This window comes from Heloderma suspectum, chromosome 6 (assembly GCF_057233095.1).
Source record: "Heloderma suspectum isolate Gila_16-S chromosome 6, 16-S_ref, whole genome shotgun sequence".
Classification (NCBI taxonomy): domain Eukaryota; kingdom Metazoa; phylum Chordata; class Lepidosauria; order Squamata; family Helodermatidae; genus Heloderma; species Heloderma suspectum.
The window spans coordinates 77,475,884-77,547,595 of NC_139463.1; the positions used below are offsets into that span (position 1 = coordinate 77,475,884).

A 71,712-nucleotide genomic window follows, 5' to 3' on the forward strand; every position below is an offset into this window, starting at 1 on the left:
GTCCACCATAAAAACATTTTCTTTCCAATTCTTAAATCTGGATTTCCCCATAAAATAAAAAATGGGACAAACTGTAATTGGCCACACATCGCTGACTGTCAAGATTGTGGGAGGAGCTCTGTCTGTCTTAATGAGCTGAGAACCTAATGCCATCCATTTAAAGAGAGGCTCCAAACAAGAAGATTCCTGCACTGACCAAGGTGAAAAATCAAATCTGAGTGGAAAAGACCAAAATTTAGTACAGGTCAGCAAATAAGCCCAATGGTATGTAGCTAGATCCGGAAAACTGAACCTGCCTTCATTAATTGGAACTTGCATCCTTTTCAAAGATATACTTGTTGGAAAGGATCCCCTCCCCGCAAATTTATGAAAGAAAGCATTACATTTTTGGAAAAAATTGCCAGGTATAAATATAGAGAACCTAGGTATAACATAAATAATTTGATGTATAGTATTCATCTTAAGTGTATTAACTTTACCCCATAAACTCAGCTTTAAAGATGCCCATTTATCTATATCTCGTGAAATATCATTGATCAACTTATTTAAATTTAACCTAATTATTTCAGTTATATCTCTAGGATAATTATTCCCAAGTAAGTAATAGACTCTGGGCACTGTTGAAATTGTCAATTGGCTAATACACTAGAGTATACCCTATTTCCAATTGGCATTATTTCCGCCTTTGACCAATTAATTGAATATCCAGACAATTCACCAAAAGTATTAATCAATTTCATTGATGCTGGAACCGATGACTGCAGTTTTGAAATAAACAACAAAAGATCATCAGCATAAATGCTAATTTTAAATTCTAACCCAAATTGGGCAAATCCATGAATACTACCATTTTGTCTAATAGCACACATCAGGGGTTCCAAACATAAGTTGAATATCAATGGGGAAAGTGGACAACTTTGTCTGGTGCCCCACCCAAGTAAAAAAAGAGAGCGAAAAATAAACTGTTAGTCATTACTCTCGCTCTTGGAGCTGAGTATAAGATTTTAACCCATTTCAAAAATTCTATAGGAAAACCAAAATTAGGCAATGTAGTAAAAATAAATTTCGAATGAATTTTGTCAAAGGTCTTTTCTGCATCCAAGGAAATGATAGCCGCCTGGTAAGTTCTTTCAGCATTTAAAGCAACTAGATCAATGACTAATCTAAGATTATCAGCCCCCTGACTGTTTTTAATAAATCCCACCTGGTCCAGTCTAACCAATGTGGCCATAATTTGTTGCAATCTATCAGCCAAGATTGCTGTTAATATTTTGATATCTACATGAATTAATGATATAGGTCCATAGTTAGCACAATAAGTATGACCCTTGCCTGGTTTAGGAATCACGGTAATATAAGCATCATTTAACGATGAAGAAAGGGAGCCTGCCTCAGAAATGTGGTTATAGAGACTATACAACTTTGGGGCTGAAAAACTGGAAAATGTTTTAGACCACTCAATTGGGAATCCATACAGACTGGTTGATTTCCCAGTATTCATTTTCACTAGTGCATTCATAATTTCCTCTAAACACAGAGGAGCTAAAAGGAGCTGTTGTGAAGAATCTAAACATGGAAAATTGATCTGAGGAAAAAAACCTTCCATATCTTGCTCTGGTATCTTGTTACCGGTACTATATAGATCAGAATAAAACTTTTAAAATTGTTAGTTTATGTCTGTAGGAGAGGAATATACTTTTCCACTCTCATCTTTAATAGCTGAAATAGCATTTTGATGTTGATGCTGTTCAGCATCAAAGACAATGTGCAAGAATCTTACTAGGACATTCACCATTTTCCCAATATTTCTGTCATAGACAGGTCAGAGCAAATTCTGCCTGCTGTGAAAGAATATTATTCAGCTCATGCTTACTATTCTTTAGCTCTTGATAAAGTTTTGCTGTGGGGGAAGTGGCAAACTGAGTTATAAGAGATTTCAGCTTCTTGTTTAAAAACGTCTGTTGACTTTTTTTAAAGTTTCTTTTGATAAGAAGCATAAGAAATAACTTGGCCCCTTATAAAAGCTTTACTGGCTTCCCACTCAATGACACACGAACCACTGTACCCTCATTAGTATTAAAATACTCTGTTAGTTCAGCTGACATCTGAGTTTTAATCTTCTCCTCATTGAGAAGAAAAACATTAAAACTCCAAAGACTGGGGGCCCTAGGAGTGTCAGAAAATTGCAGTTCCAAACATACTGGGGCATGATCTGACACTATCAGTGTGTCAATCTTGCAGTCTTTAATTTGACATACTAAAGATGTAGAAATAAAAAATAGTCCAATCTAAAGCAATGATGGTGAAGTGGTGAAGTAAAAGTATACTCTGTCAGCAGGATGTAAAATTTTCCAAGCATCAATTAAACGATATCCCACCATATAAGCCTGTAGCTCCAATCTCACAGCAGATTGGGTCTTAGGTCTTTGTTAGATCGGTATACTCCTCTCTAACAAAGGATCTAAGTTCTCATTGACGTCCCCACACACAATCAAATTATCATAAGCAATATCAGTCAGCTTAGCAAAACAATCATGAAACATTACTGGAGAATCAATATTTGGCTCATATACATTGATCATAGCAATTAATTTACCCATATACTTCCCTACCAGAATAAAAAAAACACCCCTCAGTATCAAGAATCACTTGCTGAACTAAAATAGAAAGTCGCTAATGTATTAAAATCACAACCTCTTTACACGGTGTTGAAGTATCTGTTACATAAGCCTCACCAACCCAGTCCTTTCGCAAAATCTGTTGATCTGTGGCCATCCAATGAGTTTCTTGTAAAAAAAGCCATGTCAACATTAAGCTCTTTTAACTTAGTAAGAACTCTTTTCTGTTTGTTTATATTTCGCAACCCCTTGATGTTCCATGAAATCACATTAAGCATTGAAAAAGCAAAAAACAAATTATTTGCCCCTCCGCCCAAAGTCATTTTTCCAAATTTACAAAAAATAACTAAATTTATATAACTTAAGTGGTATAACAAGTACATCCTTAGTTTACATTTAGGAGTACCCATTTCAGACATCATTAGAATAGTTCTTATTGCATAGAAACTGAGAAAAAAATTAACATTATTCAAAAATATAAATAATAATTGAAAATTAAAAACAAAACAAAATAAAAATCAAATAATCCAATTTGTGTCCCCATTGTTCTCCATCAAACTAAAACAAAAAAAACCTTAACAAAAACCAAAAATAAAAACTTTTGCCTTCTGCTTGAACCGACATGCAACCGTAGTACTCAGCTAGGCCCTTCCTGCTTATTGAATACATACACAGAGCAAAATTACAAACAAGCAAATTTAACCAGCAAGAAATAATAACGATAAAGTTAACCAGCAACTATGATGTGGATCCCAAATGGACATATTGTGATTCCTCAGGTGAGGAAAAACGGCAGAGAGAAGGAGAAGGAAAAGCTTATTGTTGTTCTGAGGTGTAGACTAGAGGACATGTTTTGTCAGGAAAGAGAGCTTATTGTGGGAATTCTCCAAGTAGATCATTAGGACCAGCTACTTCTCAGGCTGATTGCCCAGTTTGCTGTATGTCGTCCTTTTACAATCAGGTTCCTTTCTGCTTTCTCCTTTTTCTGTATTTTCCAAAGGCTGTTTTCTTTGGCTACATCATCCTGATTCCCCCCAGTTTTTCCTCCCAATCACCCACCCCCAAGCACGGTTTCTCCCAGATGTGCAAATTTCCCAGTATCAAAATCTGGCTAGGAAATAGAGGACATATTGGAGGAAAAGCAGCAAGCGGGAGGAGGGTTTGGCACTTCCTGCTCATGCACCCCTTTCGCACTTGAAATCCGTATCCCCCCTGATCACCAATGCCAGAATGCACACACTGCATGTCTGCTTTCTTATATTGGCCTGATATCCATGTATGGAAAATGTTGCGTGGCGAGGGCCAGTAAGCGACAGCTCTACATAAATAGGCCCTGTGATATTTTATCTTGATTGGTTATGTTACTCTTCCAGATATGTAGATGGGGTTAGAAAGTCCATCTGAAGTACAGAATCAATAGGGATGTCCACCGTGGGAGAATCTGGCCCTTTCAGGGCCTGACAGGTTCCCACGATACCCCTGGCTTGGCTTGTTTCCTCCAGATTTCTGGGAATTTTCCTCTCTCTTTTTTTTCCTTCTGTAAACTATGGAAGGAGAACAAAAGAGAAGAAAAAAAGTTCTCCCCACTGCAGTTGGGCCACCAGCCCTCTCTCTCTGCCAGGGCCAATCCTGGCAGGGAGAGAGGGATGGCTGTTGTGCAGCACTATGGCAGCGTGGGCAGAAGGATGGGAGAGGAGTGTCATGGTGCTCCCCTCCCAACCCCCGCTGCTGCATCGCCATGCAGACGCGGAAAATCTACCCCCTGGCCTGACTCGGTGCAGGCCGAGTCAGGCCAGCTGGCAGATGTTGGGTTGGATTCCATGTATGTAAAGGAGGGGAGACATGCCCTGGTCTCCTCTCGTTTAGACTACTGTAATGGGCTCTACGTGGGGTTACCCTTGAAGACGGTTCGGAAGCTGCAGCTGGTACAGAACGCGGCGGCTCGCCTGATTAAAGGCAGCCGCCGGCGAGATCACATCACTCCAGTGCTGAAGGAGCTGCACTGGCTACCAGTTGTTTTCCGGGCCAAATTCAAGGTGTTGGTTTTGACCTTTAAAACCCTATATGGTTCCGGCCCAGCCTATCTTAAGGAGCGCCTCCAGCAGCACCAGACAGGCCGCTTAACAAGATCAGCCTCGGATGGCCTTCTCTCTGTCCCATCATCCAGGACAGCTAGACTGGTGAGGACGAGGGAGAGGGCCTTTTCTGTGGTGGCCCCCACTCTGTGGAACTCCCTCCCTAGGGAACTCCGTCATGCCCCCTCTTTAATGAGCTTCTGTCGTGCATTAAAAACGTGGTTGTTCAGGCAGGCATTTGGGGTGGGTTAGGGTATTTTAGGAAATGTTTTTATTGTAGAATTTTATTGTTTTAAACTGTTTTATTGTATGTTGTACATCGCCCAGAGTGGCTGGGTGACCAGCCAGATGGGCGATTAATAAATTTAATAATAAATAAATAAATAAATGTATGTCAACTACACCTCAAACCCTTAGCAGAAGTGACATGCAATGGACTAATAATGAAATCCTGTGCATCTCTACTCAGAGGGTAAATCCTGTGGAGGTCGGTAGGGCTTAGTCCCAGGGAAGTGACCATAGGATTGTATCAGAAAACGTTCTTGGTTAAGCCTCTTATGCAATGAGTCAATAAGTCCTTCCAGAACATCAGGTGAGATTTCTGGGGGTACCAGGATTTGAGACTCTTTCTTCATGTGCATAATAAATGGAAACCAAACATCAGCGAACTGGTCATATTTTGATGCACCTCTCAGAAATCTGCTGTAGTGAGTCAGACAATCAGAGAATGCGAATTGTCTCATCTTTGTGGAGCACCCTTGCCTTTTTGTCTTCTACACTGCCCTGGAATCCATGTGGATGGTGGCTGAGACACAAAACAAAAAAAACAATTTCGTCTCACAGGTCTGACCCCACAGGATTGTTCCAGCTACTAATGTGAATTTGATGGCACTCCTCTCTTCCTACTCAAGCCTGCTTCTTACCTTCTAGATGAGACTGTTTGGCCCTTTTGTCTTTGGAGTCCTTTGGGTCACTGGTTGTGGTTTCACTGTACAGGTTCCCTGCCTTTCAAAGAAGGTCTTGTGACTCTTCTGTGTTCCTCTCTTTCCAGGTGGCTAAAACTAATCCAAGCAATGGATGTGAGCCATTCAAACGATGGCAATTTTCCGAAGGAAGGAAGCCAATGTCCTCCTGCTTCTATCCTGCTTCTATCAGTGTCATAATCAGAAATAAAGACTTTCTACTATATGTTCATTTGCCTTCTCTTGCTTGGGATTCCATGGAGGCATGGCTCTTCGTGGATGCTACAATGTAGCTATGGCCTTGAAGTGTGAGGGCTTGGACTCACAGTGTCCTTAATCCTGCCCCATTTTTCCTATCTACACATTTATTTATTTATTTATTCATTTCTATACCGCCCAATAGCCGAAGCTCTCTGGCGGTTCACAAAAATTAAAACCAAACAACACACAGTAAAACAATTTAAAATATATAGAACATTAAAACCACAATATAACAATACAACCACAATAAAACCTAGCAGCAGTGCAGGAGTTTAAAATATAAATTTAAAACAGCAAAGCTAAAAATTTAGAAAGCTAAAATGCTAAAATGCCTGGGAAAATAAAAAGGTCTTCACCTGGTGCCGAAAGGAATACAATGTAGGTGCCAGGCGAACCTCACTAGGGAGCTCATTCCAGAGCCGGGGTGCCACAGCAGAAAAAGCCCTCCTCCTAGTAGCCACCCGCCTCACTTCCTTTGGCAGGGGCTCACGGAGAAGGGCCGCTGATGATGATCTTAAGGTCCGGGCAGGCACATATGGGAGGAGGCGATCCTTTAGATAACCTGGCCCCAAGCCGTTAAGGGCTTTAAATGTTAATACCAGCACTTTGAATTGGGCCCGGAAATGGACTGGCAGCCAGTGCAGCTGGAAAAGTACTGGCGTAATATGAGCTCGCTGGCCAGTCCCTGTTAACAATCTTGCTGCCCTATTTTGGACCAGCTGAAGTTTCCGGACCGTTTTCAAAGGCAGCCCCACATATAACGCATTGCAGTAATCCAGACGAGAAGTTATCAGAGCATGGATAACTGTAGCTAGGCTATCTCTGTCCAGATAAGGGCGTAGTTGGTATACCAGCCTAAGCTGATAAAAAGTGCTCCGTGCCACTGAGTTCACCTGTGCCTCAAGTGACAGTTCTGGATCCAAGAGCATCCCCAAACTACGAACCTGATCCTTTAGGGGGAGTGCAACCCCCTCCAGAACAGGTTGAATATCACCTAGCCGGGCAGACGAACCACCCACTAACAGTACCTCCGTCTTGTCTGGACTGAGTTTCAGTTCATTGGCCCTCACCCAGTCCATTACCGTGCCCAGGCACTGATTCAGAACAGCCACTGCCTCACCTGGTTTTGATGAGAAAGAGAGGTAGAGCTGGGTGTCATCCGCATATTGATGGCACCTCAGCCCACACCTCCGGATAACCTCCCCCAGTGGTTTCAAGTAGATGTTAAACAGCATAGGGGATAAAATAGAGCCCCGTGGAACCCCGTGGCACAATTGCCATGGCACAGAGCAATAATCCCCGTAGCACCACCTTCTGGAATCGGCCATCCAAGTAGGAGCGGAACCACTGTAGTGCAGTGCCTCCAACTTCCAACCCAGACAACCTATCCAGAAGGATACCATGGTCGACGGTATCGAAAGCCGCTGAGAGGTCCAGGAGAATAAACAGGGTCGCACTCTCCCTGTCCCTCTCCCAGCAAAGGTCATCCCATAGGGCGACCAAGGCAGTTTCCATTCCAAAACCAGGCCTGAAGCCCTATTGAAATGAATCTAGATAATCCATTTCATTCAACAGTGCCTGGAGCTGTCCTGCAACTACCCGCTCAAGCATCTTGCCCAGGAAGGGGATGTTGGCCACTGGCCTATAATTGTTAACATCCACTGGGTCCAGGCTAGGCTGTTGCAGGAGTGGTCTAATTACTGCCTCTTTCAAAGCGGCAGGCACCACTCCCTCTCTCAAGGAGGAATTTACAACCTCCTGGAACCTCTGCAAGTGATGTCTGTGTTGTTGCATGCCATGTGGCTCTATATACTCGTAAAAATTCAGCAGTGAAGGTTTTCCATGCTTTCCCTTCTAACTTAGCTGTTTGTAAACTCTCTTTCAGGCTTCTGTTAACCCTTTCAATCTAGCTTGGGGGCAGTACATAGATGAATAATATTATGCTCTGCTAGAAAGGTTTCAAATTCTACTGGGGTGAACTGAGCTCCATTATCTGAAATTAGTTCATTTGGATTTCCTTCTCTACTAAAAACAATGGAAAGAAAGCTAATAGCTGTAGCTGAGGTAACTTGAGATGTGAAAACTACTTCAGGCCATTTACTATAATAATCAATTAATGTATCAACATAATGACAATCAATTGGAGCAGCATTAAAAGGCCCTACAATTTCAATTGCAACCCTTTCCCATGCAGCCTCTGGGAGTGGGACTGGCTGCAATGGTGATGCACATGTTACTGCTGTCTTATCATGTAACTGACAAGTAACACATGACAAGTAACACCGGGTGATCCTGAGCCTGCTTCTGCCCCCGCCCACAGGTACTTAAGGCGGGGCTGCCAGAGGCTGCTCGGGAAGGAGCCTGGGGAAGGAGGACCAGCCAGCAGCTGCACTGGGTGATCCTGAGCCTGCTTCTGCCCCCGCCCACAGGTACTTAAGGCGGGGCTGCCAGAGGCTGCTCGGGAAGGAGCCTGGGGAAGGAGGACCAGCCAGCAGCTGCACCAGGTGATCCTGTGCGTGCTTCTGCCCCCGCCCACAGGTACTTAAGGTGGGGCTGCCAGAGGCTGCTCGGGAAGGAGCATGGGGAAGGAGGACCAGCCAGCAGCTGCACCGGGTGATCCTGAGCCTGCTTCTGCCCCCGCCCACAGGTACTTAAGGCGGGGCTGCCAGAGGCTGCTCGGGAAGGAGCCTGGGGAAGGAGGACCAGCCAGCAGCTGCACCAGGTGATCCTGTGCGTGCTTCTGCCCCCGCCCACAGGTACTTAAGGTGGGGCTGCCAGAGGCTGCTCGGGAAGGAGCCTGGGGAAGGAGGACCAGCCAGCAGCTGCACCGGGTGATCCTGAGCCTGCTTCTGCCCCCGCCCACAGGTACTTAAGGCGGGGCTGCCAGAGGCAGCGCCTCGGCGTGCGCCTCGGCGTCGCGCCAAGTGCGACGCAAAGTGTGCACTTAGCGTTGCACTTGGAGTCGCGTAGGACCTGAAGATCTACCCACCTGCCTCTCCAGAGACACCAGCAGCCAAAATACCAGCATCAAATAGCAGCAGCAGCAGAGGGCAGCAGCTTTAAAGACAAGGGGAAGGGGCAAACGTGGACTATCTGCTCCTTCTTAGCTGCTGTTCTCTTTTATATTTTTTTAAACTGTTGTGTATTGTATATCTTAATATTTTAATATGTGCCTGGGAGGACTATTGGGCAACTCAGGGGGTGGGGGAGGTGCCACCATAACTGTGGTCACGGGCAGGGGGAGGTATGGCGTTGGGGGATTAACAGGCCAGCTGAGGAGAAGAGGGTCTAGACACCTTACAGCTGTCCCCTCTTCTGGTTTTTCCCCCAACCTGATGGTTCCTGGCAGCCTTACCAGTCTGCCCTCGGGTCTGGTGGTGCTGCTGCTGAATGCCAGGTCGGCCCAAAATAAGACCTCCCTCATCCATGATTTGATTGTGGATGAGGGGGCTGACCTGGCATGTATTACTGAGACCTGGGTGGGGGAACTGGGAAGGGTCACTCTCTCCCCGCTGTGCCCTCCTGGGTACTCAGTGCACACCAACACCGACTTGAGGGTCGGGGAGGGGGGGTTGCCGTGGTCTATAGGAATTCAATCTCCCTCTCCAGGCTTCCTGCTCATTCGAGTGCAGATCTTGAGTGTTTGTACCTTGTGTTGGGTACCCGGGACAGATTAGGGATTCTGTTGGTGTACCGGCCACCCCGCTGCCCATCAGACTCCCTGCCTGAGCTGACGGAGGTGGTCTCGGACTTGGTGTTGAGGACCCCCAGGATGATGGTCCTGGGGAACTCAACTTCCATGCCGAGGCCGCTGTATCCGGGGCGGCTCAGGACTTCATGGCCGCCATGACAACCATGGGGCTGTCCCAACATGTCATTGGCCCAACGCATATAAAAGGACACACGCTTGATCTGGTTTTCTCGACTGGGCAGGTGGATGGTGATCTGAAAGTGGAGGAATTAACATCTGTCCCTTTGTCATGGTCAGATCACTTCCTGCTGAGGTTTAGACTTCTGGCGGCCTTTCCCCTCTGCAAGGGTGGGGGACCTATTAAAATGGTCCGCCCCCAGAGATTAATGGATTCCGATGGATTCCAGAGGGCTCTGGGGGATTTTCCTGCTGGTATGGCTGGTGCTCCTGTCGAAGCCCAGGTCGCTCTGTGGAATGCAGAGATGACTCGGGCGGTTGACACGATCGCGCCCAAGCGCCCTCTCCCTCTGAGCAGAGCCCAGCCAGCTCCTTGGTATACACCTGAGCTGAGGGCAATGAAGCAAGAGGGGAGATGGCTAGAACGCAGGTGGAGGAAAACTCGTGCTGAGTCTGACCGAACACAGGTAAGAGCCCACTATCGAGCCTACTCTGTGGCGGTGAGGGTGGCAAAGAGGCAGTTCTTTTCCACCAACATTGCATCTTCTCAGTGTCGTCCAGTGGAGCTTTTCCGAGTGGTTCGCGGCCTGTTACATTCTGGGCCAGGGAGAGAGACGGTGGAACCCTCGGTAGCACGCTGTGACAAGTTTGCGCGGCACTTTGAGGATAAAGTCGCTCAGATTCGTCATGAATTGGACACCACCATTAATGCAGTTCCATTGGTAGAGGCGTTCAGAGCACCGTCTGGTCCAGTTTTATTGGATGAGTTTCAGTTACTGAGGCCTGAGGATGCGGACAAGGTGCTTGGCCAAGTCCGATCAACCACTTGTGTGCTTGACCCTTGCCCTTCATGGCTTATTAAATCAAACAAGGAGGGGTTGTCCGGCTGGGTCCAGGAGGTTGTAAATTCCTCCTTGAGAGAGGGAGTGGTGCCTGCTGCTTTAAAAGAGGCAGTAATTAGACCACTCCTGAAAAAGCCTAACCTGGACCCAGAGGATGTTAACAATTATAGGCCAGTGGCCAACATCCCCTTCCTGGGCAAGGTGCTTGAGTGGGTGGTTGTAGGACAGCTCCAGGCACTCTTGAATGAAACGGATTATCTAGATCCATTTCAATCGGGCTTCAGGCCTGGTTTTGGAACGGAAACTGCCTTGGTCGCCCTGTGGGATGACCTCTGCCGGGAGAGGGACAGAGGGAGTGAGACCCTGTTGATTCTCCTGGACCTCTCAGCGGCTTTCGATACCATCGACCATGGTATCCTTCTGGATAGGTTGTCTGGGTTGGGAGTTGGAGGCACTGCACTACAGTGGTTCTGCTCCTACTTGGATGGCCGATTCCAGAAGGTGGTGCTGGGGGATTATTGCTCTGTGCCATGGCAACTGTGCCATGGGGTTCCACAGGGCTCTATTTTATCCCCCATGCTGTTTAACATCTACATGAAACCGCTGGGGGAGGTTATCCGGAGGTGTGGGCTGAGGTGCCATCAATATGCGGATGACACCCAGCTCTACCTCTCTTTCTCATCAAAACCAGGTGAGGCAGTGGCTGTTCTGAACCAGTGCCTGGGCACGGTAATGGACTGGATGAGGGCCAATAAACTGAAACTCAATCCAGACAAGACGGAGGTACTGTTAGTGGGTGGTTCGTCTGCCCGGCTAGGTGATATTCAACCTGTTCTGGAGGGGGTTGCACTCCCCCTAAAGGATCAGGTTCGTAGTTTGGGGGTGCTCTTGGATCCAGAACTGTCACTTGAGGCACAGGTGAACTCAGTGGCACGGAGCACTTTTTATCAGCTTAGGCTGGTATACCAACTACGCCCTTATCTGGACAGAGATAGCCTAGCTACAGTTATCCATGCTCTGATAACTTCTTGTCTGGATTACTGCAATGCGTTATATGTGGGGCTGCCTTTGAAAACGGTCCGGAAACTTCAGCTGGTCCAAAATAGGGCAGCAAGATTGTTAACAGGGACTGGCCTGCGAGCTCATATTACGCCAGTACTTTTCCAGCTGCACTGGCTGCCAGTCCATTTCCGGGCCCGATTCAAAGTGCTGGTGTTAACATTCAAAACCCTTAACGGCTTGGGGCCAGGTTACCTGAGGGATCGCCTCCTCCCATATGTGCCTGCCTGGACCTTAAGATCATCATCAGCGGCCCTTCTCCGTGAGCCCCTGCCAAAGGAAGTGAGGCGGGTGGCTACTAGGAGGAGGGCTTTTTCTGCTGTGGCACCCCGGCTCTGGAATGAGCTCCCTAGTGAGGTTCGCCTGGCGCCTACATTGTACTCCTTTCGGCGCCAGGTGAAGACCTTTTTATTTTCCCAGGCATTTTAGCTTTCTAAATTTTTATCTTTGCTGTTTTAAATCTGTATTTTAAACTCCTGTACTGCTGCTAGGTTTTACTGTGGTTGTATTGTTATATTGTGGTTTTAATGTTCTATATATTTTAAATTGTTTTATTGTGTGTTGTTTGGTTTTAATTTTTGTGAACCGCCCAGAGAGCTTCGGCTATTGGGCGGTATAGAAATGAAATAAATAAATAAATAAATAAATAATTTATAGCTGCTTCTGTTTTGAGTCCATCCCTGGCCACCAATACAGTTCCCTCGATCTGTTTTAATTCTAGAAGTCCCTTGAAGGTTATCATGTGCCAAACATATAAATGTAGACTGCAATTCCTCTGGCACAAGTAACCGATGTAACATACCCATCTTGTAAAGAGAGTTCATCATGTATTCTAAAATAAGGCAACAAAAAGGACTTACACTTTTTCTTATTAGTAGGGCTGTGCATGGACCCCCCCTCCCCTGGTCAGCCTCAGGGGCTACTTCGAGGCTTCTGAGGCAGGGTTGATTCACTTTGGGCTGATTCCCTCCCCCCCGCGCGCTTTGGCCCATGGAGCCAAAGTGGGATTTCAACATCCAAATCCTGCTCCCCCCCCCCCGACACACCGCCCAGCCCTCAGCTCCTTGCCTGGGCCCTTAGGCTGCCAGCCATCTTGTTCTGGGGGAGCGGGGAGCCACCACTGCCACTGCACGGGGAACCACTGCCAGGGGTGCTGTTGCTACTGCCAGCTCCTAGGCCCTCTGAATGTGTGCTAGCAGCTGTCTTGTTGTTCCGGTGGGGGGGAGCTATTTTTAAAATGGTGACTCAGGGAGTCGCCATTTTAAAAATGGCTCCCCCTCCTCCAGAACAACAAGACAGCTGCTGGCATGCATCCGGAGGACCCAGGTCAGGAGTTTGGGGCTGGGTGGCATCGCGGTGGCTGGGCTTCCGGATAGTGCCAAAGCGCACTGAAGCACTTCAGATGACCCGAGCCACTTGGTGCTGCTTTGTGCCTGCTCTGCCTTACCTCAGAGGCAGCCCAAAGTGCCTCACTTTGACTTGGAGCTCAGGCTTCGGGCCAAGGCGGTGCACAGCCCTAATTATTAAGCCATCTGCCTGTCAAAAATTTCCTTAACTTTCGTTGGATTGAACATGCCAAACATGCAGCTAGGAATTGCTCTTGTGCAACTGCACTAAGTGAACTAGTAATAATAGAAACTACTTCTTCATCACCTTCCAGTAAATTTGCAGAGGATGGCAAAGGCAAGTGAGACAAACAATCAGCTGTTATATTTTGAGTCCTTGGTCTATACTGCATTTCATATGGAAATGAAAGTAGTTTTAGTGACTATCTAGCAATACGACTTCCTATTTATCCCTCTTCCTTTGTGGTTAACAGTGTTGTCAAAGGCCTATGATCAGAACATGAATGAAATATATGGTCTCAATGCTTCTTTTTCAATAGTTGAACATTTCCTCTTAGCCTCAGTAAGTGTCCTTGATGCAAATGCAACAGTCCTCTCAACCTTATCCTCATGGAACTGCATAAGTACTGCTCCCAGTCCATCGTCACAATTATAGGTAACGCAGGATTAAACAATACAAGTGTAGGGCTATTAACAATCAACCTTTTCACCTTCTCAAAACTAGGTTGTGCACCTGCCATCCAAATCAGACTTGATGTTCCTCATAACAGTTCACGAAGGGGTTCAACAACAGATGTATAATTAGGAATAAATTGTGCATACCGAGAGGTAAGGCCCCAAAGGAATGTAAGGTTTGTACATCACTTGGAGAAGGAGCCTCTAGCATTGCCAACACATGATTAGGATCAGGTTTCAATCCCTGTGGTGAAATTGTATGTCTCAGAAAAGAAAGCTCAGTTTGTCTAAACCTACATTTATCCAAAATAGGCTTCTTCAAGCCTGCTGCACTAATACTGCCTAATACAGACTGCAAATTACTTTCATGTTCCTCAGGAGTATTCCCAAGCACAATAATATCATCCAGATAACATTGGACCTCCTTTTGCTTCTTAAGAATTATTGACATCATTTTTTGAAAGGTCCTAGGTGCTGATGCAAGCCCATAGGAGACACACTTAAAACGGAATAATCCATCATGTGTAATAAATGCTGTAAGGTCTCTGTCTTCATGCAGCATAACTTGATGGTATACACTCTGCAGATCAAGAGTAGAAACATCCTTGCTCCGTGAAGTTCTGCAAAACCTTCTTCTATATATGGAAGAGGGGGGCTATCAGTCACCATACCTTTATTTGGCTCTCTCAAGTCTACACAAAAATGGATGTCACCATTTTTCTTCTTTGTCACTACTATAGGTGAAACCTATTCAGATGAATAAGCCTCCTCAATAACAGCTTATTGTACCAATTTCTTCATCTCTTCAGAAACAGCATCTCTAAGTGCAAGTGGTAAACACTGTAACCTCTGGTTACATCATATTTGGTTTCGTTTTAGTTTTATGAACAAACCCATGTGCACAGCCAAGTTTTCCTTCATCCAACACAGCTGAAACTGGTGTTTGCTCCTGCCCAGTTAAGCACTTTTGTAGAGCAATGTGCCCATCAACTATCCCATGGTTCAGTGCAGCAAATACATTCCTCCCAAGGATAGGAGTACCATCAGGAACAATGCCAATCTCTGCAGATGCACGACATGGTCCCAAAGTTACTTTTACAGGCTAACATCCACATATAGGAATGTGGTTCTTCAGATAAAACACCAATTGTATTTTTGGTTCCAGGAGTGGTATATCTCTGAAGTAATGCAAATAAAATGATTCAGGCAATATAGAGACCACTGATATCCAGCAATAATTCAACATCTTTTGATAGCCCTACAGCTGTAACAGAAATATTAACAAGTACACATGATTTTTTTCTACCATGTGTGTGGGACTAATCCTGTCCACACTCAAAATAGTATTGTAACTACATGTACTTGCTAGTTAGGCTGCTTATTACAATGACATACTTTAGCAAAATGTCCTTTTTCTGGGTTGCAATAATTATGTTGAACCATCTTAGCCGGACGTCCTGTGTGACTTGCAAGATGCTGTGAAGACCCACAACAAATTGACTTTGTTGACTTGATTGCTTTTGACCAGCTTTCTCTTTATAGTCCTTTATCTGCCTTATATTAGAACACCTATGCCAAGGATCCACCGCTTGCACCATGCCCCCTTTATTGAAACTCATTAGTTTAGCTTCTGCCAGGGCTGCCTCAATTTGAGTTGGAATAGTTACAGCTTTCTCTAATGTAAGATCCATCTCTAGGAGCAAACGTTGTCATATACGAGGCAAAGATGTTTTCTCAATTAGCTGGTCTTTTACTCATCTCATCCGCCATATCATCAAAGTTGAAAACTACTTGTTTGCAGTCAGCAATAAGGCGCTCTCTCAAGCAAGGAAATGTGCATTGCTTACCCATTGTTAGGGAGTTGAAGGACAATGTATATTCTATAACCTTCTCCTGGTTGATGATAAATATGGGTCTGCGTGCATTGCTTCAAAGAGCTGTTTTGTGCTAAAAGTGAATGTGGTAACTAATCGCTACAAGTTTTGCCAGCGTGAGCAAAAACCAGGGGAGTTGGTACTATAGCATACTGCTGCTTTGAGAGACTTAAGGCACAATCCTAACTAGATAGGTGGCCACCTCCGAACACGGAGGAGACTGCCTATCCAAAGCAAGGCAGGAGAGGCATGGGGGGGATCATTCCCTCCACGCCTCTCCTGCCTTGCTCATTTTCGCTAGACAGCCAGTTTTGGCTGTCTAGCAGCACGGGGGGGCGGGGGAACCGGGAGAGGAAGCTGCCATGCGATACATAGGATGTGCCGTATACGCAGCTCTGCTGTCCCCGCCCCAGAACACCCCCCAGCCCCACCCCTTTTCAGTCACTCCGTGCTCCTCTTATGAACATGGAGGATGGGGCTTCTCCGTGCTGCCTCTGAGGCTGTGTGGATGAGGGGGGCGGCTGGTTCCCAGAAATGAGCATACCCTATGGTCCTCTAGACAGTGCCCAGTGCCATAGGATTGCTCTCTTAATGAGCTTATGTAACTTTGATTGCTGAGCTCTCTGTGGGGTCCAGCTGGCTTTGGGCTTAAAAGCCTTCACTGGAAGCCCAGCCAGTGTTGGAACAACTTGGTCCACCCAGCCTCTGCTGTGCACCTTGCCTCCTGAATTGTGCCCTGTGCTTGATGCTCTGTTTACTGAACTTCTGGACTGCCTAATGGCCCTGCTGCTGGACTGCGTGACGTACCTGACAGATTTACTGTGTTTGGCCTCTTGCTTGTTGCCTTGACTGACTACTCCTGCTGCTGCCTGATCCTCTTTGACTGACTGTGTCTGACCTCTGCCTGGATTTTGACCGCCCCTGCCTTAACCTAAACCTCTTTGGACTGAAACCTGCGTGCTTGGGCATTTGCTTGGCAACTTGACTATTCTATTACAGTATTCCCTGTATTTGCCTGCAAACAGCCAAGACTCAGTCTAGAGCAGGACAGTTTCTTGCCTAGGGACACCTGTATGATGCCCGTCGTTTTCATACGAATTACCCCCCACAAAAAAAAACCCACAGAGGGAAGGAAGGGGAACCAGATCAATCTCACCCAAATTTTGAGGACTGTCTTTCCACATGAACTTCTGTACTTATCTGTCTGAAATATAGCAGATTTCTTACTTGGGGACACCTTTAGGCTGTCTGTCATTTTCTGAACAATAATCTACAAGGAATAAAGGGGCATAAGTGCATCCTCTTTTGGACAACCTGAAAATGTCAAGGATACCCTGGCACAAATGGCCAGCATTTGTACCTGGAATGGAGGGAGGCACCATTTTGTCCTTCACTTCAGGTGGCAAAATGTCTTGGGCTGGTCCTGACCCTGAGTGATCCAAATTCCAAACAGGGAAGAATATTGGATTGCTCCTGAAGAACAAGCAAGGACTGTTGAGTAAACACTGGGAGGGATTGTTCTGAGTGATTACTTTGGCTTGCTGAGAAATGCCCCACTGTTTCTTTGGAACTCGTTATAATGAGGAATATGAGACCATAAATTATGGCATGCACGACATTACGATGGATTAGTAATTAAAGCATACATGTTGTTTCTGAAATGATTAAGTAGTGTCTGAATTTAAAGTGTGCCAGTCTTTATTTTTATGTTACAGTTCGATGCTGAATTCATCAGTAAATGAATGCAACATCAAGGGATGAATTGCATGTGTCAACTAGGGATGGATGAGTCTGTCAGTTCTGGTTTCTCTCAGTTTCTAATTTTTCTAAACTTAAGTTCAGCTTGTCTTGAACACTGAGATCTGTTTTAAGTTCACTTGAATATTCATATGCATTTTTGTGTACATTCTCCTAATACTCGCATTTTTGTATGCAATTTTGCCTAATACATATTTTTTGCAAGCAATTTCCCTAATTGAATCTGTTTTTAAACATTCTTTTCATAAATATACACATTTCTGTGTGGCTTTCCTCAGTCTATGCATTTGTGTATGCATTCTTTCATTTGAGAACTCAACTGCAAAACTCAGAAAAGTGTGAATTTGTTGTCTACAGGTTGTGTAAAAATGTATTTGGGCTTGGGTGCGTGTGTGCGGGGGTTGCAAATTGATAAATTTGCGTGTGCGCGCGCGTGTGTATTGCTTGGTGTGTGTGGATTCTGTCCTTAATATAAATCCTTTTCAATTTATGGTGCTGCAACTTAAGATGACTGTAATTATTATTGTGATAAAAATACACATTAGCATTGATTATTTGCTTGTGTGTGCCAAGTGCTCCATATGCTTTTAAATGATAGGATACATACCACAGTCCTATACAGGTCCACTCAGAAGTAAGTCTCACTGCATTCAATGGGACTTACTCTCTGTAAGCATGCATACAGTATGTGTGTGAGAAATGGTTTTTTTCCTCCTCCCACCCGCCTTTGCTCCCAGTGTTGGAGACGCCAGCTCTGCTAGGAATTGCTTTATCTGTGTTGTTACTCCAGATACATTTGCGGGGTGGGAGGGAGGAGGGGTTGATGGGTTGCAGAGTTTGTGAATTTGGGCCCGGAATCCATTTTGTTTTGCTGCATCTCAGTCACATTATGAACTTGTGGTTTTAAAAATCCTTTCTTTCCTTTTGGTGGTGCAAGTTAACACGTATTCCTGGCTAAATTTTTCCCATTTTAATGTTTCCTGGGCCACACTTAAAACAAAAACAAAAACACACCATGTGATTATGTAACCAAAACTCTCTTGCTTGCAGTCATCGACTCTTAATTGCCTTCTGCCTCAGTTTGCCTGTGTGTGAAATGGGTTTCCTGGTCTCCCATCTCCCTTTAAATCTCTGAGAAGTGGAGATTTACAAATGCTTTTCTCTGTGTTGTGACATGCTCTGGATAAATTAAGGTGTATTTTTAAGCCACTTTTTTAAAAAAGCCTGCTCTGTATTGGTTCTGTGAATTTAGTATTCTGTGATTATGTAATCCAGTCTCATTCTCTCTCTCTTGCAGTGACTGAGGTTTAACTGCTTACTGCCTCAGTTTGCATGTGTGTGAAATGGGTGTCTTCCCCCCCCCATTGCTTTCAATAAGTGGGCTCTGCCACAAACTGCTTTCTCTGTGTTATTATGGAGAAATGTCGGGGGGGGGGGTTGTGGGTTGAACTGTGTAGCAAAAGGCTTGTATATAGCAAAATAGGTGTCCTTAGCAGTGGACCCCTTTGACTCTGCCTCCAGTGACCCCCCTTTCTGCCCCACCAGTTAAGATTGGCCATGAGCCTCTACTGGTTCCTAGAAAGCTCTGCTGATCACAACAAGCAATTTCCCCACCTAAAGCTGTGGACAGGTTGTAAGAAAAAAGGTTTGCTCTACAATGCACAGACAAAAATTGTCTTGTTGCATACTCCTAGGCACTTAACGAATAATAAACATTAGCACTCCTCCACCTCCTCTTCCTCCCTCCCTCCCTCCTCTTTCTTTCTTTCTTTCTTTCTCTTTCTTTCTTTTTTCCTTTCTTTCTTTCACCTTGGCTTCTTCCATTTTAAACTTTCACAGGTTTTCTATTCTATATTATAATGTTGCATTAATGGTTTTCATTTAGCTACTGGGCAGTATAGAAATGGAATAAATAGTAATAATAATTCCCCTGCCCCAGCCATGAAGTTCACTGATCAACTGTGAGCCAATCACTCTGTACCTCACAGGGTTGTTGTGAGGATTCATTGGGAAAGGAGAACTGCATGCACCCATTTTGAGCTGCTTGGAGGGATTAATGGCATTAATAGTATGATTGCAATTAACATGTCTAGTGTTTTGTGTGTTTTTTTTTTAATTTAAATAGTGGCCAGGGGGTGGTGGAGTGTCTGACAGGATCAGAACCATACTGCATGGGGAGGGAGTAAACCTCCCCCACCCATGCCATGGCCATGATGACAGCCCCTCCTTCCACTTCCCCAAATGGTTATTCTCCCTGGGAGGGAAGCTTCCAGTAGTACTAGTGGAAGGTTCCCTCTTGTGGTGATGGCAGGGGTGTAGGGATGTGTGTGTGTGTGTGTGTGTGTTTGTGTGTGGAGATATTCATTCGGATGTCAGTGGATGGGAAGGTTAAACACCCTCTCAATGCACCACAGTCCTAATCCTGACCCCCCATGTTAAATACCGTCACACAATTAACATCACTTCTAGCTTCGCCCTGAATTGTACCTCCTCTCTCTCGTGGAGCATTTCTCCTCTTTCATCTGTTGGGTAATCGGAACAACTCTGCTTGCTTCCAGACACTGGGGAGCGATAGAGAATGTCTTCAATCAACAGCCACTTGCCTTGTCCACCCCCTTGCCGTCCTGTAACTTGATCGGTTCCTTTCTCCTACTCCCTCCCCTTCCCCTTGGCCTCTACAACAGGCAACATGTGCTGTCTCCTTGAGGATCGGTGCCACCAAAGAGCACTGTTATGGCTGCATGTGGAGCAACCTGGCCCTTTCATCTGCACATCTCTTATCCACCCCTAGTCTTGCCTGGTGCTCTCTTGCTGGCTGCTTCCTGGAGAGATGTTCTAATACTCAGTGGGTCAAGAGAGTCACTGGGTGGGCAGGCTTAAGTGAGTGAGGACACAGAAGAAAAGGGCCACAGCTCAGTGCTAGAAGGTCCCAGGTTCAATCCCTGGTATCTCCAAGCAAGGCTAGGAAAGACTCCTGACTAAAACCCTGGGGAGTTGCTGCCAGGAAGTGTAGACCAGGGGCACACCACCTTTTTAGCCTCAAGGAGACACCAGGGGGATGGACACATGCATACAAACCTGGGAATTCCCTTGCTAGTGCTGGAAACTCCAGGCACTGCCACCACCATGGAAGATGCAGGGGTCTGGCAGGCCTCCCAAAATGCTTGGCAGGCCACATGCGGCCTGCACCTATTGCACCCCTGGTGTAGACAAATGCTGAGCTGGTAGGACCAATGGTCTGGCCTAACAGAAGGCAGCTTCCTTTGAACAAAGTCTTCACGAGACCTGTTCCTTGCAAAGGCGAGCCCTATTCAGGTATTAATTCAAACTGAGACGAACAAATGAAATGAGGCGAGTGAGATCCAGGCCCAGGAGCCCCACCTGGCCTGTTCTAAGTAGCTCTGGCTCTTTGCTAGGCAAATGCAGGGATGAACACAATAGAAGATTAGTGTGCAAAAGATCAAGCACAGTTTTACGAGGGAAATAGGAGTGCTTCAGACAGAAGCCTGAGGCGCAGCCAAGGTCAAAATGCAGCTTACCTTGCGCTCCCTTGGGCCGTTAGGTGCACTGGCATGTTTGTGAGGGTTTGGGTCCAGGAGAGGGAGGTGCAAGTTATATTCAGTGAATCTCTGTTCTTTCCTTCCACAGCTGCCCCCATGACTAGAGGAATACGTTGCCACTGCCCACAGGCGACCTCTAGGATGATCCCACCAAGGCTCATCGCTCATGTGAAAGTCCTCCCGGAGGGGCCTCACTGCTCTGTTAATGAAGTCATGTAAGCATCCCCACCCTGGCCAGCACTTCTGAAAAATCATTTTTAACCAGCATTGGCGGTGTGAAAGCCCTTCGCTCATCCAGCTATTTCTCCACCTTATCTAACAGAGCCACCCTGAAGGATGGGAGGGAAATCTGCTTGGATCCCGAGGCACGATGGGTCCAAATGATTGTGAGAGCAATTCTGAAGGTATTTACGTAAAGTGCTGCGAGGATTTGACTGAACAATAGCTGCCCGTCAAGAGCCCTTTGGAACAATAACTGCACATGAAGGGCCCTTTCGAAATAACACTTGGGCTGCAGCCTTATGCACAGTTCACTCTTGCTGGTGTACAAGGAAGGGCTGTAGCTCAGTGATGGAGCATCTGCTTTGCATGGAAGAGGTCCCAGGTTCAAGACAGGGCTGAGGAACACACCTACCTGAAACCCTGGAGTGCCCCTGCCAGTCAGAGCAGAAAATGCTATGCTACAGTATTAGTTTGACTTGATATAAAGTAGCTTCCTGTTTCTCTAAATAAATATTTAAGCAGCCTAAGTGTAAGACTGCAACTTTGGTTTCATAGGCCATGTTTGTACATAACGAAAAGCCACCCTGGTTTATAAACCATGTTATAAACGGGTTATGTGCTGGTGCATGGAGCCCATTTGCTCCTTGCTTTGCATGTGGGTAATCAAACCAGGAAAGGGAGAGCGTCACTTGAATCGTAATCCAGCGTTATGGTTAAGTGCACCCAAACGAGTCAGGATTCTTAAGCCAACGACAAACCGTCATTTAAACCTGGCTTGTCTGGGCACCCTTAACCCTGATCTTGCGTTTGGACATCACGTGAAGCTGTCCCTTTCCTGGTTTGTTTAGAGGCTTGTGCAAAGGGAGGAAGTAAAGTAGAAGCGAGCAGGCAGCGTGAACAAGCATGCAGCTCCTCCACATTGCAGTTTATTAATCCCAGATTCCTTGTTTATCATTAAGCGCAATTGTGATCAATGTCTGTGCTCTTATTCATCAAAGCCTATTGCAATAGGTGTCAGTTAATAGCGATAGGTAATATATAATTGTATTTATTTCATATATAGTCCACAATAGTGGTGTAGTGGTTAGAAGCTCACACTATGGACACCCAGGTTCAAATCCCCACACAGCCATGAAGCTCAGTGGGGTGGGGGGGACCTTGGGCCTTTTATTTTCCAACCTACAGTACCAATGAGCTGTTTTGGAGAATTTTTGTCCAAGGTCATAGGGTTTTTTTTTTTTTTAATTGTACTTCTGCAAACTTGAGGGTTCGCATGAGCATGCTGATACCTCCTTGTTTCTTAGTTGGCCCTCTTTGGTTACAGTTCCATCAGCACTCACCACCTGAGTTTGCTATTAGAAGTGGTTATAAAGGGCAAGTACTGACCAGCCTCAGCCTCATATGAATATGAACTTGAGCACACTCCGGGAGAGAGCGCAGGACAGGAAGGCCTGGCGTGCTATGGTCCATGGGGTCACGAAGAGTCGGACACGACTGAACGACTGAACAACAACAACTGACCAGCCTCAGACCTGCTGAGCTTCAGCAAGGTTACTGAATTGTGTGCCTGCAGACCATACCCAGGGACCTTCGTGAATTGCTTTCTCTGTAGATCAACTATCAATCAGTATGCCAAGCATAAGGTTGACCTAGCCAGAGCATGTCCTTACAGATAGCAAGAGATTCACAGTCCATGGCGCTAGTCCCTTTGACTACCGGCTGGCAACATGTAGCTCATGAAGTTCATCTGTGACTCTAGCTGGGAGCATGAAGTAGATGGAAGAGAAAGTTCAGATACTGAGGACGTGATATGAGAACCCTTTGCGGCTGAATTCTTTGCAGTTTCTCATGTTTTCATTTGCAACCTATATTCTTTTGTCTGGCTCTTGCAGAATCGGCAATAAGCTGTGAAGGAGGCTTTGAACATACACTGCAGCATCCAAATGCCAAAGGAGACAATTGAACAGGAAGTTATCCTGCTAATTCTTTTGGATTGGACAAAAAAAAAAATTGGTATAACAAAGAAGTGCCACACAGTAAATATAAACATAAAATGTTCTAATCTCAATCTGTTGATCTGATTTGTTGATTAATGTCTGGAGAATAGATTATATGCTCAATAATCCAAAATTCATGTAGACACTGATAGGATCTCAACAGGAGGGGCCCAAGCAGGAAAGAGATCTTGGGGTTCTTCTGGATAGTTCAGTGAAAATGTCAACTCTGCTGTGGCCACTTTTAGAGTGTGATATATAGTTCTGTTATCCCATCTCAAAAAGGTTATCGAAGTGTGAGAAGTTTGGTCCTGATCCTGCAAACCCCCAAGGTTTCATAAAGACATTCCCCTGTTTGCTGCACTTGGGATTTCTGCTGCTTGGTGAGTAATCGTGCAGGTTTTTGATGATGGATCAGGTACCTTCTGACTGGGGGAGGCTGTGTATGAAGTTTTGTCCAGATCCTGCAAACCTCCAGTGCTTTAGTGGTGAAACAGCACCACTGATTGGGTGGGAGGTCTGCAGCGGGATGGGTGTGTGCGCGTGTGTTGAGTCAAACTACACACAATAGCTTAATAAGCTTCTCACAGTGGCTTATTAGTATGGTTGTGTGGTGAGGCATCATGGACTATTTAAAAAATAAGCTACTGTGAGCAGCTTATTAAGCCACCATGGCTTAAAGTGATGTCTGAAAGTGACCATAGATAAAATACTGGTGACTGCGGAACAACAGACTGAATACCGGTAACTGGGGAACAATAGCACAGGAGGGCTATTGCCAGCAAGCCTTGCTTATGGGCTTACTGCAGGCTTGTAGCTGGGCACCAGAGAAAGAAAGACACTGGGGTTGGTAGGCTGGTGGTCGGATTAAAGAGGTTGCTTATCAAATTTGCAGATGACACAAAGCTAAGAGGGGTAGCCAGTACTATAGAAGACAGGAATAAGATGGAGGATGATGACGCAAATCTTCCCATCTCTATCCAACAAGCCACATCCCTCTTTTCCTTCTTATCCCTCCTAAAATCACACATAGATGATTCCAGCTAGAGAAACAGTATGCCAGAGTAAATGGGGAGATAAGAGGAGAGCTGAGGATCAGTGCCACCAAAGAGCACCCTTATGGCTGCATGTGGAGCAACCTGGCCCTTTCAGCCACCCCTAGAGTTGCCTGGTGCTCTGTTGGTGGCTGCTTCCTGGAGAGATGTTCTAATACTCAGTGGGTCAAGAGAGTCACTGGGTGGGCAGGCTTAAGAGAGTGAGGACACAGAAGAAAAGGGCCACAGCTCAGTGCTAGAAGGTCCCAGGTTCAACCCCTGGTATCTCCAAGCAAGGCTAGGAAAGACTCCTGACTAAAACCCTGAGGAGATGCTGCCAGGAAGTGCAGACCAGGGACACACAACCTTTTTAGGCACCAGGGAGACGGGCGGACACACACACACACCTGGGCATTCCCTTGCTAGTGCCGGAAACTCCAGGCACTGCCACCACCATGGAAGATGGTGACACCATGGGTCTGGCAGGCCTCCCAAAATGGCTTGGCAGGCCACATGCGGCCTGCACCTATTGCATCCCTGGTGTAGACAAATGCTGTGCTAGTAGGACCAATGGTCTGGCCTATCAGAAGGCAGCTTCCTTTGAACAAAGTCTTCAGGAGACCTGTTCCTTGCAAAGGCGAGCCCTATTCAGATATTAATTCAAAGTGAAATGAACAAATGAAATGGGGCAAGTGGGATCCAGGCCCAGTAGCCCCACCTAGCCTGTCCTAAGTAGCTCTGGCTCTTTGCTAGGCAAATGCAGCAATGGACACAATAGGAGATTAGTGTGCAAAAGATCAAGCACAGTTTCACAAGGCAAATAGGTTTCCAGAGACAGGTCTGAGGCACAGCCAAGGTCAAAATGCAGGAGATCAACCAAGGAGAAACAGAATTCCAAAGCAGCATCAGGCAGGAGTCCAGGGCTTTGACAAAAAACAATCAGGACAACAGGAGGCTAGAGCTGACAACAAGATGCTGTTTCTGGGAATGATTAGATTGATACTGAAGGCTTATATTGCTAGAGCTTCCTGAGCCCCACCCAGGGCTCAGCTTCAGCTTGTTACAAGTCTTGCTCCTGAGGAGTCCTTCCTCTTGAGGAGTCCTCCCTTTTAATCAAGCACTTCTTCTTCAAGGAGCCCTACCAACCTGTTTCTTGAGGTGACAATGCTCTCGGGGGCTAGGTGGTCACCCAGCCTCCACGGCAGAGGAAGAGCTCTCCTTCTCCTGCAGCAACAGACCTGTGGTCATCTCACCTGATGGCTCAGGCTTCCCCAGGCCTCCTGATGGGGGGGGGGGGCTCTGTGTCAGCATCAATCTATGTGGGTTCCAGATCCTCAGAGGAGGAGGGCCCTTCCAGTGAGGGAATGACACCACCTCTGCACAATTAAGAGTCCCATCTACAGAGCTTAAAATAGGCTCCTGTAGGAACGATTTGCATGCTCCATTTTCCCCAGGCTATGGATCATGCATGTGCAGCCTCTGTGTGCAAGTTCTGATGAACATGTAGAAGTTGGGGGAGAGCCCAGGAAGGAGTCACACCCTCTACACATTCCTTGTTACCAGGACGGAATGCCTGGAAATGGCATGGAGGTTATGATTGCATGGAGGAGGCCTTTGCATGTTCAGGTAAATGCCTGTAAGTTATGCAGAAGTTATATGAACATATGAAGGGAGGCTGGGAGATTGTGTATGCCCAGCCTTCACGCACAGGAATGGCACAGGCATCTGGCTGGCTCAAAGCTTGTCAATTTCTCACTAGCTCAGTCTCCCAGACATCAGTCGACAGATCCCCTCGCTTTCCCGACTCAATAGGCACCGTCAGGCAAGTGCACAGCTGCCCACTTCCTTGCCTAGTTGCCATTTTGTGTAAAAATGGCGGCTGGGCCTTTTTTGCAAATAACCATTTACGCAAATGGTAGCTGTAAAGTGACCATCTACACAATATTGCAGGTGTAAATGGACCATTTACACCTGTAATGTTGCATAAATGGATCATTGATGCCTGTAATGATGTGGAAATGGTCTCTTTATGGCCACCATTTGCGTGAAAATTTATTTACGAAATAGACTGAGCCACCATTTTTATGCAAAATAGTGGCACAGCAAGGGAGCAAGCATCACCATGCGGGGCTCGCAGGGTTGGGCAACCTGTGGGGATCCACCGAGCCATGTGAGGGGCGTGTTTGGTGACCTGGCCCATCCCTATTCATGCATGAGGCTTGAAAGAACTCCCGTACCCTGTTCAAGTGCACAGTTGTAAGGGCAGAGTGTTCTTTCCATGTGATTGAGTTCCCTGGGTTCCTGACTGCAGAGAGAGAGCCATCCAGGCATACGCTCCCTGCCTACCCACATAGGACTGAGGTATAGAAATGCTAAGTGATTTCTTCTGGCTTTTCTGGTAATTCATATTAACAAGGTAGTTGCAGCCACACAAATCACCACAAAGGCTGTTGCAAGCATGGGAATCCACTGGAATTTTTCTGGGGAGGGGTGGGGGCAAAGCTGCACAGCAGTTGTAATTGGTGCATATTGCACACACCACAACCCACCTGTGCACTTTCCTTTTGTGTGCTTTGTTGCTTAGCGTCGCATTCTGTGACACTAAGGGTGCAATCCTATCATGATTCCCATCAGCCTCTGAACTTGGAGGTTGATGGGAATCCTATGCACAGTGGGAGCAGCGCAGAGGCAGTCTTTGCCTCCATGCTCCCCCCACTCTGCATTTTAGTGAGATGCGCATTTCACCCATCTAGCTGAGGCATCAGGGAGTGGGAGGGAAAGAGGCTGGGGTGACCTCTGGATATGGCATAAGGCAGCCTCCCCAGTCTCCTCCCCTCCCCACCCACCAGCACACCAACTTTCTCATCTGAGATCATGTTTGCAACCTCGTAGAGGCAGCTGGCATGGTCCTCTCTGTTCCAGCTGTGAGGGGAGGGGGAGGGGAGCTTGGACTCCTGGGTCTCAGGTCAGAGCACTGACTTGGACCTCAGATCCAGGAATCCAAAATTTTATTTATTTATTCATTCATTCATTTCTGTACTGCCCAATAGCTGAAGCTCTCTGCATATCCTATGCCCTTCCCCCAGATGCTGTCTGGGGGCCATAGGATTGCTCTCCCCAAAGCGCATGCAGAGTAAAGGTCCTGGGAACTGAACAGTATTGATGCAAAAGAGTGTTATAATCAAGACGGATCATGAACTCCAACCAAAGCTTATTTGGAGTGAGGGATTAAAAAACACACACCTAGGATCAAGAGATCCCCCCCCCCCCCAATGCACAACACAGTAGAGCTCTCTTAGGAATATATCCTATATTTTATGGCATCATTGCCCTTATCATAACATTGACAACTTCACATGACTTGTCCTAGAACGATTTCTTTCATCCTGGAAACATTGCTAAACGCTCTCTAGAGCAGTCTTCCCTAACCTGGAGTCCTCCAGATGTTTTGGACTGCAATGGCAGCATTCCAGACCATTGGCCCTGCTGGCTTGGGCTGGTGGGAGCTGATGTCCAAAACATCTGAAGGGCACCAGGCTGGGGAAGGCAGCCCTAGAGAGCAGCAGTGGAGTCTGTGGGGAGTGTCTTTAGGAGTGGAAGGAGAAATGACGATGCTTGATCAGGTATCAGGGTTCTGGAGGAGCCTGGATGACTCGCTTTACTTTCCACATTGTTATCAGCCACTTTTGACATCAGCAAACGATACTTTTCCATGGCTTGAATTTTGAAGTGCAGCAATGTTCTTTCGGAATTGCATATTTTTCCTTGAACTGTTCATTTTGTGCTTGGTCACACATTTTGAAAAGGCCCTGATAGTATCAGGGAAAAGGTCTACCATTACTGGTAGATCTGGTGGCTGAGCAGCGATAAGGCCTGGGCACCAGGCCTACCAAGAGAGGTAGATCTCGCCTCTGAGAAATTGGTATACCAGGTCTGCCCCTCTGTTGTTACTCAGTGGGTAGAGCGGGTGTCCAGACAATGTCTTTCCACCCACAGCTGAAATATTGTGTTCTTTCCATGCCTCCCTTCACCCCTGGCATGGTCCTTTGGGCCAAAGGCCAGGACAGGGTTGAAGGGCATGGTTAGTATGGGTGTGCGTGTGAGTGTGTGTGACCTGCTCAGCTTGCAGCCCACTGCTAGGCTATCCTGGCCATGCACAATAGATCCAGGTACCTTCACAAGAGGTTTCTTTATTTCTGCAATAGATGAGAAAACACTGTAGAGTGGAGCGGAACACTGTCTCAGCTCTAAGGAGAACATAAGAGAGAGATGGGGAGAGGTTCCACTTGGGTATCCTGCAAGAGCTAAAAGTGGCAGGTTCTCTTAAAGCTATAGCTACATCGCAACAACCCATTCCAACCCTTAATCAGTCGCACTGCCGCTACAATCGCTTTCACAGCCCCATCTGCATTTCCCTAAAATACCAACAACACTGGACTGCACTGCGGAGCTGTCATACGCTACTTACTCTAACACCCCTGCCCAAATAGGAATAAGAACACTGGGCTCCTTTGCAGGACTTGGGTAACCCACACTTTCTCAGCCACGGCCCTGTCTCCTGCCATATGGGTGGAATACTGATGAATTTTATCTGTACACATCATTAGTAAATTCTTTAAAATGTTTATAAACTCAGAAAAAATATTAACAAGACCTGAGTTAGAGAGATCATGAACTCCTGTCTTTGCTGCTACCTTTTGCTTTTTAGCAGACACATTTCTGTCCAAACCCAGCTATAGGAAATTCCTGGATTACTTCTTTTGTTTTTTTAATGGGTTTGCAATTACTTGCCCCAAAAGGCTTCACACACCCCAGGAGTCAGCATATGTGAGTTAGCATAGGGTTTTGTGCTGCCTTCACATACCGACATGAGCAGCCAGTCCTACACGTTTCCCTGGCTGGGGTGTGTGTGTGTGTGTGTGTGTGTGTGTTAAACCACAAAAATCCAGTGTACAGTAGGAGTGAATCTTCCCTTGTGATTCTGGGACTGCCAGGGCTCGGCCTGTCAAGCACCGCCCCCCCCCAACACATTTCTCAGATACATTCCAGTATTTTCCCCCACCTCAACTGGAAAACAACACATTCGTTCACTTAAAACTAAACTGAACTCAGCCAGGGCCCCCAGCCAGGAGGAACAGGACGGGAAGTCAGCGATTTCCACAGTCACGGTAAGCGAGGGATGCTTTACATGGCAGGCGCTCCCGCAGGCTCTCAAACCAAAGGCCTAACAGGCCTTGATGCTCCCTGGCTGGTCCTGCCAGAACGCCAGCCTCACTGGCCCTGTCCACATTCTGCCATTTCCCTCGCAGCCCGTCTCAACTGAGCAGGATGGAATCCCACCCCACCCCTGGGTTTAATTCGCTGGCCTCCCCTGGCTGGGCCTGGCCTGCCGAGGATGCGGGGAACTGGAGGGGAGAGAGAGATGAGGCAGGCCGCGGAACATGAGCTGCTGTTGCCGCTCTCGTAATGGAGCTACTTTGGCGTGGAGGAGCGTTCTGCTTGCTCTGACCTCTTTGCCTTATGAGGTTCTCCCCCACAGCACGGGATAGACTCAAGGGCATCCCTCCCTCCTGTCTTAAATTTACTGACCTCCCATCCTGTCCTGAGCCTTGCCCATGTAGCTGGAAACTGAAATAGAGATAGATGGGGCAGGCACAGCGTGAGCAGCTGCTGCTTCTGCTCCAAGAATGATGCCATGACTGGAATCCAGGCAGAGAGTTGGACCCCCTTGCCCCTAGAAGCAGATGCACATGGTTGGTTTCTAAAGAAGCTAAGAAGGCCATTGGCTGTTGATTGCAAGATGGACTTGAACGTCATCCTTTTTCATACAAAAGCTGCTGCAGACCAAATACCACAGAAAACGGCTTTCGTATTGCCTGCAGTTTCTTCAGAAACAGTACCATTTCTGCAAGTTCCCTGGAAGTTCCACAGTCAGTTCCCTTGGGAGGGAGATTACCAGAGCCTTAAAGGCTGGGTTCACACAACATGCTAAGCCATGACGACTTATTTTCTGGGGGAACCCATGATGGATTTGTGTGTCGTCTGTGGGAAGTTTCCGCCGCCCACGATGGGCTAATCTGCTCACACACCCCACTCCGAGGCTGGATGCGTCCGATCTCGTCTGATCTCGTAAGCTAAGCACGGTCAGCCCTGGCTAATACTTGGATGGGAGACTGCCTGGGACCAGGCTTCCTGCACTGAGCAGGGGGTTGGACTCAATGGTCATGTAGGCCCCTTCCAACCCTATGATTCTAACCCACGCCCTGCAGAATGGGCATAGTGGGCTTTTTGCACATTCTATGAGTCTAGTGGTTAGCAACTCATCATGGCTTAGTGTTACGTGTCAACCCAGCCACAGTGTTTTTGTGATAACATTTTATTCTATTCACAAATACACATGCTGAGAAAAGCAGGCACCCTGGTAGACAGTGGAGATCTTTAAAGAAGTATCATGTCCCCAAAGCAAAAAGCAGAACCTTGAAGCTTTCCCAAGGCTGCTCCTTCCCAGCTGGCAGCAAAAACTCTGACTTGCTTATTCCCCAGTTACATTCAAAGTAGCACATTGTTCCCTACAGCCACCACCCAAGAAGGTACACTGTGCAATAGTTAGTGGCTTCCAGCCATGAAAGACTAACAGTTCTCATTAAACAAGCATGAAGCTAAACTAAGACTAGATCTCTGGGACCAAAACTTATGCCTGCCTAAAAAGCTCAAGTTCCTTCAGTCCTTTAATTCAAACACTCCTCCAAAATGTTCCACATCACATATCTGGTTCTGTACTGCATTTCCTAGCTATTGGTGGGCCTCCAATATGTATTGATATTTTGTTCGTCATTACCATTGCTAGAGCTTTATCCACTGGCTTGAATATTATTTCCTCCTTTTAAAGATTTTACCAATGTCTTTCCATGTATGTTCGTTGCTGCCAGACTTAATCTTAGTTGAATTCCATATTCTCTCTCTCTCTCTTGGGTATATAGCATTGGATTCAGAAACTGCGTTCCACTAGTGGAAGGGCTCCACTCACAAGGTTTGGCTGCTCAGTTTTGGGGGATTCCCCCCCCCCCACATGCCACAGATCACCCCATTCAGCAAGGTCTCCTGACTTTGTAGCATTTTCAGGGGGTGGGAGAAGATGCCATGGGAAGGAGAGGGAACGGAAGTCCACTTCCATCAGTGCAGTTGATCCAGCACAAATCTGGGTCCAACACCCCCTCTATATAGCTGGTCAGGATATGGTCAATTTATTATACATAGAGTGGAATCTGATTTTGTTTTAAAGACAAAAGTATGACAAACACATTGCAGCAGCTGCAGTACCACTGTCACAAGAGCAGGGCCTAAGATGCCAGAAGACTTGATGGGAAGCGGCACTCAGGAAGGAGTTGTGGCACAGATTTCGTCCATCATGTGGACAGTATGACCCAGCATCACAAGGAGCCAAAGGGCCCTGAGATGTGGAGATCCACCAGTCTTCCTCTCTGACTGGTTTAGGTTGGCCTACAACTCCCACCAGCCACAGGCAGCATAGCCAGTGGTGAGGGAGCATGGGAGTTGTAGGCCAAGACATGTGCAGGGCCACGAGCGGGCCACTCCAGCGAGGTGTTGGGGCCGTGGTGTTTCAAAGCATGGAACGAGGGGGGGGGATGTTAGTCGTGTTCTTCGCGGATGAACTGGTACACGTGGCCGTCCTCTAAGGCCGCTCCGCCCCGCTCCTCCTGGGCCCCGGCCGCGGGCTCCGGCCCCGCCTTCCCTCGCGAGCGCCGGACACCCCCGCCGGCCTGGGCTCCCCCACGCGAGGGCCGCCCGGCGGGGCGGGGCTTGCCCGCGCGGCCCGAGTCGCCCTCCTCGGGGAGCGGATAAGAGGCCCCGGGACGGAGGGAGGGAGGGACGGAGCCGCTCAGCGCGCCCTGCCGCCCCGGACGGAGCCCAGCATGAGCCGGCGCCGCCGAGGCCCCCGCGCGCGCTCCCTGCTCCTCCTCGCCCTCCTCTTCTCCGGTAGGGGCTCGCACAGCCGCGGCGAAGCTGCCCGCGGGCGCGGCGGGGCGGAGGAGCGCGCGTCGCTTTCGGCTTCGCGCTGCCTCCGGCCCCCGGTCCGGGGGCGGGAGGAGGCGGAGGGGCGCGGCCGCTCCCCGCCCGCCGGCTCAAAGGGCGGCCGCGGTGCCCGGGAAGCTCTGCGGACGGCGAGCGACTTTCCCCCAGCAGAAAGCCGCGGCCAGGTTGCCGGGGCGGCACGAACAAAAAGGATCCTGCCGCAGACTGCTGGGCACGGAACTAATAACACACATTGAGGGGAGTATCCAGTGTTAGCCGTACGTGGAGTAGGCCTATAGAAATGAACGAGCCTTAGGTTAGGTACGACTAATTTAGGTCCCGTTCTTTCAGTGGACTAACATTGGATGCTACCCCCACACGCCTCCTCTGCCTCTTCTTTCTTTTACTTTGGTTTCTTCAGTCTTAATCTTTTCATTGTTTTATGTTACACTTTATAACGTTGTATTTTATGGTTTTCGTGTCTATGGACCTCCCAGAGGGCTTTGGCTATCGGGCAGTATAGAAATTTAATTACTGATAATAACAATAATTCCCCTGCCCCAGTCATGAAGTTCACTGGTCAGCCGTGGGCCAGTCACTACTTCACAGGGTTGTTGTCAGGATTCAGTGGGAGGGGAGAACCATATGCACCCACTTTGAGCTCCTTGGAGGGAGGGTGGGATAGCAAACATAGAGTTGGAAGGGACCTTGGAGGTCAATGTAATAAATGAACTGGCATAATGGGTTAGGTCCATGATGTGCCTCCACCTGCAAGAGGAAGGTCCCTCCACCTGGTTTCTGGGGATCCCCCCACACCAAGCTCACCCCATTCAGCAGCAGCATCTGACCCCCGGTGTAGCATTTTCAGGGGGCTGGAGGGGCTGCAGTGGGAAGGAGGGGGAGGGGAGGTCCGCTTCCACCAGTGCAGTTGACCCAGGGTAAATGTGGATCTAATCCAATGAGGCCCCTAACATTTTTTTTAAATTAAAACATTTTAAATTTATTTTTCTTGTAACACACGTGTCCATGCCAGTGGAACTCTGTTTTTAACCCCCAGTGAGTAGAGGACCAAGCACAGGCTACTCTAGTACAATCAGAAAGCTAGACACAAAAAGGGAAAAGAGACTATGGAAGGACAAGACTCTCCAGTGGTGGTGACCTGCAAGGTGTGTGCAATGTTGGTTCTCTTACCTGAGAACAACATGGCCTACACGTGCAACAAGTGCAAATTGATCACACTGCTGGAAGAAAAAGTAAGAGGACTGGAGCAGCAACTGTCAACCCTCCAGGGAATAAGAGATGATGAAAAGATCATGGACAGAATGGTGGAACTACAGCAGCAAAGTGAAGAACAGACGCTTGAAGAGCAACAGCAAGCTGAGGCAGAAGAGGAAAATGCTGAGGTGAGGAAAAATGCAGTAGAGGATACTTCTTGGAAAAGGGAGCAGAAGAACTAGACGCCACTCTGCACCAATGGAAGCAGTGGAGCTAGAACTGTTTCCAGGTACTTGAGGATGAGACTGGAGGACAGCCTGCAGAGGAAGAATTACAGGGGAACCTGCATGAGAGCAAGCAAGAGGCTGAAGGTCAGTCAAGCAGAGGCAATGAAACCAAGGCCTACAACAAGAAGAGAAGAGTAGTAGTAGTGGGAGACTCCTTGCTGCGTGGGATTGAAACCCAAGTATGTTGCGAAGACCCGTGGACTCGCCAGGTATGCTGTCTCCCAGGAGGATAGATTAGAGACGTGACTGAAGGGTTGCCTGCACTTATAAAGCCCACTGACAGGTATCCCTTTCTTCTCATCCATGTGGGAACAAATGATACCGCCAAGCGGAGCTATGCAGAAATCATGTCAGACTTTGAAGCTTTGGGAAGGAAACTCAATAACTTTGGGGCCCAGATAGTTTTCTCATCCATCCTTCCAGTAAAAAGGGATAGAAAGGGAAAGAAAAATACTCTAGGTAATTGACTGGCTACGAAGGTGGTGCCGATGAGAGAGTTTTGGTTTCTGGGACCATGGGCTATACTTCCTGGGAGATGGACTGTTGGCAAGGGACGGGTTGCACGCACCTCACCAAGGCTGGGAAGAATGTGTTTGGCCACAGCATGAAGAAGTTTATCAGGAAAGGTTTAAACTGAATGCTATGGGGAAGGGAGACATAAAATTGGGGGTAACAATGGATGAAGGCTTATGTACTGCAACGGAGAGAACATCTCTAGTAGTGTCCAATAATAGTCTTCACAAACATGTAGGAGGAAAGCCTGACTATAAAGCACATGATCTTCGATTCCTATATACTAATACCCAGAGTATGGGAAACAAACAGAACAAACTTGAACTCTCAATACAGGAGGGAAATTATGACTTGATAGGTGTAACTGAGACTTGGTGGGATGACTCTCATGACTGGACTACAGCAATTGGAGGGTATAACTTGTTCAAAAAAACCCAGGAAGAACAGAAAGGGAGGTGGGGTTGCACTGTATGTGAAAAATACATATCTCTGCACAGAAATACCGGCGGATGAGCTTGGTAGCCCCATCGAGAGCATCTGGGTTAAAATAAATGGAGCAAATCATAAAAGGAACATGGTGGTCGGAGTGTACTACTGGCCACCCAATCAAGGAGAAGATGAGGATGAAACTTTTGAAAAGCAAATAGCCAATGTTTCAAGGAAGCATGATGTAGTAGTAATGGGGGACTTCAATTTCCCTGATAATTGTTGGGAGACAAATTCTGCAAAACATGGCCCCTCCAGGAAATTCCTGACTTGTGTGGTGGATAACTTCCTCCTACAGAATGTAGAGGAAGGAACTAGAGGATTGGCTATCCTGGACTTGATCCTAACCAACAGAGATGACTTGGTGGATAAAATAGTTACAGGAACTCTGGGGGAAAGCGACCATGTTATACTTGAGTTCTTGTTTCTAAAGGAAGCAAAAGCTGAGTGTAGCCAAATGTGTACCCTGGATTTTAGAAAAGCTGATTTTACTAAACTCGGAACAATGATCAGTAAGGTCCCATGGCAAGCGACTCTAATGAGAAAAGGAGTCCAAGATGGGTGGGAGCTTTTAAAAAAGGAAATTCTCAAGGTACAATTACAAACGGTTCCAACAAGAAGAAAAGGTGGAAGACAACAGAAGAAGCCAATGTGGCTTCACAAAAAGATTAGAGATGACCTGAAAACAAAAAAGGACACATATAGGAAGTGGAAGGATGGACAAGTAACAAAGGAAGAGTACAGGCAGGTAGCACAGAATTGCAGGGATGGCGTCAGGAAGGCTAAAGCTGAGAATGTGCTGAGGTTAGCAAGGGATACTAAAAGCAACAAAAAGGCTTTCTTCAGCTACGTAGATAGTAAAAGACAGAGGAAAGAAATGGTGGTTCATCTATTAAATAAGCATGGCAAAATGATAATAGATGACAAAGAAAAGGCAGAAGTGCTCAATTCCAACTTTGGCTCAGTCTTCTCCCAAAAGAGGGTCTATGACCCCCCTGGCAAAGGCAAAGTACAGGCTGAAGGGGCAGGATTGCAGCTTGAGATCAATAGGCATATGGTCAAGGAACACCTAATTACTTTGAATGAGTTCAAATCTCCAGAGCCAGATGAACTGCATCCTAGAGTAATAAAAGAACTGGCAGAAGAGCTCTCAGAACCACTGTCTATTCTCTTTGAGAAATCATGGAGGACGGGGGAAGTGCCAGATGACTGGAGGAGGGCTAATGTTGTCCCTATCTTCAAAAAGGGTAAAAAGGAGGAACCTGGGAACAACAGACCAATCCATCTGACATCAATCCCTGGGAAAATTCTGGAACAGATTACAAAGCAATCCATCTGTAAGGACCTTGAAAACAAAGCAGTGATTACTCGAAGCCAACATGGATTTGTCAAGAACAAATCCTGCCAGACTAATCTGATCCCATTTTTTGATCAGGTCACCTCCCTTGTGGACTGTGGGAATGCTGTGGACATCATATACCTCGACTTCAGCAAAGCTTTCGACAAAGTGCCCTGTGATATCCTGATGAGCAAACTAGCTCAAAGTGGGCTAGATGAAACAACGATCAGGTAGGGCTGTGCAGGGACCCCCCCAACCCAACTTTGTGGCTTCCGAGGTAGTCCCAATCCGCCTCGGGCAGAATCGGGGGGGGGGTGACCCACCTGGAACCTGAAGCGGGTTCCCCACCCCCAGCTCCTTAGCTGGGCTGCTGCCTCCTCTGCCACCACCTCCTCTGCCGCCTTCTCCATTGCACCGCCTTCTCTGCCACGTGCTGCTGCTGTCTTCGCCGCCTCCACCACCTCCTGAGGCCTGGATGCGCGGCGATTCTTCTTCCAGGGAGTCACCATTTTTAAAATGGCAACTTCCTGGAACTTCCAGGAGGTTGCCATTTTAAAAATGGCATCTCCCTGGAAGAAGAGTTGTCGTACGTCCAGACCTCAGGTGGTGGCAGAGGTGACAGTGTGGCAGCAGAGGCGGTGGTGTTGAAAAGGTGGCTCAGGCAAGGACCTGGAGGCACCGTGGGGCGGGGGCCAAAGTGCCCTGAGCCCTCAAACCGCTCCAGGCCTCTTCATGTCCCCTCCACTTCGCCTCAGAGGGGGCACAAAGTGGCCCGAAGCAGCCCACTTCGACTTGGGGTTCGGGCCTCGGGCTGAAGTGGTGCACAGCCCTGCTATTGGGTGGATCCACATTTGGCTACAGAATTGGACTCAAAGAGTGCTTATCAGTGGGATCGTCTCAGACTGGGGAGAGGTAACGAGCGGAGTACCGCAGGGCTCAGTTCTGGGCCCAGTGCTCTTTAACGTTTGTATTAATGACTTGGAGGAGGAGGTGCAGGGAATGCTGATCAGATTTGCAGATGACACAAAATTGGGCGGGATAGCTAATACTTTGGAAGACAGAAACAAAATTCAAAGTGATCTGGATAGACTGGAGCGCTGGGCAGAAAACAACAGAATGACATTTAATAGGGATAAATGCCGAATTCTGCACCTAGGAAAAATAAACCAAATGCACAGTTACAAGATGGGGGATATGTGGCTCAACAACACTACAAGCGAGAAAGATCTTGGAATTGTTGTCGATCACAAGCTGAATATGAGCCAACAATGTGATGTGGCTGCAAAAAAGGCAAATGCTCTTTTGGGCTGCATTAATAGAAGCATAGCTTCCAATTCCCGGGAAGTACTAGCTCCCCTCTACTCAGCACTGGTTAGGCCTCATCTGGAGTACTGTGTCCAGTTCTGGGCACCACACTTTAAGATGGATGCAGACAAGCTGGAGAGGGTTCAGAGGAGGGCAACAAAGATGATCAGGGGACTGGAAACAAAGCCCTATGAGGAGGGACTGAAAGAACTGGGCCTGTTTAGCCTTGAGAAGAGAAGACTGAGGGGAGATATGATAGTGCTGTTCAAGTACTTGAAAGGTTGTCACAGAGAGGAAGGCCAGGATCTCTTCTTGGTCATCCCAAAGTGCAGGACACGGAATAATGGGCTCAAGTTACAGGAAGCCAGATTCCGGCTGAACATCAGGAGAAACTTCCTGGCTGTGAGAGCAATACGACAATGGAACCAATTACCGAGGGAGGTGGTGGGCTCTCCCACACTAGAGGCGTTGAAGACAAGGCTGGACAGCCATCTGTCGGGGTTGCTTTGACTTAGATTCCTGCATTGAGCAGGGGGTTGGACTCGATGGTCTTGTAGGCCCCTTCCAACCCTACTGTTCTATGATTCTATGAAATAATAAAATATTATGAGCTGAGTGAAGCGTGTGTGTGTGTGAGATGAATTCATAAAAGGAAAGGTGCTAAATTCGAACCTGCTTTCTAATCCCAGGTGTTTATGGGCTGCTTGAGGTTATGCAGTAGTGCAAGTAATGCATTTTGCACATGGTTACATAATCCATAATCAATCCATAACCGTATAATCCAGATACTTGATTTATTACATGTTTTTATCCTGTGCTTCCTCCAGGGAGTTGAAGTGAAGTTTTGATCCTTCATTATCATATCTTCAGATCAACTCTATGAAATGGTATGCGTGGCGTGTAGCTGATCCTAACTTTTTTTTTTTTAAACTTTAGTTAAGCATGCAGGGCTCGATCTGAATTGAGACCACTGTGCTTGGGTCCCTGTGTGTGGGTTAAACATATGTTGGTGTTTTTCTTTCTTTTTTTAGTCCCTGTGAAGGAGGGGTGAATTTTGGAGCGGGGGGGGGGGGAACAGCTGCGTGGGAAGGTTTAACGCACCCTGCATGTGTGTGGTGGACCAAATCTGGATCTGGGGGGAGGCACACATTCACACTAAAGTAAAAAAATAAGTTAGAATCAGCGATGCGCTGTGCATTTAACATAGCATGTAATTTACCCCTGGGTTAAAAACTGGCTCAGATAATGACTAGAAGGAGGATTATAGGGCTATGGCTACTATTCCAAGGGAGTGTGTGTATGCACACATCTGTCATTGATAAAAATGTACTCCTAATACAAACGTGCTTGATTTAAAAAAAAAAAAATAGAAATCTAATCCCCCCCATATTTTAAATGAAAACCTGGCATCTCTCAGTGGGGGATTATTGTCTTGCACGCCATTGGGGCAGATAGGTGTACTGACATGTTTGAGGGGGTTTGTGTCCTGGAGAGGGAAATGCAAATGCTACTCTGTGAATCTCTGTCGTTTCCCTCTGCAGCTGCCCTCATGACTAGGGCACATCGCTGCCTGTGCGACCTGCTCGTCACTCAGCCGATCGCAGATGAGCTCATTGTTCAAGTATTACTCCATTACCGGTGGCGTTTCTGCCCTGTAGATGAAGTCACGTAAGCCTCCCCAACCTGGCCAGCTCGTTTGAAAGATCATTTTTAACCAGCATTGGCGGTGTGAAAGCCCTTCGCTCACCCAACTATTTCTCCGCCTTATCTAACAGAGCATTCCTGAAGGATGGGAAGGAAATCTGCCTGGATCCAGAGGCACCATGGGTCCGGGAGCATGTGAAAAAAATTGATCCGGTATTTACATAAAGTATTGCGAGGAGTTGACTGAATAATAGCTGCCTATCAAGAGCCCTTTGGAACAATAGCTGCATATGAAGGGCCCTTTCGAAATAACACTTGGGCTGCAGCCTTATACAGAGTTCAGTCTTACTGGCATACAAGGAAAGGCTGTAGCTCAGTGATGGAGCACCTGCTTTGCACGCAAGAGATTCCAGGTTCAAGCCCTCGCATCTCCAGACAGGGCTGGGGAACACCCCTACCTGAAACCCTGGAGTGCCCCTGCCAGTCAGAGTGGAAAATGCTATGCTAGATACACTGTTAGTTTGGCTTAATATAAGGTAGCTTTCTGTTTCTCTAAATGAAAAGTTAAGCAGCCTGAGTGTAAGATTGCAACTTTGGGTTCAATAGGCCAGGCATCCTGCTTAATAAACCATGTCATAAATGGGTTATGTCCTGGTGCATGGAGCCCATTTGCTCCTTGCTTTGCATGTGGGTAATCAAACCAGGAAAGGGAGAGCGTCACTTGAATCAGAACCCAGGATTATGGTTCAGTACACCCAAACGAGTCAGGATTCTTAAGCCAACGACAAACCGTCATTTAAAACTGGCTTGTCTGGGCACCCTTAACCCTGATCTTGCGTTTGGGGAGAGCTTCATCATGTGAAGCTCTCCCCTTCCTGGCTTGTTCAGGGGCTTGTGCAAAAGAAGAAGCAAAGTAGACATGAACAGGCAGCGTGCACCAGCACACAGCTCATTCACATTGTGGTTTATTAATGCAGGATTTCTGGTTTTCCATTAAGCGCGATTGCGGTCAACGTCTGTACTCTTATTCATCAAAGTCTGTTGCAACAGGTGTCAGTTAATAGTGATAGGCAATATATAATTGTATTTATTTCATATATAGTCCTCAATAGTGGTGTAGTGGTTGGAATCTCACACTATGAAGACCCAGGTTCAAATCCCAACTCAGCCATGAAGCTCAGTGGAGGACCTTGGGCCTTTTATTTTTCAACTGAGTGTGCCAATGAGCTGTTTTGGAGAATTTTTGTACCTATATGTTGTGTTTTTTTAAATTGTATTTTTGCAAACTTGAGGATTCCCTTGAGCATGCTGATACGTCCTTGTTTCTCAGTTTACCCTGGTTTGGTTACAGTTCCATCAGCACTCACTGCCTGAGTGTGCTATTAGAAGTGGTTTTAAAAGGCAGGCACTGACCAGGCCCAGACCTGCTTAACTTCAGCAAGGTTACTGAATTGTGTGCCCGCAGACCATACCCCGGGACCTTTGTGAATTGCTTTATCTGTAGATCAACTATCAATTGGTATGCCAAGCAGTAGGTTGACCTAGCCTGAACTGCTCCTTACAGATATCAAGAGATTAATAGTTCATGTCACTAGTCCCTTTGACTACAGGCTGGCAATACGTAGCTCATGAAGTACATCTGTGACTCTGGTTGGGAGCATGAGGTAGGTGGAAGAGAAAGTTCAGATACTGAGGAGGTGATATGAGAACCCTTTGTGGCTGAACTCTTTGCAGTTTCTTATGTTTTCATTTGCAACCTATATTCTCTTGTCTGATTCTTGCAGAGATGGCCATAAGCTGTGAAGGAGGCTTTGAACATACATCTAAATGCCAACGGACAGAATCCAACAGGAAGTTATCCTGCTATTTGTTCTGGATTGGGGAAAAGAATTGGTATAACAGAGGAGTGCCACACAGTACATATAAAAATAAAATGTTCTAATCTCAATCTGTGGAGTTGGTTTGTTAATTACTGTCTGGAGAATAAATTATAAGATGAATAGTCCAAAATCCAAACTGCACCTACACACTGATAGGATCTCAACAGGAGGGGCCCAGCCAGAAAAGAGATGTTGTGGTTTTTGTGGCTCGTTCAGTGAAATGCTGTGAAATCCTGCTGTATCCACTCTTGGAATGTGATGTATGGTTCTGGTCATCCCATTTCAAAACGGGTATCGAAGTGTTGGGAAAAGGGTCAGGGAAGGGTCAGAGCACGTTTCCTACTCGGAAATGATAGCACCACTGTAGGCAAAAGCAGTGTGCCACTGAATACGGGTGGCTGGGGAACAACAACAAAGGGCTGTTGCAATCAAGCCCTGCTTGTGGGCTTTCTGAAGGCTTCTAGCTGGCCACTAGAGAAAGAAGGGCATGGGACTAGATCGACCTGTGATCTGATCCAGCAGAGTGCGTAGAATCCTAAATAACACTGCGCATCACAATTTCAGAGGGGCTGCTTATCAAATCTGCAGGAGGCAGAAATCTAGGAGGGGTAGTTGTGACGTTACATGTCCCTATATAAAGTGTCTGTGATATGAGTAATGTCTTGTTATATCTCTGTGCTTTATGGTGAGCATCTCTGGTGTGAGAGCAAGATGTGTGAGAGGAAGAACGGTGGATTTGCATATTTGTGACGATTGGCTGAGTGAGTGAAAGGGGTGAAGTGTGTGTGTGTGTGCGCGCTATATACACTTGTGTGCTGTGTTGAGACAGTCGGATAGGAGAGAGATCAGGGTTAGGATTTATGAGAGGCAGGATTTTAGGATTGAGAACTAGGGATGTACCTGGTTCCAGTTGGGGCATCTGCTGTTTGCGGGGGGGGGGAGGCAATCCCTCCCTCCCCCCCCCCCCGGAATCCTCCCTGGCCAGCTCCGCTCTGTGGCTGAGCCGCGGGCTGGGGCTAGCTGCAGCCGGACTTCCGGCTGCTGCTGCCATGCTGCGGACTCAAATGGCCGCTACGCTGGCCGCCATTTGCATCCCTGCCTTAGGCCATGATAGGCTACATAAGTATTTACGTAGCCTATCACAGCAAAGAGCAGGGACACAAATGGCACCCGTTATGCCATTTACATCCCTGCCCTTTACTTAAATATGTAGCCTATCACGAAAAGAGCAGGGACGCAAATGGCGTAATGGGCGCCATTTGCGTCCCTGCTCTTTGCTGTGGTAGGCTACGTAAATATTTAGATCGCCAATCACGGGCAGGGACGCAAATGGCGGCCGCTACAATGGCTGCCATTTCGTTCCACAGGCTGGCTGCAGAGGGAGGATGACCCGACCCGGAGCATCCGCCACCAGGTAGGGTCCGTCCCTGGGGGATTTCAGGGGGTGACGGTGTGTGTGGGGGTAGACTGTTCCGCCACGGACTCCGGGGGGCTGGATTCCAAAGAATCCAGCCTCACTGGAGTCCATGGCAGATTTCTCCAACATCCCTATTGAGAACTGAGAGGGAGACAGAGGTCTGTGGTGATCTTTGAAGTGATTGTTTGAGAGTATAGTATATGAGAGAACATACAGTAGGGCCCAGAAATATTGGAACAAGGATAACTGTTTGGCAGTTGGCCTCTGTACACCACCACATTGACGTTGAAAGGAAACACACCCAGATGGAAGCGAAGTCAGGACTTTCAGCTGTAATTCAAGGGGTTTGACAAAAGTGGGGCACTAACCATTCAGGAAGGACAGCCAGTGGCATACACACACACCCATCGTTGGTGGCCCATCAGTAATAGAACGAATGGCTGACAAGCAGCTGCATGGCCAGGTGTGGCCTGTTTCCTGGGTGCCCCATGACCAAGCAGAGAAAAGGCCTGGCTGGAGGTGGTTCTGAGTGTTACATTTGCATTTGGTAGCTGTTCAATGGAACTCCCAACATGAGGTCCAAAGAGGTGTCCATGTGAGTGAGGAAGGCCATCATTAGGCTGAGGAAACAAAATAAACCCTTCAGGGAGATAGCAAAAACAGTGGGAGTGGCCAACAGAACAGTTTGGAACATCCTGAAAAAGAAGGAATTAACTGGCAAGCTCAGCAACAGCAAAAGGCCTGGCAGACCACGGAAGACAGCTAATGTGGATGACCGCAGAATTCTGCTCATGGTGAAGAGGAACCCTTTCACAACATCTAGCCAGGTCAAGAATGCTCTTGAGGAGGTAGGCATGTCATTGTCAACATCTACAGTCAAGAGCTGGCTTTATGAATGTAAATACAGAGGCTTCACAACAAGGTGCAAACCACTGGCAACGCTCAAGAACAGACAGGCCAGATTAGCCTTTGCCAGCAAACACCTAAAAAAGCCTGCCCAGTTCTGGAATAAGATTCTTTGGACTGATGAAACCAAGATTAACTTGTACCAGAATGATGGGAAGAGAAAAGTATGGAGAAGGAAAGGAACAGTTCATGATCCAAAGCATACCACATCATCTGTCAAACATGGTGGAGGCAGTGTTATGGCATGGGCATGTATGACCGCCAACGGAACCGGGTCACTGCTGTTTATTGATGACCTGACTGCTGATAAAAGCAGCAGGCTGAATTCTGAAGTGTATAGGGCTATACTTTCTGCTCAGATTCAGCTGAATGCTGCCAAACTGATAGGACGCCGCTTCATATCGCAGATGGATAATGACCCAAAACATACAGCAAAAGCTACCCCAGAGTTTCTCAAGGCAAAGAAGTGGGCTGTTCTTCAATGGCCAAGTCAGTCACCTGATGTCAACCCAATAGAGCATGCTTTTCACTTACTGAAGACAAGACTGAAGGCAGAAAGACCCACAAACAAGGAGTAACTGAAGGCAGCTGCAGTAAAGGCCTGGCAAAGCATGTCGAGGGAGGAAACTCAGCATTTGGTCATGTCCATGGGTTCCAGACTTCAGGCAGTGATTGACTGCAGAGGATTTTCATCCAGGTATTAAAGGCGATCCTTAAGTTTGAAATGATATTGGTTTGTTCCATTACTTATGAGCCACCAACGATGGGTGTGTGTGTATGCCACTGGCTGTCCTTCCTGAATGGTTAGTGCCCCACTTTTGTCAAACCCCTTGAATTACAGCTGAAAGTCCTGGCTTCGCTCCCATCTGGGTGTGTTTCCTTTCAACTTCAATGTGGTGGTGTACAGAGGCCAACTGCCAAAACAGTTATCCTTGTTCCAATATTTCTGGGCCTGACAGTATATTAATAGAGCCATTAAGAGTTCCCATTTATTATTTGACAACTCGTTACAGTAATCAATAAAGCTTTCCTTGTTTATACATCCTACGTCTTCTGCTCTGGGCTACATAAGGGGAAGGCATAAAGGGAACAGTACAAGATTTTGAGTGAAATGTTTGTGTCCTTGCAGATAAAAGACTGAGAAAAGGGTTGGACCTAAGTCTTTAAGGTCCTGGTGGCAGTGAAACCCAGTGTGTGTGAGAGAAGGTGGTTCCTGCTGGGGGTGAGAAAGGCATTAGAGAAGGGGAATTCTCACTAGGAGAAGGCAGGAATGCCACAGTAGCCAATACCATGGAAGACAGAATCCTGATGAAAAAGGATGCTTTAATTGTATCTTGCATTGCAGAGCCTGCACTGAGCAGGGGGCTGGATTACATGATCCCCAAGGCCCCTTCCAACTCTTATGATTCTAGGATTTCCTTATGTTCTTTCTTCTTTGTGTGTGCAGCCCTGCCAGAGACCACTGCTGTTCTTGCCAAACACACCTAGACACCTGGAGCTACATGCCTTATACTTCTTAGGGGATGCACGGTTAGGAGATGTAGCTTGTTTTAGAACATTGCTGCTTTGCAGGACAAGCATTCTACCCTGTCTTTTGAGCTAGAATAATCCTCAAGGTGGGCTTACATAAAATGATGCAATACAGTAACATTGGGGTTGCTTCTGCTCCCTCTGACTAAAGGAGAGGGATGTTCCCTAACCTGCTAGGGGAATCATATTACGTTGATTCACTCCCATCCTGCCTCAGCAGTGCCCCCTTCCTGCTCTCTGTTTGACTTAGGCATGAATTTGTATTGTGCATGCCCATAGCTTAGTTGCCTTGTGCAATATTCTGGGTGTTTTGTCGCAAACGTGCAACAAAACATTCCTCCAAACTGGCTCCCAGGGCATCTTACACACTCTTACAATTTGGGGGAAACGTTGCAGTCCTGACTGTAACATTTAAAAAACAAATAACAGTTTAGTTACATCCTAGCTTTCTTTCATAGCACTCAAGGCAGAAACCATTCTCGGGTGATCCCCCATCCAGGCACTGTATAGAGCCAGACCTCTTTAGCCTCAGCAAGGTTGCTGCATCGTTCAGGGGCCTTTAGAACTCAGCCCTGGCCCTAAGGGTTTCATGCACAGAGCAAGACAACTGGCATGGGAAATTAGTGGAGGTTACGTGAGTGATTGACTGATGAACAGATGTGGCAACCTAGCGGAGCATGGAATGGTGTACATCCTTCCCCAACTTGGTGTCTTCCAGTTGTGTTGGACTACAACTCCCTTAATTCCCAGCCAGCATAGTCAATGGGGGTTGTAGCCCCAACACATCTGGAGGGCAACAGGTTGGGGAAGGCTGATATAGCCCTGCCTGAGGGCCGCCCATCCCCCCTCGTGAGCCGCCATTGTGCTCTACAATGGCAGCTCGGGTGCTTCCAGGTAGATAACCTTGTATACGTGGTGGCCGTGAAGGACACATTTACACAGCATTACAGGCACGAATGCTCTATTCAAACCTGTAATGTTGCATAAATAGGTCCTTTATGGCCACCACGTATGCAACATTAACCACCTGGAAGTCCCTGAGCCGCCACTGTTGTGCACAATGGTGGCTCGTGAGGGAGGACGGACAGGTGCTGTGTGTTCACTGAGCTGCAGGGTGCTCACCGAGCAGGTCAGTGAGCATCCTGCGGTTCAGAGAGCTGGGTCTGGGATGGTGGGTGAGGGGGAGTCCGTTGGTCTCCACCCCCCTCACGGACTCTCGCAACATCCCTACTTTGGAATGACTTTTCAAGACTTCCCAATTCTGTACCTTGTCCTTTTTATTTCTTTGCCTCAAAGAACATCCAGCTGAAAATGCGCCAATATACATCTCTGCTCAAAAGTAAATCACATTCTCTTCAATGAGGCTGACTCCTGAGAAGTCAGCACATTGCTTTTGGGATGACTTTTTATTTATTTATTTATTTAACTCCACTCCTTCATACCATCGCACCAGCGGATACGCTTAATGGAGGTTAAAAAAAAGGAAGGAGACTTAATGTTCTGAGACTCTGTCTATATAGACAAATTAATGCGGTTTAAGATTACATTTGCCTCGGAAAAGTGAGATTTATATCAAGTCTACGCTGCATTAATTGGCTACGTGGCCTACGGGAGGAATAGATGTGAATTCAAAAAAAATGTTTTTTTTACGCTGCATCAGTGTCAGAAGACGCATCCGTGGGGATTGGGCCTCTGAGCAAGACAGGTAAGGAACACCTGTCTTTCAGCAGGAACACAGATTAGCTGGCTTACCCACAAATCACCTTTCCCCAAAGGTGGCTTCTTCCTGGAGAATGAAAAGGGGCATGAAGCAGGTGGTGGCAGCTTACTTTAGAGTACAGGAGAAGATTCAGGGTGATCTCCACAGAGTTCTACATTCTCCACAGAGGTGCACCACAGTTTTTTCATCTGCTCCAGAGAAACAGGAGCAAGTAAACAAAAGATCCACTCCACTCTTGGTTTGGAGAGAATTTGGATGGAGTGTTTGGGCTGCAATCTGTCCTGACGAGAAATGCACTTAGGTCAATGCCACGGGCAAAGTATTGGGAAACAAAATGTTTGGAAGGGGCTGGTGGAATCTGGGAAGAATCCAGTTAGCTGTGCCTTGGCTGCTTGCCTGGCATTGCTGTTCGCAGTCTATCCGTGATATTGTGAAATAACGTTTCTTTCTGTCAAATGGGTGTGGGGGAAGGACTGTGATACCCTCACTGATCACAGGGTCATAACAGATGAATGCCACTATTACAGTCAGGACTTAATTTGAGTGAGGAGTCATCTCCAGGAAGCCTTGCCTTCAGTGCCAGGAATCAACTCTGGAATACGTGAAGGAATGACCCAGGTGCCTCTGAGCATGTGAAGGCTGCTTTTTCCTCACCAATGAATAGCCAAACCAGATATACACATGTAGGACTGGGATGGGTCTTTCAGAACAAATGGGGAGGGCACTTTTAAGCAAGCTTGAGATCCACCCAGTAGGGTAGAAGTAAGATTTGGGGCCCAGGCCCATAACACAGAAATCTGCATAACATTTGTATATGTGGATTTATATCTGTATATGCACAGCTAGAGATGATTACTAGGATCCATTTAACTGCCACAGAAGGCAAGGCCAGCCACCTGATTTTTCATCCACATCACCTCAAATAAAGTAATGCTTCCATTAATTTGCACCCCGCCCCAGTTGAACCTAACTCAGGAGTAGGGATGTACGAAAGTCACTTACCTTTTCGAAGGGTGACATTCACGGTGGGGGGGAGGCGCTCCGTCCCTCCCCCCGAAATTCTGGCTGGGGGGGAGGCGCTCTGTCCCTTCCCCCTGAATCCTGGCCGGCCGGCTCTTCAAATGGCAGCGGCCGTAGCCGCCGCCGTTTGCGTCCCTGCAGTCAGCCGTGATAGGCTACGTAAATGTTTACATAGCCTATCACAGCTGATTTAAAAGGAAAAAAAACCGCGTGTATTCCGGTAAGTCCCGTCCCGGGGGGGGGGGGGACGGGGGGGCAGACCGTTTCACCACTGATTTCGGGGGGCCGAATGCGCTGGCATTTGGCCTCCCCGAGATTCATGGCGAAATTCTCTGACATCCCTACTCAGGAGTTCCTCTTCAATTTCTATTAAGGCAGGCAAGGAAGAAAGAAGTAGGGATGTCGCGAGAGTCCATGGGGTGGTGGTGGAGTCTGATGGACTCCCCGTACTCACCCTCCTGGACCTCGCTTGCTGAACACGGAGAGCTCACAGACCCACTCAGTGAGCACCCTGTGGCTCAATGAGTGCCCGGCAGCAGCCCGCCCTCCCTAGCGAGCCCCTGTTGTGTGCAGCAATGGCAGCTTGGGTGCTTCTGGGTAGGTAATGTTGCATCCTTGGTGGCCATCAAGGACCCATTTATGCAACATTACAGGCGTGAATGGTGCATTCATGCCTGTAATGTTGCATATATGGGTTCTGTACAGCCGCCAAGGATGCAACATTACCTGCACAGAAGCACCTGAGCTGCCTTTGATGCACACAATGGTGGCTCGCTAGGGACAATGGGTGGCCCTGTGGCTTTGTCAGGCGCTTGCTGGGCCACGATGAAGCTTGCATGGCACTGCGAGCAGGGGCAGGTGGCAGCAGCAGTTTGGCAAGCGCCCGATGAAGCTGGGTGCTGGTGAGTGTCCATCCCTATTCCAAACTTTATTTTTTGCAAAGAAGGGGAGAGGGGAAGAAGCATTGCATTCACTCTTCAGTTCACAGGGCAGGGCAGGGTAGGGCAGGGCAGGGAGACAGAGAGAGACAAAGAGACAGAGAGAGAGAGACAGACACAGAGAGAGACAGACAGAGAGAGACACACACAGAGGGAGAGAGAGCGAGAGAGCAGGAGAGAAGCCAGCAGAAATGTGTGTGCTCCTCACAAATTCACACCTCCGTAAGTACGCATTAGCAAACGCTATTAAAACAAAAACAAAAACACGATCTTGGTCAGTGCAGGTGAAGCTGACAGAAATGAGTTAAATCCTCTCCTCCATGAGAGGAGTTAACACATTCCTGCTGTATCCACCCTTTGCTGATGCAGCTTTTGGTTCCTCCTTCCAGCACCAGCACCCCCAGATGAAGAGGAGAAGCCACTTCTCCTCCCCATGGGGTAGTACTGCATGCTTAGGACACACTGAATCCTGAAACTCAGGGAAGTTGCAGTAAGGGGAAAATCCATCACAAAAATCCATCACAAAAGGACCCTGCGAAAATGCAGATTTTACAGCAAAAGAACTCGGGACTGATACAGATTGGGGGTAATGTCATGTGTCACGTGTGAGGTGCAGTAGGACCACAGTAAATTCCCTGTTTAGATTGGGTCAGAATCTCATAATGTGGGAGAACTCCACATGCATGAGAGAAGTTTCTAGGGTGCAGATTCCCCTTCTACTCCACTACTAGTCTGCCTTAAGCATTACTACTCACTGAACAGGCTGTTCAAATAATACAGAAGTACTTTAAGGGCACAATCCTATGCATGTTTAGGAGTTGTAGGACCTTTTTCGGGGAGCTGTAGGACTTTTTTTTCTGTTGAAACATGTATAGGATTGTGCCTAAAACTGATGTAGAAATAGACTGTTACTGTCTGGACCATTGTATAAACGCATTGTTTATTCAGTCCCTAGCTATTGCACACATAGCTAAAGTTCATGGTTGTGGGAGGACGGAGTGACGAGGTGGGGCATATAAATAAGGGGAAGTGAGTGAATTCAATGATCTGCAAGACTGCTTTATGAGGGGAGATGACCTCCCTCACGTTCTCCCTCTTGTACAGCTTGGCTCTCCTACCTTTGTTCACAGCAGGTGACGGTAAGGAATGTTCCATCATTTCTGGTTCATTTAACTAGCATATCACTGATCTCCAGTTTCAGTGGTTTCCTTACAGCTGACCCCAGTTGTGACAAAGGAAAGAAGAAGAAGAGATAAGGGTTATACAATGGGTCTTGTAAAATGAAGAGTATGACGTTAGCCTAAAGACAAATAGCAACTCAAATAACACAAGGTTGGGATCAGCCACTGAAATGAACTGGTGGGAATGTTAATCTAAGGAAACGGGAGCAGTTCTTCACACAGTAGTGCAGTGGAAGCCAGGGTTCCATCATTCCACAGGAGTGCCAGCACCATCAGATGTAGATGCAGTGTTGGCATAAGACTAACTTCATACAGTGATCTGGAATCCATACATTACAGTTTTAATGCACAGCCCATATTGCATGGATGGGGTGGGTGGTGCATCCATACTGCAACAACAGTGATAATAAATGAAGCAAAATGAGTGACATCATCTGCTGGAGTGCCATGATAATTATGGACCCTTCTCCCTCTGACAAAGGAATGAGGTGATAATGAGTCATTCAGGTTTTACTGTTATTTATTGTGACAGATTAGCATAGAGGAGATCAGGGAATTAGGCAGAAGCTGGGTGCCTCTCACCTATATCAGGCTGTAGTCTAAATGCTAGCATTTCTTTGAAAGATGGTTTGCATTTCAAATTAAAAGTAAAAGGTTGCCTTCCAGCTGGCAAAGACCTTTTGTTAAAGCTCAATGTGTTTTACAAGTCAAACCTCTGGAGTTGGAAGTAGGCATCACTCAGTTCAACGGAGGTTGCTGCTTGGTAACTCTGCATAGAATAATGATCATGTCCCCAAAACATAGTGGTGAGATTTTATTCATTTTTTTAAAAAAAAGTAATATAAAAGCAGTAATTGTTTTGAAACCAGTTTTGATTTCTGTAGCATATTCCTGTACTATAAAAGTGGTTTCATGCCCTATTCCCTGGGAACTGTAGGGGTGTGTCTGTGTGTGTATGTGTGAGAGAGAGAGATCTCCCAACAGAAAATACTCAGCCCTTTTACCAAATTACAATTCCCACAGCCTTTACCTATATTAGTTAAACATTTTAATCGTCATCATCATCATTGAAGTTTACCGAAGCCATGCTCCCATATAGTTTCTTTCAATACTGATTAGCCATAACAGTTCTTATCAAGAACTGTTATGGCTAACAGTTCTCGATCAGTTATGACCTAAGCAAGTTCCCCAACAAGACAGATTGCAGCCCAAACACTCCATCCAAGTTATCTCGAAACTAAGAGTGTGATGGATGTTTTGTTTACCTGCTCCTGTTTCTTTGAGGTTTTAAATCCCCTTTTTAAAACCTACCTCCAGCAAACCCTGGTGAACATCTGTGGAGAAAGTAGAACTCTGTACAGATCATCCTGAATCTCCTCTCTGTGTTCTCCTTTACTCTATAGTAAGCTGCCACCTGTTCTATGCCCCCTTTCTATCTCCAGGATGAAGCCACCTTTTGGGAAAGCTTATCTGTGGGCAAGCCAGCCGATCTTTGTTCCTGCTGAAATAAAGTTCTTACTTACCTCGTACAGAATCCCATAATCTGGGAGAACTCTAGGCACATGAGAGAAGTTTCTAGGTTGCAAATTCCCCCTCTATTCCACTACTGCCCAGCACTATGCTTTACTATTCAAGGATCTGGCCATTCAAATTATATAGAAGTAAAGTACTTTAAGGGTGCAATCCTATGCATTTTTAGGAGTTGTAGGACCCTTTTTAAACTGGGAGTTGTAGAACTTTTTTTCCATTTAAACATGCATAGGATTGTGCCCTAAAACTGATGTGGAAATAGACTGTTGCTGTTTGAAACATTAGGTATAAACACATTATTCATTCAGTCCCTGGCCATTGTGCACACAGACAAAGTTCATCAGTGTAGGAGGAAGGAGTGTCCAAGTATATTTAGGCAGAAAAATGTCCTAATTTCCAGCACTCCCCAGCCAGCAATACTGCCTGGGGAGAGTTGTAGGATATTTTTCTATTGAAACATGCATAGGATTGCGCCCTTAAACTGATGTTGAAATAGATTGTTGCTGTTTGGAATGTTAGGTATAAATGCATTATTTATTCAGACTTTGGCCATTGTGCAAACAGCCAAAGTTTGTAGTTGTGGGAGGGAGGAGTGGCCAAGTGGGGCATGTAAATTAGGGGAAGCAAGGCTGCTTTATGGGGGAAGATGACCTCCATCATGTTTTCCCTCTTGTACAGCTTGGGTCTCCTACCTTTGCTTACAGAAGGTGACGGTAAGGAATGTTCCATCATTTCTGGTTCATTTAACTTGAGCTAGCGTATTGCTGATCTCTGCTTTCAGTGGTTTCCTTACACTGGACCACAGCTCACAGAGACTTTTACTTAGTTACACTTGTGTCAAAGGGAAGAAGAAGAAGAAGAAGAAGAAGAAGAAGAAGAAGAAGAAGAAGAAGAAAGCTTAAGATTATACAATGAGTTTTGTAAAACAAAGGGCACAATCCTATTTGGATAGGTGGCTGCTCTGAACTCATAGGCGACCATCTATCCACTGCAGGGCAGGAGGAGCACGGAGGGGATTGTTCCCTCTGCGCTTCTTCTGCCCTGCATTTGCCTGCTAGACAGCCGATTTCAGCTGTCTAGCTGCGGCAAGGTGGAGCCGGGGAGGAGGCTGCCGGACAACACATAGGACGTGTCATACCAGCATTTCCGCCTTCCCTGCCCTGGAACGCCCCCTGGAATGCCCCATTTTGGCCGCTCTGTGCTCCTCTTGCGAGCACAGAGCATGGGGCTGTTCCATGCTGCCTCTGAGGCAGCAAGGAAGTAGGGGAAGGTCACTTCTCCGGGCACCGACCTCGGAGCCCGGGCTCCAAGGTCGCTTACTGGAAAACCAGATATCCTATGGCCGTCTAGCCACTGACCTGCAGCCATTGGATTGCTCCCAAAGAGTGCAAAGATAGCAAGAAGACAAATATCAATTCAAATTAGAAAGGGTTGGGATCAGCCACTGAAATGAACTGGTAGGAAGATTAATCTGATGAAACGGGAGCAGTTCTTTACACAATAATGCTATGGAACTCAGGGATCCATCATGCCACAAGACTTCCACCACCATCAGATGTAGATGTAGTGTTGGCATAAGATTAACTTCATACAATGATCTGTAATGCAGATGTTACACTTGTAATGCACAGCCCATATTATATGGACCGATTATTATATTATTAATGCACAGCCCATATTATATGGACATGGGCGGGGCAGCATCCATGCTGTAATGATAATTAATGAAGCAAAATGAGTGGTATCATCTGCTAAAGTGCAGTGGTAAGTCATGGACCCCCCTCCTCCTGACAAGTGAATGAGGTGACAATGAGGCATCCGGGTTTTACTGTGGTTTATTGTCACAGAAAGAAACGTTATTTCACAATGTCACAGGTAGACAGTGAATCTGCAGTGCTGGGCAGCCAGCCAAGGTCGACTTGACTAGATTCCCTCTTCCCAGATTCCACCAGCCCCTTCCGAACATTTTGTTTCCCAGTACTTTGCCTGTGGAATTGACCAAAGCAAGTTTCCCATCAGGACAGGAAGAAGAGATCAGGGAATTAGGCATAAAGCTCAATGTGTTTTACAAATCAGACCTCTGGAGTTGGAAGTAGGCACCACTCAGTTCAGTGGAGGTTTCTGCTTGGTACCTCTGCGTGGAATTACAGGCATGCCTCAAAAACATAATTGTGAGGTTTTATTAGTGGCCTTTTTTCAAATAATAGAAAAGCTGTAACTGGTTGAAACTGGTTTTGATTTCTGTAGGATATTCCTATACTATAAAAGTGGTTTCATGCCCTATTCCCTGGTGTGTGTGTGTGTGTGTGTGTGTGAGAGAGAGAGAGAGAGAGATCTCCTACTGCAAATACTACAATTTCCAAAGTCCTTAGCCATATTAGTTAAACATTTTTTTTCTAAAAAATGATTGAAATTTACAGAAGACATGATATATCTACTTAGTTTTTTGCTTTATTCATTAGCTATAACTGCTCTCCTCTGGGTCTGAATGTCAGAGATGCGAGCGCCAGTCAACTTTCTCTCACATCATTCATGCTACTCTTATACTGAGTCAAATAATTCATCCATCTTGTTCAGTCCTGCATACACTGACTGGCAGTGGCTCTCCAGTAGGGGGTGGGGGCCTCTTTTGGTCTGAAGGCCAAATTAAACTTCTGAGAAGTTCTTAATGGACACATTCCTGTGTTGGATGGGGCTAAAGGAAAGAAGGGCAGGGCCAAACACCCCAAATACCGACATATTTTGCTTAAAGCTCTTACTGCTTGAGGAATTTGACATTGGCAAGTTGTGATACTATAATGAACCTGGTCCACAGCTTATGGACTAATGTGTGGACCAAAACTGAGTTATTTAACGGCTTCTACACTTTTTGCAGGGCTGACAGCAAGGGTCACCAGCTGAGGGCCAAAACACATCCCAGCAGGGCTCCACTGGCAAAAGGCCTTTGGAGTTGATCCCCCTCCTCACCTACCTTTTTCTCTGGACAATGGTGATGGTGGTGGTGGTGAGGAGGAGGAGCAGTAGATGCCACTGCCTACTTGTTCCTTGGCTTTCTGCCTGTCAAGCGCGCATGTGGCAGGTATGATGAGAACGAGGATGAGGAGCAACAGCAGCTGGTGACAATGGCAGTGAGAATTTAGACATGCTGAGGGTGGGGCCCATTGAGGGGGTCTTGCCAAAGGCCCTTCAAAACCTGGAGCCAGCACTGGCTGAGTTCATATTGGTCTACCGCTTGCCATGATGTTCTTCCTGGTGGAAGGCAAGTGAAGCAGCCCGCAGTGGCCTTTGTCCCTCCCCTAGCTGTAGCTTTGGCCAGAGAGTGCCTCCCTTCAGCTCAGCCGAAGGGCAATTGTCAATGTTCCTTCTGGCAGTGCAGGGGGGAAGCAAGACCCCTGCAGTGGCTTGTGTGTGTGAATGTGTGTGAGGGTTTGGGGGGGAGTTTCTTGTATTATTATAGCCTGCTATAAGCCATTTTGATAATCATTTGATCAAATGGCAGGGAATAAATCTTCAAAAAGAAATGAAATACAAATGGTGAGGCTTGCCGATGCTCCAGGCTAAAAGGAGATTTTGTATTATTATGCTACCATTTCTGTCTTTTCATTTTAGTCCATCGTAGCTTCTGTTCTTATCCTCTTGTCCTCCGTTTCCATTTCAGTTCCCCTTCCCTGTGTTTTCCCATTTATTTACAAAGAGAAGTCCTATTCTTCATGCACCAAGGATGATTCTTCCAATGAGATGCTGTGGTGCGCCACAACTGCCAATTATGATGAGCATCAGCAATGGAAGCCCTGTGCCCTTCATGGTGAGAAGTGTAGAATCCCACCAGAACCCCCCCCCCCCCGGATAAGGTATTGTTCTGCGGTCTTCTTAATGAGGGTGCAATCCTAAGGTCTCCAGGATGGCACCCCAATAGCCTTAGGATATTTTCCCTCATTGCAATGGCAGAAACCTCTACAGTTATTGCTCCTCTGTTGTTGGTGTTCCAAAAACTGTAGGGAGAAAAAAAGAAGCATGCCAAGGGTGTGTTGGGCCAGACTGAGGGAGTTTTAGATGCCATGGGATTTTCAAGATAATAAAATGCAGCAGTGGGCTGTCCCTTGAAAATGCCCTCACCCCACCCCAAGGTCATTCCCCAGACTCCCACCATATTATTTCTCTCAAGCTTGAGAGCCTGGGAAATTGGCATGGGGGGAAAGCTAGAAACTCCCCTTCTTGTCAGCTGAATCTTCCTGGCAATGGCTCCCTACCTCTGCATGGGTGTTCTGGAGGCAAACAGAATATTGAAAACCCCAGTTTCCCCTTGCAATGTGTAGTTCTGCTTTGAATGCGCTTGAAACATCAACTTGTCCTTCCAAAGGATTCAAAGCCTTCCTCAAACTGGTACCCTCCAAATGTGCAGGAGTGCAACTCCCATCACCCCCAATCAGTATGACCAGTGGTAATGTATTATGGGAATTATAGTCTAAAACATACAGAGGCCACCAGGTTCTGGAAGGCTGGAATATAGTAAAGTGAAGCACATCGCCACCATACATAGTCACATGTCGTCTCTAACCTTGTTTGCATCTAGAGTATGGCGGCAACTCTGGTGGGAAAGTCTGTGCCTTCCCCTACAGCTACAAGGACCGGACCTTCTACACCTGTACCGATGAAGATGCTCAGCATGGAAGGTTCTGGTGTGCCACAACGGGGAGCTATGACAAAGACGAGCAGTGGAGCTACTGTGCTGACACCAGTAGGAAAATTGTGGGGACTGAGATTAAAAGCTGTGGCATGGTTGGCTGGGCAAGGTTGTTTGTTGGTAGACAAGAATAGCGAGAAGGTTGTTTCAAGAGCATCTGAAAAAAGAAACTGGGATGAAGGACTGTGCAGTGCAGAAAAGGCGCCAGGCGGAAAGGCGGAAGGCAGCATGACTCAGTGGCAACATACCTGTCTTCCATGCCTAATGTACCAAGTTCAGTACTTGGCATCTCTAGTTAAAGGATCTTTGAGCCAAGCTACACAGAATGCTAACTGCATAGTGTGTAGCTAAGGGTTAGCTTTTTCTTTACTCTAGTGTAGGAGTGTATGTGTGTGGTCCTGATTCGGAATGGGACCACTGCTCAGTATGAGAGCGGGATTAAACCTTATCCTTCATTTGTTTCCTGAAAGGCCCCCCACCCCCAATGAGGGGATCATCATGAAAAGAAAAAAAGCCTCCACTGGCGCCAATGGAGACTTCTTTTCTTTTTTAACTCGGGGGTGGGGGGATTTCAGGAAGCAAATGTTGGTGTTGGGAAGCTTAATCCTCCACTCCTGGTGCATGGTCCCTTTCCAAAGAAGAAGCTAACTCTCAGCGACATGCTATATGATTAGTGTAACATGTAGTTTGGCTCTTAGGTGCAGCATTTGAAACAAACAACAAACATGGAGAGTCTTGGGTACTCAAGAGCAGTCAAGACTGGGCTGAGTGAACCACTGGTCTGGTTTGGTATGTGGCAGCTCCATCTGTTCATGAAGTAACATGACCCATATTAATGTGGGATAAAATATGTAAATGTGGGGAGCTGACCACAGACCCTGATTTCTCCCCTCTCCCTCAAGTCAATTCAAACAGTCCAGACCACAACATTGATCAAAGAGAAGGTTCATGAGGGAAGTGTTTCAGAAAAGACAGCAGAAATCTCATCTCTTGGGGCCTAGTTCTCACTGAGGTTGTGAATCTCCGTCTGGGCTGTACCACTTGAGAATACAGGTGGGGGCTCACCGGGCCATATACCATACCAACAAATAAAAATCCCTCAACAAAGTCAACTAGATGTCATTCCCTTATGTGTTAGTTATCTATGCAGAGGGAATATTTTTGTATGGAGGAGTCTTCAGTAACATGAACCCCCAACTGCACTTGCTACATGCCAGATATGAATTATTGCTGAGTCTCCACATTATCACCAATTTACAAATCTCATCCCCACTTGTGGGAAACAGTCTCTAATGCCTCACAAAACAGGAGAAAGTGGTGAGTACTGGTCTTCTGAATGTGGGTTGTTACTAGAGACATGATCTTGGAAGCACTCTTGTCATACAAGATTCCTATCTTCTCTCTCTCTCTCTCGTATTTCATCCTCTCCATCCAGGACTAGAGGCTAATGCTCAGGGGCCGTGTGTCTTCCCTTTCATCTACAAGAGAAAGTCCTACTCATCATGCACAACTGATGGGGACTACAATGGAAAACTCTGGTGCTCTCTCACCAGCAACTATGATGCAAACCCCAAATGGACATACTGTAATCCTTCAGGTAGGGGGTGGGAACAGGGGAGGAAGAGTGGGAAATTCTGGGAGGAGCGTGACTAGTTAGTGGTTTGGAGGTATTCAGGTGGGAAGAACAGGAAAACATGGTGGGGTGATTTAGTTTGATGGACAGATGAAAAATATCTTTCATTCTCTGCCTGCTATATTTAGAATGACGGATTCACAAAAGTACTCCAGGTAGGTTGAACAGGGCAACAATGCTCAACTTCCATCTTCCCGCAACTTAGGTGCCATGGTCCTGTCTCATACCCCAGGACTGGCTCAGAAGAGAGGTAGTAGTTTAAGCAATCCCTTCTAGTTTGGATGATTTCAGCACCCCTATTTCTGTGACATTTGTCTATGCTTTTCTCCCCAGCCAGAAAGGTAGTTATGAGATATGTGTGTTTCTTTTGGGGGGTGACCATATATATGGACTGATGTTGGAACATGCCTGTATGTTTTTGTAGTTGTATGCACACATACTTGTGTGTATTCATATATGTGGAAAACACATATTTATGAAGGGTGTGCATGCAGGGTATGCTTTTGTAATGCCTTTGTAGTCATGGTGTTTGGTCATCTGCCTTGAAGTCCAACTCTTACGAGCATGATTCTTATATCTCCTTTCCATCTCAAATGTAAAGAAATGTGTGGATTTTGGTAAATTCTTATCAAAACCAAACTTGTCATGTTCCAGCCTTGAGCTGTCCTCTGGCTCTGAAGAGGCTTTATAAGGCTTCAGAAAGCCTTTGACTGTTGCTGAGTCAACAGCGCCCCTTGCTTAAGTCTCAGCTAACTTGGAGCAGGTGGGCACGGTTTCGGAAGACCCTGCCTGGTCTAACTTGCCTGGCTGTTCAGTACCCTCAAACCAGACTTGGCTGGCCTTGACCTGACCTGACCTGACCTTGCCAAGTCATTGCCTGCATGTGCTTGCTGGTTCTATCACCTCTGAGTGCTTTGAACCAAGTCAGATAGGACAGAACTGAAATAAAAATTTCACCCATCTGCACTAGCTAAATTCAGTAAGTCCACAGAGAGTATGGATGTCCACTGCTGGGAAATCCATTCTGTGTATTCCTGAGAGATTTCTGCAGTGTTTCTGTGAATGTGTGAGGGTAGTGGACTGTGCCAGATTTTTGCAGGGAGGGGACTCTGGGAAATTTTTGCACAAAAGGCGGCCTTGAGCAAATTGTTATTTGTGCAAGAAGGCAGCCTTGTGCAAATTGTCAGTTTTATCCTTTCCACACATTTATTTAGCCCTGTAGAGTCCTATTCCATATGCTGGGGAAGTGGACCTGACAAGGACATTTACAGGAGGGGAATATGCCTCTGTGGCACTACATAGCAGACAGGCAGCCCTGTAATCATGCGCAGTTGCACAAGAATATATGACAACATTTCAACATTTGCCCACATTTCAAGACTCCCCCCTGAATTTGCACAAGTAACAATTTGCATGAGGCCGCCTTTTGTACAAATTGTCGCCATTTTAAAAAGCTGGCAATTCACGAATTGGCTCAATCTACTACAAACTGAGCTGGTGCCAGCAGAGGGAAATGGAAAAAAATCGAGGGGAGGGGAATCCATTGAGCTCCAGTCCCCAAATGGAATTGCCCAACATCCCTAATGGAGAGAATCATGTTGTACCTGCCCGCCATATAACTGTTAAAGACGAGGAGCCTGTCAGATGGCAGTCCTAACTTAGTACGACAAATATGGTTCAATATATCCAGAAATTAAAGCCCAGACTTTTCAGATCTCAGTTTCCAAAGACTGGGCATGGTTGGATGAACCTGTCCAGTTTGGTTTCTCTTGCATTCAGTTTTGTTTTAGGTTCTAGCTATGTATGTACAGTATGTATGTATGTATGTATGTTTTAACAATAATACTTATATACTGCTTAATATAAAAAAACCTCTAATGGCACAGTCCTATGGCCGCTAGACAGGATAGTTCGGTTTCCAGGAACCAACTTCAGATCCCATACTCTGAGGTTGGTTCCCTGGAAACTGCCTCCCCACCCCCTCCCCTGCTGCTTCATTGGTGGTGTGGATCTTCCCTGGGCTCCACACTCGGATGAGCAGCATGGAGTGGGGCAAAAGGGGGCATTCCCAGAGGTGGGAAGGGGCTTGGATTGTGGAAGTGCCAATAGGACACTTCCTATGCGTTGTCCAGCCTCCTCCCCCTGCTCTGACATCCTGTGGCTAGATAGCCGAAATTGGCCATCTAGCCATGAATGCAGGGTGGCCGGAGCGTGGAGGAGAAGATTCCCTCCATGCTCCACGTGGCCTGCATTGGATAGGCGGTTGCCTCTGAGTGCGGAGGTGGCCACCTAACCTGATAGGGTTGCTCCCTCCTTAGCACCATTAAATACACCATTAAAACAATTTTGTTTACAAATTCAGTACAAATTCTTTAAAGATACCTGATTAAAAACAATTTCACATTACAATAACAATACAAGGACCAGTAAGATGGAGCAGCATGTAATTAGCTGCAATTATTTACAAGCCAGAGAGGGCCTGAGCGAACAGGTAATTTTTCTGAAATGCCCCAAGAGCTTCAGCTACTGTGGGGGTATAGAAATGTTATACAAAAATAAATAAATAAAATAGAACAAGTGTGTTTTCAGGAGACATTTGAAGCATAACACATTTTCTGCCTCCCAAACTGCATGGGGGAGGGTTTTCCAGAGGGTGGGCACCACCACCGAGAAGGCCCACCTTCGATATATTACATGGAAAAATTCTTTGGTTGCGGGATATGATATCTATCCTGAATATGAAGAAATTTGTGACTTTTAATAAATTCTTATCAAAACTGAACTGAAACAAAATTCTCACCCATCCTTACTCATCGCTCAGGTTACAGTTTCTGCCAATCCCTCTTAATGTCGTTTCTCTTAACTCCTTCTACCCTTACCTTTTGTTCCCCCTTCAGAACACCGGCCCTGTTTCTTTCCTTTCATTTTCAAGGGGAACTCCTATTCTGCATGTACCAGGGATGGAGCTGCTGATAACACCCTCTGGTGTGCCACAACCCAGAACTATAGTGAGGACAGTAAATGGAAGGCATGTTCCATACAAGGTAGGAGATCTGGTGGTGGCAAGAATCTCCTTGGAAACTCCCCATCTGGGCCACAAAGCTCTCTTGCCAATTGTTGAAAGGTTATGACCTGTACAGCTTAGAACATGCAGGACATCTAAAGGCTCACCTCATCCTATAAGAGCCTGCCCATGTATTACAATAATATGGAGATACTAAGAACCCAACATCTGGACCCCATTATTGATCATATTAGAGATGATGATTCCCCTCTAAAGAAAATTGTATTTTTACTAGAAGGAACAGATTATTACGTATCATATCGAACTGCTCAGTATGCCAAGCTGGCCTTGGCAAAGAGAGAAATTTTTAATCTGTCTGGTGCTACAATACATTCTTAGAAGTATTTAAACAAATGACCCTCACTTTCATAGCATGCTCTGATGTTGATATTATTGAACTGCTCCATTTCATTTTAATTACTGTCTTTATGTGTTTGTTATGTGTTTGACTTGTTTTTATGATTGTGTGCTAAAGCCTGATTGGCTAGAGCATAATAAAATTTGATTGATTGATTGAATAATATAGAGATGCTCTCTTGTCCATTCAAAATCTACCTATGGTTAGAACAAAGGAAAGGGTTTTCCTCTCATGCCATGCTCAAACTTTAGAACTACCTGCCTAGGAAGGTCAATTTTGCCCCTCCCTATTTACCTTCTTCTGCCACAGAGTTTAGAACAGAAGTGGGCAATTTCGGGCAGTCCAGGGGCCAATTTCTTCCCTGGACCTGCTATGGGCTACACTCCCCCCATTGCCGCTCCTGTGCCATAAGGAAGGGGGGAAAGTCACACTTAGATCATTGTCTCCACCATGGTGGGTTAGGCTGGACAAACTGAACTTGAAAAGAGCAAAACCTGTCCATTCTAAGCCTCCATGCTGGTTTGCGGCTGACTTTCAGTGGCAAACCAAGATGTTTTCTCCTGTTTTTCCAGATAAAAAGAAAAGAAAATAGGGGTGGTGGGTGCAACAGGGGGCAGTGGGGGCTGCATGTCACCTACAGGCCATGTTTAGAATTTCCCTAGTTTATAATTTCCTGTTTCTAATGTGCTCTTGGTTTTAGTACAGGGGTGGGCAGCACACAGACCATGGGCAGGAAGCGACCCTTCAAGCTCTAGAACCATCTCCGCCTCCCACCACTGCCACCTCGCTGGTGAAAAAAAATAATTGGTCTGCCACCAAATTTTTGGCAGCCAACCACGACAGAGGCTTAAAAGTTACAGCTACAGCTTGAAAAAAGCTAAACATGCCACTCCCCCCCCCCCCCCGCTGGTGCACTGCCAGATTTCAGCAGCACAGCAGTAGCAGGAGTGCAGCCTTTTTGGGGTGGCGGTGGTCCAGGGTGTGGAAAGTGGACCCCAGACTCTCCCCACCCAAAGTTGCCCACCCCTGTTTTGGTGTATGGATTGTACTGCTTGGCTTTGCTGTAACTAGGGTGGAATCGTTCTGGTTTGCTCTGGTTTTCTGCTGCTGTTCCTAATTGCTGGCTTGCTATTCTTGCTGGCTTCATTCAGTACTTTGAAAAGATATTTTAAAATATGCTATTAGTATTGTTGCCTGCATGAAACTGTATAATGAAAGGTGGGATATATGTATTTTAAATAATATTAAATAAGTAATAATATTGTTCATCCAGATGCACTTGTATGCTGCCAGGTACAGCACTATACAGGAGAGTAAGGTGTCACTTAGCATGAACACCACTAGGCGTGTACTAGGGATGGGTGAACATACAATATTTGATTTCATTGAGGTTACCTGAATGCTTTCTCATAGCTCATTTCACCTTGTTTGCATTCCTGAACCCAAGCTTCCTACCACCATCAGGAAAAACACATTTTTAAAAGAGGGCAATTCTTCTCAATTTGAAACATAAGCATTTGTTAAAATGTGCGTTTTTTTCTGACCAAAAATGTCCATTTCCTCCGGTAGGCTAAAGCGTGAAAATGTGAGGGGGGGGGGATTTGTGCAAATGCACGAGTGCACACATGGGCATTTTTGGAAGTGCACATTTTCACAAGTGTGCACTTTCGAATGCAAATCCAAGTTTGTGACATACAAACATTTCCCGAGTATTGTGCTTCTGCCTGCGTTTGTAGGTAGAGCTTTCCACCTCTCCCCTTCTTCCAAACCATGTCTAAGGTCCACCTTCTTAATTTTGAGCTCCCCACCTCTACAGAATATGAAGGGAACTCCAAAGGGAAGCCCTGTGTCTTCCCATTCCTCTACAAGGACCTGACTTTCTTTACTATACAACGCTATGCGTTGCCCTTATTTTCGCCGTAGTCTACGTAAATCTTTACGTAGACTACAGGGACCAAATAAGGAACGCGAATGGCGGCTCCCTATGGGGGCCGCCATTTGCGTACGCGCTTTTTTTTTTCAAAGTCACCCGTGATAGGCTACGTGACGATTAACGTAGCCTATCACGGCTGACTTTGCAGATCTAGCCGTGATAGGCTACGTTAATCGTTACGTAGCCTATCACAGGGGCATATTTTTTTTTTTACTTTTCTTGTAATGGCGGCGGCGGCAGCCGGTCGAAAGACCGGCTGCCGCCCCCGCCCCTGACGAAGACCTGCCGAACCGCCGCCGGGACCCTCCTCTGGGAGGGACATTCGTGAAAGGTAAGTCCCATCCCGGGGGGGGGGCGGAGGGCGTGGAGAATTTCTCCCCGAACAACCTTCAGAGGACCGAATGCGTTGGCACTCGGCCCCCCGAAGTTTCGGGGAGAAATTCTCCCCCATCCCTACTTTTGTGGCCAGCCTCCCAGCCTCCATCAGAGGAGGCACTTGGAGGAGTGCCTCAGATGACAAGCTAACATATGGGTAGGTTAATACTGGGAAATACGCTTCCCCAGGTATTGCAGTCCCAAGCCATGTAAGGCTTTATGTCAAAACCAGCATCTTGAATTGGGCTTGGAAACTCCACCCCCCCTTTTGTTCTTTCTTGTTTTTAAACTACCAATGTTTTATTGTATATTTCAACAAAACAAACAAAAATAACATTTTAAAAAATCGCAAGTGTAACTACATACTTTAAAGGCCTTAGTTTCAAATATTACAACTATCTGGAAAAGAAGAAGAAAAAGGAATAGATTAGACATAAACTTCAGTAAAGGCAGACCAAATATCCAAATATAAGTCCATTTGTGAGTGCTACCTATATCCAACTCTTTCATATGTTTCTAGTGTTGTTAGGACTTCAGTCCATTGCATTATAGGTGTGGTGTGGCTTTTATCCTTCCAGTATTGTAGTATCAGTAGGGATGTTGGAGAAATCCTCCACAGACCCCAATGAGGCTGGATTCTATTGAATCCGGCCCTCGAAGTCCACAGAGGATTGGATCCCTTACCTGCACCTCCAGGAGGAATCCTCTCTGGCCGGATCCTCCCTGCCAGTCGGCTCCGGAGCGGATTGACTGAGGACGCAAATGGCGTCCTGGATGCCATTTGTGGCCGTAAAGGCCTTAGTTTAGGGTAAATGTGTCTGGTGGTGAAAAGAAAATCCGATGCTGTAAAGAACAATATTGTTTAGGAACCTGGAATATAAGATCAATGAATCAAGGTAAGCTGGAGGTGGTCAAACATGAGATGGCAAGATTGAACATTGACATCTTGGGTATCAGCGAACTAAAATGGACAGGCATGGGCAAATTTAATTCAGGTGACCATTATATCTACTACTGCGGGCAAGAATCCCTTAGAAGAAATGGAGTAGCACTCATAGTCAATTAAAGGGTGGGAAAAGCAGTACTGGGGTACAATCTCAAAAACAATAGAATGATGTCAGTACGAATCCAGGGCAAACCATTCAACATCACAGTAATTCAAGTCTATGCCCCAAACACTGAGGCTGAAGAAGCTGAGGTTGATCGGTTCTATGAAGACCTACAACACCTTCTAGAACTAACACCAAAAAAAGATGTCCTTTTCATCATAGGGGATTGGAATGCTAAAGTAGGAAGTCAAGAAATCACCGGGATAACAGGCAAGCATGGCCTTGGTGTACAAAATGAAGCAGGACAAAAGCTAATAGAGTTTTGCCAAGAGAACACGCTGATCATAGCAAACACGCTTTTCCAACAGCACAAGAGGTGACTCCACACATGGGCATCACCAGATGGTCAATATCGAAATCAGATTGATTATGTCCTTTGCAGCCAAAGATGGAGAAGCTCTATACAGTCAGTCAAAACAAGACCTGGAGCTGACTGTGGATCAGATGATGAGCTTCTTGTTGCAACATTTTGGCTTAAATTGAAGAACATAGGGAAAAACACTAAACCATTCAGGTATGACCTAAATCATATCCTTTATGAATACACAGGTGAGGTGGAGGTGAGGAATAGATTTAAGGGATTAGACCTGATAGACAGAGTGGACGGAGGTCAGTAACATTGTTCAGGAGGCAGCAACTCAATCCTTCCCAAAGAAACAGAAATGCAAGAAAGCCAAGTGGCTGTCTGATGAGGCTTTACAAGTAGCTGAGGAAAGAAGGGAAGCGAAAAGCAAGGGAGAAAGGGGAAGGTATATCCAACTGCATGCGGAGTTCCAGAGAAAAGCAAGGAGAGACAAGAAGGCCTTCTTAAATGAACAATGCAATTATTGGCTTGACATCATACGCTACACATCTCTGACCAGTGGAATTATTGGAGGACCTCTGTCTACCTTACTATGCTGAGAACCTAATGCCATCCATTTGGAGAGAGGCTCCAGACAGGAAGATTCCAAAACTTTGAAACCTATAGTTTCAAAACTATAGGTTTTGAAATATAGAGTCATACTTATCACTTGAACCTGCCCTGTTACATTTATGCCATTTGACTTTTCCCCTTGATTCTCTAACAAGTACCGTGTGGTAGCTGTGATCCTTTATGCTCTATGAAAGCATAGAGCATAAAGGAGAATTGTTATTGAAAACATGGCTCCAGGCTGTCTTGAACCAAACAACAGTGTTATAGAAAATTGAGCTACTGCAAGAACGGAAAATGTCTATGCTTTGGACAACTTCATTTATTTTGTTAAGATATTTGCACACTGCCCAGCATACAATGTATCCCAGAGCAGTTCATGAGAAGGATTCCCAATAAAATACAGCAAGATAATGGAAATACTGGAAAAAGCACAGTTTAAACAAATGCACTTTCCGAATTGACCCCAACTTTAGAGCCAATTCAGACAAGACAATGAGAAGTTAAACTTTGCTTCTGAAGATGAAAGGTATGATGCAAGCTTAAATAAAATAGTTACAAGGGCACCACTTGCTTTGTTTTTACCCATTTGCAAGACCAGCAGGAGGTGTGAGCCCTCCCCCCACCAGCAAACTGCCCTCCACTGGGCCCCATCTCACCTCAGTGCCCCCCCCACCTGGCAGGTTTCCCAGTAGCACTGAGCAACAAGAAGACTGCTGTGATTTGTGGTGGCACCTGTGAGTGCCCTGATAAAACGTTGCTCTGGAGCATCATGGGAACAGAAAAACAGTGGCTTCCCAACCACCTGCTGCTGCTCAGAAAAGCCAAGGTTGAGGAGGCAGGCAAGTGGGAGGGCCCAAGTAAAGTCAGGCATCAATGGCAGTGTGTCCTGCTGGACCTCTGCGGCTATGGCAGCTGCCTCAAGATGCTGGCTGTTGCCACTGGCCTTTGCTCCTGACAATGGCCCTGCACAGTTGTTGAATCCAGGGCCTTCAATCTCCCATTGTTGATAAACCTAGTATTTTGAGAGAGGTAGAACTTTTTCTCCTTCTCTCAAAATACTAGAACCCAGGGACATCCTATGAAGCTGATTGGTGGGAGATTCAGGACAGATAAAAGGAAGGACTTCTTCACACAGCGCAGAGTTAAACTATGGAATTCGCTACCACAGGGAGTAGTGAAGGTCACTTATTTGAATGGCTTTAAAAGAGGGTTAGACAAATTCCTGGAGGAGAAGGCTATCAATGGATACTAGCCTTGATGGCTATGTGCTGTCTCTAGTACCAGAGGCAGTGAGCCTATGTTCACCAGTTGCTGGGGAACGTGGGTGGGAGGGTGCTATTGCGCTCATGCTGTGCTTGTGGTTCCTGGTCGACAGCTGTGTGAACAGAATGCTGGACTAGATGGACCCTTGGTCTGATCCAGCATGGCTCTTCTTATGTTCTTAACCTTGATTAAGGTCTACCCTCTTATTCCCCACCTCTGCAGATTATGAAGGGAGCTCCAAAGGCAAGACCTGTGTCTTCCCCTTCATCTACAGGAGCCAAATATTCTACACCTGTACTAACGAGAATGAGGAGAATGGGAGATTTTGGTGTGCCACGACAGCAAACTATGACAGGGACAAGGAGTGGAGCTACTGCGCTGACACAAGTAAGCTGGGACTGCTGCACTGGTAACCAGCATCCAGAGGTTGTAAACTGGAGATTGATTCTAGATTTGGGTTAGGAAATCTGGCACCTACCAGATGTTTTGGACTACATTTCCCATAATTCCCAACCATTGGCCATGCTGACTGGGGCTGATGAGAGTTGTAGTTAGGTATGGGTGAAAGAGCAGTGTTTGTGATTGCTAGTATTCTCTGGAAAACACACACATCAAAAACGAAAAAATCAGAAAGTGCCATGGAGTATGGACTGTAGTAATAATTTATTGTGCAGATCTCTAAAATACTGGTGGCGTCTCAGGATTCTCTGAGCATTGTCTTGCTGCTCGTCTTACTCCCGATTCTCTCCCCTGTTTGTGATCACTGCTCACTTTGCGCAAATGGGAGATTTGCACAAATTGAGCAATGATTAAATGGGAATTTGTGCAAATCTCCTGAAATTCGTGCAAATATCCTCCATAGACAGTCTGCTGAGGAAATTTGAGCAAATTGAACTGGGAATGGGGAAAGAGAAGAATGTGAGCAAATATTGGACAATTTGTCAGTATTTGGGGCAGACACATGCTTGAGTTTGCATTCAGAGCTTTGAACGGGGCACGCTCACACATTTTGTGAGCAAAACAGAAATACTCATTCATCCCTAGCTGTAGTCCAAACATCTGGAGGGCACCAGGTTGCCTGTCCCTATCATAGAGAAATCTGAGTTAGAGAGCCTTGTCGCTACACTAGCTGGTGCAAACATCAATGAGGAAGGGGATCTCTGTAGCGCAGAAGAGGGAGTGTGCCACAGGATTAAACTATATTTTTCTACTCAGAATAGAAGAAAAATGAGCTGAGAAATGGCTGGAAGGCCAGCCTTGACCAAACATACAATCCTGGTGAGTGTATGCGTGACTCATTGAGAACATAGGAGGACTGGTAAAATGTCGACAATGCAGAAGAGGTCGAAGGAAAAGGATTGTTCCACTTACCAGATTTTAATATGGGTCATTAATTACTTAGTAAATAGAAAGAAGAAACTCTGCTGTGGCTATTACACTTTTCATGAAAAATATACTTTCAAGTTGGCTAAAACCCACAAACCTGGAACTGAAAATTTCCTCTGTTGGCAAACACTATTATGACATCAGTGGTCTGTATATCCAGCTACTGTTACAGAGGCTACAGCTATTGAGTGGGGCTTTCCTTCACTTTTTTGAAAGGTCTGCTGTCAACTGGCAGCCTTCAAAATCTTCTCAGCCTTTCAAAGTGAGGAAGTTTCCATCTTTAGGAAGAAGAAGAGAGGGTATTTGATCATCCAGATACTGAGCTGAACTCCCATTGTACCCTTCCTTCCTTCCTTCCTTCCTTCCTTCCTTCCCTCCCTCCCTCCCTCCCTCCCTCTATTATCTTCTAGTTTTATTGGGTTTTTGCAATGTTACAAACACAGTTAACAAATTTCCCATTCTCACCCTCCCAGCTTTCATTTTCCCCTTTTCCCTTGGTCTTTATTACACCTCAGTTGTTTGAGATTTCACATAACTGTTGACATCCTAGACCAGGTCTGGACAGTGTGTGGCCTGTGGACTGCATGCACCCCCTGGTCTTCTTTGCATGCTCCTCCACTGTCAAATATGCCTCAGAAAATTTGGTGGTACAGCAGCCCAAAAGGCTTGATTTCTCCCTAGCAAAACAGAAGAAAACAGACCTCTCTTTTTAGATTGATGCACAGCCGAATTTCAGTGGCAAATGTGGTGAGGCAGCATGAGGGGCAGGGGGCAGGGTTTGGTCCTTCGTGGCTTCCAGGGGGGTGAAAATGCCCCCTGGACTTCTAGAAGTTGCCCACTCCTGACCGAGACCCTACAGTCACACTCACACACACATACTGATGAATGTGACACCATAAATAGAACAAAGAAAAATGACTATGCATTGTTGTTGCCTTGCCAGGCTTTAAGGAAATACAGGTCAGAAAAACTACAGCCTTCAGTTGACTGGGGAATAAACATAAAACCTTAAGAATAGCCCTGTTCAATCAGACCAGAACCTGTCTAGTTCACCAGCCTGTTTGCAAGATGCCTGTGGGAAACGTACCAGCAGGATACAAGGGCAATAGCTCCCTCTTGTGGTTGTTTCTCAGAAACTGGTACTCCATGGCAGGTTGCCTCTGATACTGGAGGTAGCATAATGTCTTCATGTCTAGAAGTGCTTGACATCTTTATTCCTTAATAATGTGTCTAATCCCCTTTTAAAACCATCCACATTGGTGGCTGTCACCACATCTTGTGGTAGTGAGTTCTATAAATTATGCACTATATGGAGAAGTGCTCTCATTTTTCTGGGCAAAATCTCCCAAGATTCAATGTAATTAGATGACTCAAGGTTGTTGTATTATTAGAGAGTGAGAAAAAACATCTCTTTCTCCACACCATGCATAATTTTATAAATCTCTATCCTGTCTAGCTTTATGCACTTTTCCTAGGGGTGTACGAAAGTCACTTACCTTTTCGAAGGGTGACATTTGTGGTGGAGGGGAGGCGCTCCGTCCCTCCCCCTGAAATTCTGGCCGGGGGGGAGGCGGTCCATCCCTCCCCCCCAAAATTCTGGCAGGGGGGGAGGCACTCCATCCCTCCCCCCCGAATCCTGGCTGGTCGGCTCTGCAAATGGTGGCGGCCGTAGCTGCCGCCGTTTGCGTCCCTGCAGTCAGCCGTGATAGGCTACGTAAATGTTTACGTAGCCTATCATGGCTGATTTAAAAGAAAAAAAAACGCGCGTATGGAAATGGCGGTGGCCATGGGCGCCGCCATTTGCGTACGCGCATTTTTTTTCCCTTTTAAATCAGCCGTGATAGGCTACGTAAACATTTACGGTGTTTTTTAAAAATCTAGCCATGATAGGCTATGTAAATCTTTATGTAGCCTATCATGTTTTTTTTTTTTTTAAACTGGAAATGGTGGCGGTGGCAGTCGGTCGGAAGACCGGCTGCCGCCACCGCTGAACTGCTGCCGAACCGCCACCAGAACTGCTGCCGCCAGGAAGATCCACCCAAGGTAAGTCCCATCCCGGGGGGGTGGCAGGGGGGTGACAGACCGTTCTGCCACCGATTTCGGGGGGCCGAATGCTCTGGCATTCGGCCTCCCCGAGATTCGTGGCGGAATTCTATGACATCCGTACTTTTCACCTTCTAAATTAAAAAAAGCCTCAAATGTTGTAACCTTTCCTCATTAAGGAGTTCCTTCAGCCCACTAGTCATTTTGGTTGCCCTTTTCTGCACCTTTTCCAGCTCTACAAGGTTCTTCTTAGAGGGCAGGGAGAAACTATCCTTTCCTCTTAGAGACCCTAGGAATGGATTGATTCCTGAGAGCGTGGTGGAAGTTTGAAGCTCCTTCGACTTTTGGTCAGTCCAGGGGTGGGGATAGGGATGTACGAATTGTGCTCATACCATCCTGCTTGACGTCCGCAGTTCGTGTCCTCTGTCCCATTCCGCTGTCCGCAAACCCCCAAAATCCTCTGTTGTTTTTTTCTGCCTTGGACGTTCTGTAAATAAATCCGGTGGAGAAAAGCCTTTCAGAGGCCACAGTCGAGGGAGGGCAAGATAGATGCCAAATGGAGACTTTGGTCAGATTTGGCCAAATGCCACGTTTTGTCTCCCAGTATAGGAGAGGATCACTCTCTGGGCTGCTCTGCGTTCCTGAGAAACTCTCTGTGGCATAAGCTTCCAGTTCCTGGATAGCCACATCATAAGCTGATCCTTTCCTGGCTGCTTTGGCACATTTCCCCTGCCCGCTCCCGCTTACACCGAGCTCCACTGCCATTGAGGAGTACAGGTAGAACTTTCCACAAGATGCCCCTGTATCTGTATGTCGTGGTGGTGCAGCTGCTGTGGCGTCATCATCGCCCCTCCTGCTGGTGATGGTGCTACTGCTGCAGATATTATCTTCAGGGGAGGTAGTAGTACTACTAGCCTCACTCTTCCCCAGCTCCTTCTCATCCACAACATCTCTCTGGCAGCACTCCATGACTTTCCCTGTCAAATACCTTTTATACTTCGGAAGTCAGGGTTCTGGTTTGGCAGCACCTCCCTTGTTGTGCTATCCCAGAACCGTGGTTCAAGAAATGTGGCAGCAACATATTTCATGTCCCCCCGTCATCGGAGTGATGTGTTTGTTGGTGCCCAGCTCCTGCAGAAGGAATTCAGCAAGCCTAACTGCAGGACTGGGGACTTGACTGCCTACAGCACTGGTGTGCTCACAAAGCTCATCATGGTGTTTTCTCAGCACCCCCTCTATAATCTTCAGCACAGCTAGAACTTGGCCCAGTGTAGCATAGTCTGCACTCAGTAGCATTGTGCATTCATCAAATATGTTTAAAATGTCCACCAGGTCTTGCATCCAGAGCCACTGATGTGGTGTGACAAAAAATTTGGAGTGGTGTTGTTTCTCAGTAATGAAGTCATTTTTAACTGCTCTCTGCTCACAGAGTCTCTGAAGCATATGCAATGTGCTGTTCCAGCGTGTGCACACATCCAAAATGAATTTGCGTTCTGGAAGGCCACGGCTACGTTGGATGGTGCAGATTGCCTCCATTGCTGAGCATGACTGCCTGAAGTGGGTGCAAATGGATCGGGCCACCTTAAGTAGCTTGCCTATTTTAGGAGATGCGTTGCTCAATCCAGAACGCACCACAAGGTTCAAACAGTGCACAATGCATTGAACGTGGTTTAGCCATGCGATATGGGCTGCTTTTAGGTAGTTGGAGGCATTGCTACACAGCCCACTGTTAGATTTAAGGGGGCCAACCAGGACTGAACAACACCACTGATGCTACTGCTGATGTTTTCTGCTGTGTGTCCCTGAGAGCATTGTGAGGGCCAATGTCACTGTTCTACGAGTCAGTCGGCTGCTC

General features: G+C 46.6%; 2 protein-coding genes across 2 annotated transcripts in view; both read left to right on the forward strand.

The window, feature by feature from the left end:
* The first annotated feature begins 20,571 nt into the window (after nt 1-20,571).
* LOC146341279 (uncharacterized) lies at nt 20,572-40,918 on the forward strand. Its single transcript, XM_084807344.1, has 10 exons — nt 20,572-20,653; nt 20,987-21,113; nt 21,221-21,302; nt 22,425-22,498; nt 23,400-23,497; nt 25,712-25,774; nt 31,847-32,146; nt 38,869-38,995; nt 39,103-39,184; nt 40,756-40,918. Exons 1-10 carry the CDS (start codon nt 20,572-20,574, stop codon nt 40,765-40,767), a joined length of 1,047 nt encoding a protein of 348 aa, XP_084663470.1. The 3' UTR covers nt 40,768-40,918.
* An 8,508-nt stretch (nt 40,919-49,426) lies between these two features.
* Nucleotides 49,427-71,712, forward strand: part of LOC146341280 (epididymal sperm-binding protein 1-like) — a 28,550-nt gene continuing 6,264 nt past the window's right edge. The window contains exons 1-6 of the mRNA XM_084805097.1: nt 49,427-49,521; nt 54,752-54,898; nt 55,667-55,831; nt 57,213-57,374; nt 60,308-60,454; nt 66,651-66,815. Of these exons, the coding sequence (XP_084661223.1) occupies nt 49,455-49,521; nt 54,752-54,898; nt 55,667-55,831; nt 57,213-57,374; nt 60,308-60,454; nt 66,651-66,815 (853 nt within the window). The 5' untranslated portion in view covers nt 49,427-49,454. The remainder of the gene's footprint in view (nt 49,522-54,751; nt 54,899-55,666; nt 55,832-57,212; nt 57,375-60,307; nt 60,455-66,650; nt 66,816-71,712) is intronic.

Bases quoted from the DNA above. Each gene is read 5' to 3' on its own strand.
- LOC146341279 (XM_084807344.1), top strand. From the start codon at position 20,572: ATGGTCTGGCCTAACAGAAGGCAGCTTCCTTTGAACAAAGTCTTCACG. The intron at 21,303-22,424 runs GTATTTACGTAA...CTTGTTTCTTAG, and splicing joins TTGTGAGAGCAATTCTGAAG to TTGGCCCTCTTTGGTTACAG. The intron at 32,147-38,868 runs GTAGGGGCTCGC...TTCCCTCTGCAG, and splicing joins CCTCGCCCTCCTCTTCTCCG to CTGCCCTCATGACTAGGGCA.